Source organism: Sphaerodactylus townsendi, linkage group LG06, assembly GCF_021028975.2.
Source record: "Sphaerodactylus townsendi isolate TG3544 linkage group LG06, MPM_Stown_v2.3, whole genome shotgun sequence".
Lineage (NCBI taxonomy): Eukaryota > Metazoa > Chordata > Lepidosauria > Squamata > Sphaerodactylidae > Sphaerodactylus > Sphaerodactylus townsendi.
Window position 1 is genome coordinate 130,404,360 of NC_059430.1, and position 66,505 is coordinate 130,470,864.

The following is a 66,505-nucleotide window of genomic DNA, read 5'->3' on the forward strand; positions in this document are numbered from 1 at the left end:
GGGGGGGGGTGGGGGGGGGGGGGGGTGGGGGGGGGGGGGGGTGGGGGGGGGGGGGGGTGGGGGGGGGGGGGGGTGGGGGGGGGGGGGGGTGGGGGGGGGGGGGGGTGGGGGGGGGGGGGGGTGGGGGGGGGGGGGGGTGGGGGGGGGGGGGGGTGGGGGGGGGGGGGGGTGGGGGGGGGGGGGGGTGGGGGGGGGGGGGGGTGGGGGGGGGGGGGGGTGGGGGGGGGGGGGGGTGGGGGGGGGGGGGGGTGGGGGGGGGGGGGGGTGGGGGGGGGGGGGGGTGGGGGGGGGGGGGGGTGGGGGGGGGGGGGGGTGGGGGGGGGGGGGGGTGGGGGGGGGGGGGGGTGGGGGGGGGGGGGGGTGGGGGGGGGGGGGGGTGGGGGGGGGGGGGGGTGGGGGGGGGGGGGGGTGGGGGGGGGGGGGGGTGGGGGGGGGGGGGGGTGGGGGGGGGGGGGGGTGGGGGGGGGGGGGGGTGGGGGGGGGGGGGGGTGGGGGGGGGGGGGGGTGGGGGGGGGGGGGGGTGGGGGGGGGGGGGGGTGGGGGGGGGGGGGGGTGGGGGGGGGGGGGGGTGGGGGGGGGGGGGGGTGGGGGGGGGGGGGGGTGGGGGGGGGGGGGGGTGGGGGGGGGGGGGGGTGGGGGGGGGGGGGGGTGGGGGGGGGGGGGGGTGGGGGGGGGGGGGGGTGGGGGGGGGGGGGGGTGGGGGGGGGGGGGGGTGGGGGGGGGGGGGGGTGGGGGGGGGGGGGGGTGGGGGGGGGGGGGGGTGGGGGGGGGGGGGGGTGGGGGGGGGGGGGGGTGGGGGGGGGGGGGGGTGGGGGGGGGGGGGGGTGGGGGGGGGGGGGGGTGGGGGGGGGGGGGGGTGGGGGGGGGGGGGGGTGGGGGGGGGGGGGGGTGGGGGGGGGGGGGGGTGGGGGGGGGGGGGGGTGGGGGGGGGGGGGGGTGGGGGGGGGGGGGGGTGGGGGGGGGGGGGGGTGGGGGGGGGGGGGGGTGGGGGGGGGGGGGGGTGGGGGGGGGGGGGGGTGGGGGGGGGGGGGGGTGGGGGGGGGGGGGGGTGGGGGGGGGGGGGGGTGGGGGGGGGGGGGGGTGGGGGGGGGGGGGGGTGGGGGGGGGGGGGGGTGGGGGGGGGGGGGGGTGGGGGGGGGGGGGGGTGGGGGGGGGGGGGGGTGGGGGGGGGGGGGGGTGGGGGGGGGGGGGGGTGGGGGGGGGGGGGGGTGGGGGGGGGGGGGGGTGGGGGGGGGGGGGGGTGGGGGGGGGGGGGGGTGGGGGGGGGGGGGGGTGGGGGGGGGGGGGGGTGGGGGGGGGGGGGGGTGGGGGGGGGGGGGGGTGGGGGGGGGGGGGGGTGGGGGGGGGGGGGGGTGGGGGGGGGGGGGGGTGGGGGGGGGGGGGGGTGGGGGGGGGGGGGGGTGGGGGGGGGGGGGGGTGGGGGGGGGGGGGGGTGGGGGGGGGGGGGGGTGGGGGGGGGGGGGGGTGGGGGGGGGGGGGGGTGGGGGGGGGGGGGGGTGGGGGGGGGGGGGGGTGGGGGGGGGGGGGGGTGGGGGGGGGGGGGGGTGGGGGGGGGGGGGGGTGGGGGGGGGGGGGGGTGGGGGGGGGGGGGGGTGGGGGGGGGGGGGGGTGGGGGGGGGGGGGGGTGGGGGGGGGGGGGGGTGGGGGGGGGGGGGGGTGGGGGGGGGGGGGGGTGGGGGGGGGGGGGGGTGGGGGGGGGGGGGGGTGGGGGGGGGGGGGGGTGGGGGGGGGGGGGGGTGGGGGGGGGGGGGGGTGGGGGGGGGGGGGGGTGGGGGGGGGGGGGGGTGGGGGGGGGGGGGGGTGGGGGGGGGGGGGGGTGGGGGGGGGGGGGGGTGGGGGGGGGGGGGGGTGGGGGGGGGGGGGGGTGGGGGGGGGGGGGGGTGGGGGGGGGGGGGGGTGGGGGGGGGGGGGGGTGGGGGGGGGGGGGGGTGGGGGGGGGGGGGGGTGGGGGGGGGGGGGGGTGGGGGGGGGGGGGGGTGGGGGGGGGGGGGGGTGGGGGGGGGGGGGGGTGGGGGGGGGGGGGGGTGGGGGGGGGGGGGGGTGGGGGGGGGGGGGGGTGGGGGGGGGGGGGGGTGGGGGGGGGGGGGGGTGGGGGGGGGGGGGGGTGGGGGGGGGGGGGGGTGGGGGGGGGGGGGGGTGGGGGGGGGGGGGGGTGGGGGGGGGGGGGGGTGGGGGGGGGGGGGGGTGGGGGGGGGGGGGGGTGGGGGGGGGGGGGGGTGGGGGGGGGGGGGGGTGGGGGGGGGGGGGGGTGGGGGGGGGGGGGGGTGGGGGGGGGGGGGGGTGGGGGGGGGGGGGGGTGGGGGGGGGGGGGGGTGGGGGGGGGGGGGGGTGGGGGGGGGGGGGGGTGGGGGGGGGGGGGGGTGGGGGGGGGGGGGGGTGGGGGGGGGGGGGGGTGGGGGGGGGGGGGGGTGGGGGGGGGGGGGGGTGGGGGGGGGGGGGGGTGGGGGGGGGGGGGGGTGGGGGGGGGGGGGGGTGGGGGGGGGGGGGGGTGGGGGGGGGGGGGGGTGGGGGGGGGGGGGGGTGGGGGGGGGGGGGGGTGGGGGGGGGGGGGGGTGGGGGGGGGGGGGGGTGGGGGGGGGGGGGGGTGGGGGGGGGGGGGGGTGGGGGGGGGGGGGGGTGGGGGGGGGGGGGGGTGGGGGGGGGGGGGGGTGGGGGGGGGGGGGGGTGGGGGGGGGGGGGGGTGGGGGGGGGGGGGGGTGGGGGGGGGGGGGGGTGGGGGGGGGGGGGGGTGGGGGGGGGGGGGGGTGGGGGGGGGGGGGGGTGGGGGGGGGGGGGGGTGGGGGGGGGGGGGGGTGGGGGGGGGGGGGGGTGGGGGGGGGGGGGGGTGGGGGGGGGGGGGGGTGGGGGGGGGGGGGGGTGGGGGGGGGGGGGGGTGGGGGGGGGGGGGGGTGGGGGGGGGGGGGGGTGGGGGGGGGGGGGGGTGGGGGGGGGGGGGGGTGGGGGGGGGGGGGGGTGGGGGGGGGGGGGGGTGGGGGGGGGGGGGGGTGGGGGGGGGGGGGGGTGGGGGGGGGGGGGGGTGGGGGGGGGGGGGGGTGGGGGGGGGGGGGGGTGGGGGGGGGGGGGGGTGGGGGGGGGGGGGGGTGGGGGGGGGGGGGGGTGGGGGGGGGGGGGGGTGGGGGGGGGGGGGGGTGGGGGGGGGGGGGGGTGGGGGGGGGGGGGGGTGGGGGGGGGGGGGGGTGGGGGGGGGGGGGGGTGGGGGGGGGGGGGGGTGGGGGGGGGGGGGGGTGGGGGGGGGGGGGGGTGGGGGGGGGGGGGGGTGGGGGGGGGGGGGGGTGGGGGGGGGGGGGGGTGGGGGGGGGGGGGGGTGGGGGGGGGGGGGGGTGGGGGGGGGGGGGGGTGGGGGGGGGGGGGGGTGGGGGGGGGGGGGGGTGGGGGGGGGGGGGGGTGGGGGGGGGGGGGGGTGGGGGGGGGGGGGGGTGGGGGGGGGGGGGGGTGGGGGGGGGGGGGGGTGGGGGGGGGGGGGGGTGGGGGGGGGGGGGGGTGGGGGGGGGGGGGGGTGGGGGGGGGGGGGGGTGGGGGGGGGGGGGGGTGGGGGGGGGGGGGGGTGGGGGGGGGGGGGGGTGGGGGGGGGGGGGGGTGGGGGGGGGGGGGGGTGGGGGGGGGGGGGGGTGGGGGGGGGGGGGGGTGGGGGGGGGGGGGGGTGGGGGGGGGGGGGGGTGGGGGGGGGGGGGGGTGGGGGGGGGGGGGGGTGGGGGGGGGGGGGGGTGGGGGGGGGGGGGGGTGGGGGGGGGGGGGGGTGGGGGGGGGGGGGGGTGGGGGGGGGGGGGGGTGGGGGGGGGGGGGGGTGGGGGGGGGGGGGGGTGGGGGGGGGGGGGGGTGGGGGGGGGGGGGGGTGGGGGGGGGGGGGGGTGGGGGGGGGGGGGGGTGGGGGGGGGGGGGGGTGGGGGGGGGGGGGGGTGGGGGGGGGGGGGGGTGGGGGGGGGGGGGGGTGGGGGGGGGGGGGGGTGGGGGGGGGGGGGGGTGGGGGGGGGGGGGGGTGGGGGGGGGGGGGGGTGGGGGGGGGGGGGGGTGGGGGGGGGGGGGGGTGGGGGGGGGGGGGGGTGGGGGGGGGGGGGGGTGGGGGGGGGGGGGGGTGGGGGGGGGGGGGGGTGGGGGGGGGGGGGGGTGGGGGGGGGGGGGGGTGGGGGGGGGGGGGGGTGGGGGGGGGGGGGGGTGGGGGGGGGGGGGGGTGGGGGGGGGGGGGGGTGGGGGGGGGGGGGGGTGGGGGGGGGGGGGGGTGGGGGGGGGGGGGGGTGGGGGGGGGGGGGGGTGGGGGGGGGGGGGGGTGGGGGGGGGGGGGGGTGGGGGGGGGGGGGGGTGGGGGGGGGGGGGGGTGGGGGGGGGGGGGGGTGGGGGGGGGGGGGGGTGGGGGGGGGGGGGGGTGGGGGGGGGGGGGGGTGGGGGGGGGGGGGGGTGGGGGGGGGGGGGGGTGGGGGGGGGGGGGGGTGGGGGGGGGGGGGGGTGGGGGGGGGGGGGGGTGGGGGGGGGGGGGGGTGGGGGGGGGGGGGGGTGGGGGGGGGGGGGGGTGGGGGGGGGGGGGGGTGGGGGGGGGGGGGGGTGGGGGGGGGGGGGGGTGGGGGGGGGGGGGGGTGGGGGGGGGGGGGGGTGGGGGGGGGGGGGGGTGGGGGGGGGGGGGGGTGGGGGGGGGGGGGGGTGGGGGGGGGGGGGGGTGGGGGGGGGGGGGGGTGGGGGGGGGGGGGGGTGGGGGGGGGGGGGGGTGGGGGGGGGGGGGGGTGGGGGGGGGGGGGGGTGGGGGGGGGGGGGGGTGGGGGGGGGGGGGGGTGGGGGGGGGGGGGGGTGGGGGGGGGGGGGGGTGGGGGGGGGGGGGGGTGGGGGGGGGGGGGGGTGGGGGGGGGGGGGGGTGGGGGGGGGGGGGGGTGGGGGGGGGGGGGGGTGGGGGGGGGGGGGGGTGGGGGGGGGGGGGGGTGGGGGGGGGGGGGGGTGGGGGGGGGGGGGGGTGGGGGGGGGGGGGGGTGGGGGGGGGGGGGGGTGGGGGGGGGGGGGGGTGGGGGGGGGGGGGGGTGGGGGGGGGGGGGGGTGGGGGGGGGGGGGGGTGGGGGGGGGGGGGGGTGGGGGGGGGGGGGGGTGGGGGGGGGGGGGGGTGGGGGGGGGGGGGGGTGGGGGGGGGGGGGGGTGGGGGGGGGGGGGGGTGGGGGGGGGGGGGGGTGGGGGGGGGGGGGGGTGGGGGGGGGGGGGGGTGGGGGGGGGGGGGGGTGGGGGGGGGGGGGGGTGGGGGGGGGGGGGGGTGGGGGGGGGGGGGGGTGGGGGGGGGGGGGGGTGGGGGGGGGGGGGGGTGGGGGGGGGGGGGGGTGGGGGGGGGGGGGGGTGGGGGGGGGGGGGGGTGGGGGGGGGGGGGGGTGGGGGGGGGGGGGGGTGGGGGGGGGGGGGGGTGGGGGGGGGGGGGGGTGGGGGGGGGGGGGGGTGGGGGGGGGGGGGGGTGGGGGGGGGGGGGGGTGGGGGGGGGGGGGGGTGGGGGGGGGGGGGGGTGGGGGGGGGGGGGGGTGGGGGGGGGGGGGGGTGGGGGGGGGGGGGGGTGGGGGGGGGGGGGGGTGGGGGGGGGGGGGGGTGGGGGGGGGGGGGGGTGGGGGGGGGGGGGGGTGGGGGGGGGGGGGGGTGGGGGGGGGGGGGGGTGGGGGGGGGGGGGGGTGGGGGGGGGGGGGGGTGGGGGGGGGGGGGGGTGGGGGGGGGGGGGGGTGGGGGGGGGGGGGGGTGGGGGGGGGGGGGGGTGGGGGGGGGGGGGGGTGGGGGGGGGGGGGGGTGGGGGGGGGGGGGGGTGGGGGGGGGGGGGGGTGGGGGGGGGGGGGGGTGGGGGGGGGGGGGGGTGGGGGGGGGGGGGGGTGGGGGGGGGGGGGGGTGGGGGGGGGGGGGGGTGGGGGGGGGGGGGGGTGGGGGGGGGGGGGGGTGGGGGGGGGGGGGGGTGGGGGGGGGGGGGGGTGGGGGGGGGGGGGGGTGGGGGGGGGGGGGGGTGGGGGGGGGGGGGGGTGGGGGGGGGGGGGGGTGGGGGGGGGGGGGGGTGGGGGGGGGGGGGGGTGGGGGGGGGGGGGGGTGGGGGGGGGGGGGGGTGGGGGGGGGGGGGGGTGGGGGGGGGGGGGGGTGGGGGGGGGGGGGGGTGGGGGGGGGGGGGGGTGGGGGGGGGGGGGGGTGGGGGGGGGGGGGGGTGGGGGGGGGGGGGGGTGGGGGGGGGGGGGGGTGGGGGGGGGGGGGGGTGGGGGGGGGGGGGGGTGGGGGGGGGGGGGGGTGGGGGGGGGGGGGGGTGGGGGGGGGGGGGGGTGGGGGGGGGGGGGGGTGGGGGGGGGGGGGGGTGGGGGGGGGGGGGGGTGGGGGGGGGGGGGGGTGGGGGGGGGGGGGGGTGGGGGGGGGGGGGGGTGGGGGGGGGGGGGGGTGGGGGGGGGGGGGGGTGGGGGGGGGGGGGGGTGGGGGGGGGGGGGGGTGGGGGGGGGGGGGGGTGGGGGGGGGGGGGGGTGGGGGGGGGGGGGGGTGGGGGGGGGGGGGGGTGGGGGGGGGGGGGGGTGGGGGGGGGGGGGGGTGGGGGGGGGGGGGGGTGGGGGGGGGGGGGGGTGGGGGGGGGGGGGGGTGGGGGGGGGGGGGGGTGGGGGGGGGGGGGGGTGGGGGGGGGGGGGGGTGGGGGGGGGGGGGGGTGGGGGGGGGGGGGGGTGGGGGGGGGGGGGGGTGGGGGGGGGGGGGGGTGGGGGGGGGGGGGGGTGGGGGGGGGGGGGGGTGGGGGGGGGGGGGGGTGGGGGGGGGGGGGGGTGGGGGGGGGGGGGGGTGGGGGGGGGGGGGGGTGGGGGGGGGGGGGGGTGGGGGGGGGGGGGGGTGGGGGGGGGGGGGGGTGGGGGGGGGGGGGGGTGGGGGGGGGGGGGGGTGGGGGGGGGGGGGGGTGGGGGGGGGGGGGGGTGGGGGGGGGGGGGGGTGGGGGGGGGGGGGGGTGGGGGGGGGGGGGGGTGGGGGGGGGGGGGGGTGGGGGGGGGGGGGGGTGGGGGGGGGGGGGGGTGGGGGGGGGGGGGGGTGGGGGGGGGGGGGGGTGGGGGGGGGGGGGGGTGGGGGGGGGGGGGGGTGGGGGGGGGGGGGGGTGGGGGGGGGGGGGGGTGGGGGGGGGGGGGGGTGGGGGGGGGGGGGGGTGGGGGGGGGGGGGGGTGGGGGGGGGGGGGGGTGGGGGGGGGGGGGGGTGGGGGGGGGGGGGGGTGGGGGGGGGGGGGGGTGGGGGGGGGGGGGGGTGGGGGGGGGGGGGGGTGGGGGGGGGGGGGGGTGGGGGGGGGGGGGGGTGGGGGGGGGGGGGGGTGGGGGGGGGGGGGGGTGGGGGGGGGGGGGGGTGGGGGGGGGGGGGGGTGGGGGGGGGGGGGGGTGGGGGGGGGGGGGGGTGGGGGGGGGGGGGGGTGGGGGGGGGGGGGGGTGGGGGGGGGGGGGGGTGGGGGGGGGGGGGGGTGGGGGGGGGGGGGGGTGGGGGGGGGGGGGGGTGGGGGGGGGGGGGGGTGGGGGGGGGGGGGGGTGGGGGGGGGGGGGGGTGGGGGGGGGGGGGGGTGGGGGGGGGGGGGGGTGGGGGGGGGGGGGGGTGGGGGGGGGGGGGGGTGGGGGGGGGGGGGGGTGGGGGGGGGGGGGGGTGGGGGGGGGGGGGGGTGGGGGGGGGGGGGGGTGGGGGGGGGGGGGGGTGGGGGGGGGGGGGGGTGGGGGGGGGGGGGGGTGGGGGGGGGGGGGGGTGGGGGGGGGGGGGGGTGGGGGGGGGGGGGGGTGGGGGGGGGGGGGGGTGGGGGGGGGGGGGGGTGGGGGGGGGGGGGGGTGGGGGGGGGGGGGGGTGGGGGGGGGGGGGGGTGGGGGGGGGGGGGGGTGGGGGGGGGGGGGGGTGGGGGGGGGGGGGGGTGGGGGGGGGGGGGGGTGGGGGGGGGGGGGGGTGGGGGGGGGGGGGGGTGGGGGGGGGGGGGGGTGGGGGGGGGGGGGGGTGGGGGGGGGGGGGGGTGGGGGGGGGGGGGGGTGGGGGGGGGGGGGGGTGGGGGGGGGGGGGGGTGGGGGGGGGGGGGGGTGGGGGGGGGGGGGGGTGGGGGGGGGGGGGGGTGGGGGGGGGGGGGGGTGGGGGGGGGGGGGGGTGGGGGGGGGGGGGGGTGGGGGGGGGGGGGGGTGGGGGGGGGGGGGGGTGGGGGGGGGGGGGGGTGGGGGGGGGGGGGGGTGGGGGGGGGGGGGGGTGGGGGGGGGGGGGGGTGGGGGGGGGGGGGGGTGGGGGGGGGGGGGGGTGGGGGGGGGGGGGGGTGGGGGGGGGGGGGGGTGGGGGGGGGGGGGGGTGGGGGGGGGGGGGGGTGGGGGGGGGGGGGGGTGGGGGGGGGGGGGGGTGGGGGGGGGGGGGGGTGGGGGGGGGGGGGGGTGGGGGGGGGGGGGGGTGGGGGGGGGGGGGGGTGGGGGGGGGGGGGGGTGGGGGGGGGGGGGGGTGGGGGGGGGGGGGGGTGGGGGGGGGGGGGGGTGGGGGGGGGGGGGGGTGGGGGGGGGGGGGGGTGGGGGGGGGGGGGGGTGGGGGGGGGGGGGGGTGGGGGGGGGGGGGGGTGGGGGGGGGGGGGGGTGGGGGGGGGGGGGGGTGGGGGGGGGGGGGGGTGGGGGGGGGGGGGGGTGGGGGGGGGGGGGGGTGGGGGGGGGGGGGGGTGGGGGGGGGGGGGGGTGGGGGGGGGGGGGGGTGGGGGGGGGGGGGGGTGGGGGGGGGGGGGGGTGGGGGGGGGGGGGGGTGGGGGGGGGGGGGGGTGGGGGGGGGGGGGGGTGGGGGGGGGGGGGGGTGGGGGGGGGGGGGGGTGGGGGGGGGGGGGGGTGGGGGGGGGGGGGGGTGGGGGGGGGGGGGGGTGGGGGGGGGGGGGGGTGGGGGGGGGGGGGGGTGGGGGGGGGGGGGGGTGGGGGGGGGGGGGGGTGGGGGGGGGGGGGGGTGGGGGGGGGGGGGGGTGGGGGGGGGGGGGGGTGGGGGGGGGGGGGGGTGGGGGGGGGGGGGGGTGGGGGGGGGGGGGGGTGGGGGGGGGGGGGGGTGGGGGGGGGGGGGGGTGGGGGGGGGGGGGGGTGGGGGGGGGGGGGGGTGGGGGGGGGGGGGGGTGGGGGGGGGGGGGGGTGGGGGGGGGGGGGGGTGGGGGGGGGGGGGGGTGGGGGGGGGGGGGGGTGGGGGGGGGGGGGGGTGGGGGGGGGGGGGGGTGGGGGGGGGGGGGGGTGGGGGGGGGGGGGGGTGGGGGGGGGGGGGGGTGGGGGGGGGGGGGGGTGGGGGGGGGGGGGGGTGGGGGGGGGGGGGGGTGGGGGGGGGGGGGGGTGGGGGGGGGGGGGGGTGGGGGGGGGGGGGGGTGGGGGGGGGGGGGGGTGGGGGGGGGGGGGGGTGGGGGGGGGGGGGGGTGGGGGGGGGGGGGGGTGGGGGGGGGGGGGGGTGGGGGGGGGGGGGGGTGGGGGGGGGGGGGGGTGGGGGGGGGGGGGGGTGGGGGGGGGGGGGGGTGGGGGGGGGGGGGGGTGGGGGGGGGGGGGGGTGGGGGGGGGGGGGGGTGGGGGGGGGGGGGGGTGGGGGGGGGGGGGGGTGGGGGGGGGGGGGGGTGGGGGGGGGGGGGGGTGGGGGGGGGGGGGGGTGGGGGGGGGGGGGGGTGGGGGGGGGGGGGGGTGGGGGGGGGGGGGGGTGGGGGGGGGGGGGGGTGGGGGGGGGGGGGGGTGGGGGGGGGGGGGGGTGGGGGGGGGGGGGGGTGGGGGGGGGGGGGGGTGGGGGGGGGGGGGGGTGGGGGGGGGGGGGGGTGGGGGGGGGGGGGGGTGGGGGGGGGGGGGGGTGGGGGGGGGGGGGGGTGGGGGGGGGGGGGGGTGGGGGGGGGGGGGGGTGGGGGGGGGGGGGGGTGGGGGGGGGGGGGGGTGGGGGGGGGGGGGGGTGGGGGGGGGGGGGGGTGGGGGGGGGGGGGGGTGGGGGGGGGGGGGGGTGGGGGGGGGGGGGGGTGGGGGGGGGGGGGGGTGGGGGGGGGGGGGGGTGGGGGGGGGGGGGGGTGGGGGGGGGGGGGGGTGGGGGGGGGGGGGGGTGGGGGGGGGGGGGGGTGGGGGGGGGGGGGGGTGGGGGGGGGGGGGGGTGGGGGGGGGGGGGGGTGGGGGGGGGGGGGGGTGGGGGGGGGGGGGGGTGGGGGGGGGGGGGGGTGGGGGGGGGGGGGGGTGGGGGGGGGGGGGGGTGGGGGGGGGGGGGGGTGGGGGGGGGGGGGGGTGGGGGGGGGGGGGGGTGGGGGGGGGGGGGGGTGGGGGGGGGGGGGGGTGGGGGGGGGGGGGGGTGGGGGGGGGGGGGGGTGGGGGGGGGGGGGGGTGGGGGGGGGGGGGGGTGGGGGGGGGGGGGGGTGGGGGGGGGGGGGGGTGGGGGGGGGGGGGGGTGGGGGGGGGGGGGGGTGGGGGGGGGGGGGGGTGGGGGGGGGGGGGGGTGGGGGGGGGGGGGGGTGGGGGGGGGGGGGGGTGGGGGGGGGGGGGGGTGGGGGGGGGGGGGGGTGGGGGGGGGGGGGGGTGGGGGGGGGGGGGGGTGGGGGGGGGGGGGGGTGGGGGGGGGGGGGGGTGGGGGGGGGGGGGGGTGGGGGGGGGGGGGGGTGGGGGGGGGGGGGGGTGGGGGGGGGGGGGGGTGGGGGGGGGGGGGGGTGGGGGGGGGGGGGGGTGGGGGGGGGGGGGGGTGGGGGGGGGGGGGGGTGGGGGGGGGGGGGGGTGGGGGGGGGGGGGGGTGGGGGGGGGGGGGGGTGGGGGGGGGGGGGGGTGGGGGGGGGGGGGGGTGGGGGGGGGGGGGGGTGGGGGGGGGGGGGGGTGGGGGGGGGGGGGGGTGGGGGGGGGGGGGGGTGGGGGGGGGGGGGGGTGGGGGGGGGGGGGGGTGGGGGGGGGGGGGGGTGGGGGGGGGGGGGGGTGGGGGGGGGGGGGGGTGGGGGGGGGGGGGGGTGGGGGGGGGGGGGGGTGGGGGGGGGGGGGGGTGGGGGGGGGGGGGGGTGGGGGGGGGGGGGGGTGGGGGGGGGGGGGGGTGGGGGGGGGGGGGGGTGGGGGGGGGGGGGGGTGGGGGGGGGGGGGGGTGGGGGGGGGGGGGGGTGGGGGGGGGGGGGGGTGGGGGGGGGGGGGGGTGGGGGGGGGGGGGGGTGGGGGGGGGGGGGGGTGGGGGGGGGGGGGGGTGGGGGGGGGGGGGGGTGGGGGGGGGGGGGGGTGGGGGGGGGGGGGGGTGGGGGGGGGGGGGGGTGGGGGGGGGGGGGGGTGGGGGGGGGGGGGGGTGGGGGGGGGGGGGGGTGGGGGGGGGGGGGGGTGGGGGGGGGGGGGGGTGGGGGGGGGGGGGGGTGGGGGGGGGGGGGGGTGGGGGGGGGGGGGGGTGGGGGGGGGGGGGGGTGGGGGGGGGGGGGGGTGGGGGGGGGGGGGGGTGGGGGGGGGGGGGGGTGGGGGGGGGGGGGGGTGGGGGGGGGGGGGGGTGGGGGGGGGGGGGGGTGGGGGGGGGGGGGGGTGGGGGGGGGGGGGGGTGGGGGGGGGGGGGGGTGGGGGGGGGGGGGGGTGGGGGGGGGGGGGGGTGGGGGGGGGGGGGGGTGGGGGGGGGGGGGGGTGGGGGGGGGGGGGGGTGGGGGGGGGGGGGGGTGGGGGGGGGGGGGGGTGGGGGGGGGGGGGGGTGGGGGGGGGGGGGGGTGGGGGGGGGGGGGGGTGGGGGGGGGGGGGGGTGGGGGGGGGGGGGGGTGGGGGGGGGGGGGGGTGGGGGGGGGGGGGGGTGGGGGGGGGGGGGGGTGGGGGGGGGGGGGGGTGGGGGGGGGGGGGGGTGGGGGGGGGGGGGGGTGGGGGGGGGGGGGGGTGGGGGGGGGGGGGGGTGGGGGGGGGGGGGGGTGGGGGGGGGGGGGGGTGGGGGGGGGGGGGGGTGGGGGGGGGGGGGGGTGGGGGGGGGGGGGGGTGGGGGGGGGGGGGGGTGGGGGGGGGGGGGGGTGGGGGGGGGGGGGGGTGGGGGGGGGGGGGGGTGGGGGGGGGGGGGGGTGGGGGGGGGGGGGGGTGGGGGGGGGGGGGGGTGGGGGGGGGGGGGGGTGGGGGGGGGGGGGGGTGGGGGGGGGGGGGGGTGGGGGGGGGGGGGGGTGGGGGGGGGGGGGGGTGGGGGGGGGGGGGGGTGGGGGGGGGGGGGGGTGGGGGGGGGGGGGGGTGGGGGGGGGGGGGGGTGGGGGGGGGGGGGGGTGGGGGGGGGGGGGGGTGGGGGGGGGGGGGGGTGGGGGGGGGGGGGGGTGGGGGGGGGGGGGGGTGGGGGGGGGGGGGGGTGGGGGGGGGGGGGGGTGGGGGGGGGGGGGGGTGGGGGGGGGGGGGGGTGGGGGGGGGGGGGGGTGGGGGGGGGGGGGGGTGGGGGGGGGGGGGGGTGGGGGGGGGGGGGGGTGGGGGGGGGGGGGGGTGGGGGGGGGGGGGGGTGGGGGGGGGGGGGGGTGGGGGGGGGGGGGGGTGGGGGGGGGGGGGGGTGGGGGGGGGGGGGGGTGGGGGGGGGGGGGGGTGGGGGGGGGGGGGGGTGGGGGGGGGGGGGGGTGGGGGGGGGGGGGGGTGGGGGGGGGGGGGGGTGGGGGGGGGGGGGGGTGGGGGGGGGGGGGGGTGGGGGGGGGGGGGGGTGGGGGGGGGGGGGGGTGGGGGGGGGGGGGGGTGGGGGGGGGGGGGGGTGGGGGGGGGGGGGGGTGGGGGGGGGGGGGGGTGGGGGGGGGGGGGGGTGGGGGGGGGGGGGGGTGGGGGGGGGGGGGGGTGGGGGGGGGGGGGGGTGGGGGGGGGGGGGGGTGGGGGGGGGGGGGGGTGGGGGGGGGGGGGGGTGGGGGGGGGGGGGGGTGGGGGGGGGGGGGGGTGGGGGGGGGGGGGGGTGGGGGGGGGGGGGGGTGGGGGGGGGGGGGGGTGGGGGGGGGGGGGGGTGGGGGGGGGGGGGGGTGGGGGGGGGGGGGGGTGGGGGGGGGGGGGGGTGGGGGGGGGGGGGGGTGGGGGGGGGGGGGGGTGGGGGGGGGGGGGGGTGGGGGGGGGGGGGGGTGGGGGGGGGGGGGGGTGGGGGGGGGGGGGGGTGGGGGGGGGGGGGGGTGGGGGGGGGGGGGGGTGGGGGGGGGGGGGGGTGGGGGGGGGGGGGGGTGGGGGGGGGGGGGGGTGGGGGGGGGGGGGGGTGGGGGGGGGGGGGGGTGGGGGGGGGGGGGGGTGGGGGGGGGGGGGGGTGGGGGGGGGGGGGGGTGGGGGGGGGGGGGGGTGGGGGGGGGGGGGGGTGGGGGGGGGGGGGGGTGGGGGGGGGGGGGGGTGGGGGGGGGGGGGGGTGGGGGGGGGGGGGGGTGGGGGGGGGGGGGGGTGGGGGGGGGGGGGGGTGGGGGGGGGGGGGGGTGGGGGGGGGGGGGGGTGGGGGGGGGGGGGGGTGGGGGGGGGGGGGGGTGGGGGGGGGGGGGGGTGGGGGGGGGGGGGGGTGGGGGGGGGGGGGGGTGGGGGGGGGGGGGGGTGGGGGGGGGGGGGGGTGGGGGGGGGGGGGGGTGGGGGGGGGGGGGGGTGGGGGGGGGGGGGGGTGGGGGGGGGGGGGGGTGGGGGGGGGGGGGGGTGGGGGGGGGGGGGGGTGGGGGGGGGGGGGGGTGGGGGGGGGGGGGGGTGGGGGGGGGGGGGGGTGGGGGGGGGGGGGGGTGGGGGGGGGGGGGGGTGGGGGGGGGGGGGGGTGGGGGGGGGGGGGGGTGGGGGGGGGGGGGGGTGGGGGGGGGGGGGGGTGGGGGGGGGGGGGGGTGGGGGGGGGGGGGGGTGGGGGGGGGGGGGGGTGGGGGGGGGGGGGGGTGGGGGGGGGGGGGGGTGGGGGGGGGGGGGGGTGGGGGGGGGGGGGGGTGGGGGGGGGGGGGGGTGGGGGGGGGGGGGGGTGGGGGGGGGGGGGGGTGGGGGGGGGGGGGGGTGGGGGGGGGGGGGGGTGGGGGGGGGGGGGGGTGGGGGGGGGGGGGGGTGGGGGGGGGGGGGGGTGGGGGGGGGGGGGGGTGGGGGGGGGGGGGGGTGGGGGGGGGGGGGGGTGGGGGGGGGGGGGGGTGGGGGGGGGGGGGGGTGGGGGGGGGGGGGGGTGGGGGGGGGGGGGGGTGGGGGGGGGGGGGGGTGGGGGGGGGGGGGGGTGGGGGGGGGGGGGGGTGGGGGGGGGGGGGGGTGGGGGGGGGGGGGGGTGGGGGGGGGGGGGGGTGGGGGGGGGGGGGGGTGGGGGGGGGGGGGGGTGGGGGGGGGGGGGGGTGGGGGGGGGGGGGGGTGGGGGGGGGGGGGGGTGGGGGGGGGGGGGGGTGGGGGGGGGGGGGGGTGGGGGGGGGGGGGGGTGGGGGGGGGGGGGGGTGGGGGGGGGGGGGGGTGGGGGGGGGGGGGGGTGGGGGGGGGGGGGGGTGGGGGGGGGGGGGGGTGGGGGGGGGGGGGGGTGGGGGGGGGGGGGGGTGGGGGGGGGGGGGGGTGGGGGGGGGGGGGGGTGGGGGGGGGGGGGGGTGGGGGGGGGGGGGGGTGGGGGGGGGGGGGGGTGGGGGGGGGGGGGGGTGGGGGGGGGGGGGGGTGGGGGGGGGGGGGGGTGGGGGGGGGGGGGGGTGGGGGGGGGGGGGGGTGGGGGGGGGGGGGGGTGGGGGGGGGGGGGGGTGGGGGGGGGGGGGGGTGGGGGGGGGGGGGGGTGGGGGGGGGGGGGGGTGGGGGGGGGGGGGGGTGGGGGGGGGGGGGGGTGGGGGGGGGGGGGGGTGGGGGGGGGGGGGGGTGGGGGGGGGGGGGGGTGGGGGGGGGGGGGGGTGGGGGGGGGGGGGGGTGGGGGGGGGGGGGGGTGGGGGGGGGGGGGGGTGGGGGGGGGGGGGGGTGGGGGGGGGGGGGGGTGGGGGGGGGGGGGGGTGGGGGGGGGGGGGGGTGGGGGGGGGGGGGGGTGGGGGGGGGGGGGGGTGGGGGGGGGGGGGGGTGGGGGGGGGGGGGGGTGGGGGGGGGGGGGGGTGGGGGGGGGGGGGGGTGGGGGGGGGGGGGGGTGGGGGGGGGGGGGGGTGGGGGGGGGGGGGGGTGGGGGGGGGGGGGGGTGGGGGGGGGGGGGGGTGGGGGGGGGGGGGGGTGGGGGGGGGGGGGGGTGGGGGGGGGGGGGGGTGGGGGGGGGGGGGGGTGGGGGGGGGGGGGGGTGGGGGGGGGGGGGGGTGGGGGGGGGGGGGGGTGGGGGGGGGGGGGGGTGGGGGGGGGGGGGGGTGGGGGGGGGGGGGGGTGGGGGGGGGGGGGGGTGGGGGGGGGGGGGGGTGGGGGGGGGGGGGGGTGGGGGGGGGGGGGGGTGGGGGGGGGGGGGGGTGGGGGGGGGGGGGGGTGGGGGGGGGGGGGGGTGGGGGGGGGGGGGGGTGGGGGGGGGGGGGGGTGGGGGGGGGGGGGGGTGGGGGGGGGGGGGGGTGGGGGGGGGGGGGGGTGGGGGGGGGGGGGGGTGGGGGGGGGGGGGGGTGGGGGGGGGGGGGGGTGGGGGGGGGGGGGGGTGGGGGGGGGGGGGGGTGGGGGGGGGGGGGGGTGGGGGGGGGGGGGGGTGGGGGGGGGGGGGGGTGGGGGGGGGGGGGGGTGGGGGGGGGGGGGGGTGGGGGGGGGGGGGGGTGGGGGGGGGGGGGGGTGGGGGGGGGGGGGGGTGGGGGGGGGGGGGGGTGGGGGGGGGGGGGGGTGGGGGGGGGGGGGGGTGGGGGGGGGGGGGGGTGGGGGGGGGGGGGGGTGGGGGGGGGGGGGGGTGGGGGGGGGGGGGGGTGGGGGGGGGGGGGGGTGGGGGGGGGGGGGGGTGGGGGGGGGGGGGGGTGGGGGGGGGGGGGGGTGGGGGGGGGGGGGGGTGGGGGGGGGGGGGGGTGGGGGGGGGGGGGGGTGGGGGGGGGGGGGGGTGGGGGGGGGGGGGGGTGGGGGGGGGGGGGGGTGGGGGGGGGGGGGGGTGGGGGGGGGGGGGGGTGGGGGGGGGGGGGGGTGGGGGGGGGGGGGGGTGGGGGGGGGGGGGGGTGGGGGGGGGGGGGGGTGGGGGGGGGGGGGGGTGGGGGGGGGGGGGGGTGGGGGGGGGGGGGGGTGGGGGGGGGGGGGGGTGGGGGGGGGGGGGGGTGGGGGGGGGGGGGGGTGGGGGGGGGGGGGGGTGGGGGGGGGGGGGGGTGGGGGGGGGGGGGGGTGGGGGGGGGGGGGGGTGGGGGGGGGGGGGGGTGGGGGGGGGGGGGGGTGGGGGGGGGGGGGGGTGGGGGGGGGGGGGGGTGGGGGGGGGGGGGGGTGGGGGGGGGGGGGGGTGGGGGGGGGGGGGGGTGGGGGGGGGGGGGGGTGGGGGGGGGGGGGGGTGGGGGGGGGGGGGGGTGGGGGGGGGGGGGGGTGGGGGGGGGGGGGGGTGGGGGGGGGGGGGGGTGGGGGGGGGGGGGGGTGGGGGGGGGGGGGGGTGGGGGGGGGGGGGGGTGGGGGGGGGGGGGGGTGGGGGGGGGGGGGGGTGGGGGGGGGGGGGGGTGGGGGGGGGGGGGGGTGGGGGGGGGGGGGGGTGGGGGGGGGGGGGGGTGGGGGGGGGGGGGGGTGGGGGGGGGGGGGGGTGGGGGGGGGGGGGGGTGGGGGGGGGGGGGGGTGGGGGGGGGGGGGGGTGGGGGGGGGGGGGGGTGGGGGGGGGGGGGGGTGGGGGGGGGGGGGGGTGGGGGGGGGGGGGGGTGGGGGGGGGGGGGGGTGGGGGGGGGGGGGGGTGGGGGGGGGGGGGGGTGGGGGGGGGGGGGGGTGGGGGGGGGGGGGGGTGGGGGGGGGGGGGGGTGGGGGGGGGGGGGGGTGGGGGGGGGGGGGGGTGGGGGGGGGGGGGGGTGGGGGGGGGGGGGGGTGGGGGGGGGGGGGGGTGGGGGGGGGGGGGGGTGGGGGGGGGGGGGGGTGGGGGGGGGGGGGGGTGGGGGGGGGGGGGGGTGGGGGGGGGGGGGGGTGGGGGGGGGGGGGGGTGGGGGGGGGGGGGGGTGGGGGGGGGGGGGGGTGGGGGGGGGGGGGGGTGGGGGGGGGGGGGGGTGGGGGGGGGGGGGGGTGGGGGGGGGGGGGACCCCCTCAGACGTCTCCTCTCCAAACGAAAGGTCCCAGCCTGGTAGCCTTGCTTCCTCCAACTTCACCAGTTTTTGCAGCCTTCTGCTGCTTTGAGTCTCCACCCCTTTCTGGGTCAACCCTTTCTGAGCATGGGGGTTGCATAGATAGGTGTACATTTATATCCAAGCTGGATCGATAGCTCCTCAGCCTTGGCAAAGCCCCCTCAGTGCTTCATTCTGACTCTCTCTTTCTCTCTCTGTCTCCCTGGGCAGGATTGCTGAGGTGGCTGGCTACACGCCCAAAGACCTGCTGGGCTGTTCCATCTATGAGTACATCCACGCCCTGGACTCGGATTCGGTCAGCAAGAGCATCAACACCTGTAAGTGATGCCTGCCCCGCGTCTGGACTGCTCTTTCCTCCCCTGTGTCTTTTAGAAGGGTGACATTCCACTCACTGTAAAATAAAATAAAAAACCCACTCCTTCCAGCAAAAGGGGAAATTTCAGCATATCATCAGGAGGCTGTCCTTGTGCTACTCCCCAAGTTTGGTGCAGTTTGGTTCAGTGGGGCCAAAGTTATGGACCCTCAAAGGTGTAGCCCCCATCTCCTATTAGCTCCCATTGGAAACAATGTGGGATGGGGGCACCCCTTTTGGGAGTCCATAACTTTGGACTCCCTGAACCAAACTGCACCAAACTTGGGGGGTAGCATAAGGACAGTCTCCCGATGATGCGCTGAAATTGTGGTGCCGCTAGCCTAACAACTGCGCCCCCTGCAGGCCAAAAACCGAAAACCACTAAAAATACCCCAAAATGAACCCTGCATTTTTGGTGCCCCCCACAAGGTGATGCCCTGGGCAGATGCCCACCTTGCCCAATGGGCATTACGCCCCTGCCTGGAGCATCTCGTCTGAAGGGTGGATTGGGGGGAAGGCTGTGCTGCTCCGTCCCCTCTGCCCGTGACATGTTGGAACGCTCACACAACCAGTTTCTGGACATCTCCTCTGTGGCAAAGCCACTTGAGCGGGTCATCTGAAGCCAGTGCTAGCGGGATTGAACAGAACCGGTAGAATTGGGCACGTGTTCAGGTTCCGATAAGCATTGCGAGAAATATAGTTAAGCAAACACAACAGGAAAAGGGACTTTAATTTGAAAACACAGCGCTACCAAGTGGTTTTGTTTGTGTGTGTGCATGGTTCCACAAGAATCAGAAGCAAGCAGTCTTGGGTTTATGACTCGCTGCCCATTTGAAGTGGTTTGATACCCATTTAAAATGACACGGCTTCCTCCTAAGGCTTCTAGGAATCTGCTGAGTCGCAGAGAATCCTTTGGGAGTGTCGCCTGATGGCCTCTTTCACAGGACTACAACTCCCAGGATTCCCTGCAAAAACAGAACAACAGTCGAACCAATTCCGTGCGGTGCAGCCTGACTTGGGAGGGATTCAAAGGGGAGGAACACGATAGTTTTATGTTGTTTTGAGTTGCTGTTTGGAGAATTGAAATATCTTGTGAGCTGACCCCGAATTCCTTCAGGGAAGAGGCTGCCTGTTGTTGGATGGATGGATGGATGGATGGATGATGGATGGATGGATGTCGAGGGGATGGATGATGGATGGATGGATGTCGAGGGGATGGATGATGGATGGATGGATGTCGAGGGGATGGATGATGGATGGATGGATGTCGAGGGGATGGATGATGGATGGATGGATGGATGGATGGATAGATAGATGGGTGGATAGATGGGTGGATAGATGGGTGGATAGATGGGTGGATAGATGGGTGGATAGATGGGTGGATAGATGGAAGATAGATGGATAGATGGAAGATAGATGGATAGATGGATAGATGGGTGGATAGAAGGATGGATAGATGGATAGATGGAAGATAGATGGAAGATAGATGGATGGATGGATGGATGGATAGATGGATGGATAGATGGAAGATAGATGGAAGATAGATGGATGGATGGATGGATGGATAGATGGATAGATGGATGGATGGATAGATGGATGGATAGATGGAAGATAGATGGATAGATAGATGGATAGATAGGGAGGGAGGGAGGGAGGGTGGGAAACGATGCTGTGTATGTGAAGTAGGCCAGTGGTCGGTCTTTAGGGGAACTTAAAACTTTGGCAGCGCATAATTCCTGGGCAGTGAGAGAGCCCGGCCTGCTCTGCATTGCTGTCTCCTCCCCTGTCTCCCGGCTTGTCTGTCTGTCTGTCCTCGACTGTGTCTCACTTCTTTTGGTAGTGCTGAGCAAAGGGCAGGCCGTGACCGGACAGTATCGTTTCCTGGCCAGGAACGGAGGCTACCTGTGGACCCAGACCCAGGCAACCGTCATCTCCAGCAGCAAAAACTCCCAGCCCGAGAGCATCGTCTGTGTCCACTTCATCCTGAGGTCAGATTTCAGGCGGGGACGGCGCCGCACTTGTGGGCCACAGCAGAAAGAGACGCGGGTGGGACAGAATTCCCCAACGTGGTGCTCGTGGGCATTAATGGTGCCCACCGGTCCTTCCACCTGCTAAACTTTTCAGAAAGTGGATGAGGCCGTTGTGAGGCAAGGCTTAGCTATTAGCTGCCCTTATTCAGATAAAAGGGTTTTCCCCTGGAGGGCTGATATGGACATAAGCTGTCCTTAGACCAGGGGTCTGCAACCTGCGGCTCTCCAGATGCTCATGGACTACAATTCCCATCAGCCCCTGCCAACATGGCCAATTTTAGTCCATGAACATCTGGAGAGCCGCAGGTTGCATAAGCATAAGCATTTTATTGTCATTGTGCATGCACAACGAAATTTACAGCAGCATTCCTCGATGCACACCATTTCAGACTCATACCCCATCCTCCCTTTCCCCTTCCTCCACCCATCCCTACACAGCCCCAAACACATCAACACGAAGCCGCGGAGTTCATCATAGCCACAGCATAGCCACCTTGAGTCTCCTTTCAGGAGAGAAAGGCAGGGCATAAATCCAAACTCCTCTTCTTTTTGATGTGGAAGTCAGTTTCCTTTGCTGCTGCAACCTGTTACCTAACTCCCTGTCCTGGTAGCCCGGCAGACAGAGAAGAAGAGAAGAGAGAGAAGAGTTTTGGGTTTATATCCCCCCTTTCTCTCCTGCAGGAGACTCAAAGGGGCTGACAATCTCCTTGCCCTTCCCCCCTCACAACAAACACCCTGTGAGGTAGGTGGGGTTGAGAGAGCTCCGAGAAGCTGTGACTAGCCCAAGGTCACCCAGCTGGCGTGTGTGGGAGTGCACGGGCCAATCTGAATTCCCCAGCTAAGCCTCCACAACTCAAGCGGCAGAGCGGGGAATCAAACCCGGTTCCTCCAGATCAGAGTGCACCTGCTCTTAGCCACTGCTCTTAGCCACTACGCCACGGCTGCTCCAGAGCCCTCCCGGACCCTACCAGTTCAGGGTTGCTTTGTGCAGCTCACAAGCTCTTCAATGGATGCCCCCTGGTTCTAGTATAGAAAATGTTGACAGAGAGACATTTTTCTCTCTTTCTCACAATACTAGAACCAGGGGGCATCCATTGAAAATGCTGGGGGGAAGAATTAGGACTAATAAAAGGAAACACTTCTTCACGCAACGTGTGATTGGTGTTTGGAATATGCTGCCACAGGAGGGGGTGATGGCCACTAACCTGGATAGCTTTAAAAGGGGCTTGGACAGATTTATGGAGAAGAAGTCGATCTCTGGCTACCAATCTTGATCCTCTTTGATCTGAGATTGCAAATGCCTTAACAGACCAGGTGCTCCGGAGCAGCAGCAGCAGTAAGGCCATTGCTTTCGCCTCCTGCACGTGAGCTCCCAAAGGCACCTGGTGCGCCACTGCGAGTAGCAGCGAGCTGGACGAGATGGCCTCTGGTTTGATCCACCAGACTCTTCCTTATGTTCTGCGCCATTGCTTTCACCTCCTGCCCAGGAGCTCTTCAAAGGCAATCTGGTGGGCCAATTTCGCGTAGCAGAGAGCTGGACGAGGTGGACTCTGGTCTGATCCAGCAGACTCTTCCTTATGTTCTTAAGGCCATTGCTTTCACCTCCTGCCCGTGAGCTCCCAAAGGTACCTGGTGGGCCACTGCGAGTAGCAGAGAGCTGGACGAGATGGACTCTGGTCTGATCCAGCAGGCTCGTTCTTATGTTCTTATGTTCTTAAGCGTGTTGGTCTTCTACAGTCAGGTGGAGGAGGTGGGCTTGGTTCTGTCCCTGGAGCAGACTGATCGGCAAGGAGAACACCGCCGCTTGCCCCCGCCGTCCCTCGAGGGGCTGGACTCCGACGGGAGCCTGGAGGAGCTTGACGCCAATGGCGGAGACACCATCATCAACCTCAGTTTTGGTACGGGGCTCTTGGGGGGTTGAGCGCCAGAGAGCACGGGGATGCCGGGGTCCCGCCCGTGACTTTGCTGTGTCCTCCCCTCCAGAGCTGCGCGGCCCCAAGGTCCTGGCTTTCCTGTGCCCTGCCAACATCAGCGAGGAGGAGTTGGAGATGGACCCCAAACGGTTCTGCAGCCCGGACCTCCAGAAACTCCTGGGCCCGATCTTTGACCCTCCTGGATCTCAGAGCCCAACGGGAGGAACTCCGCGGGCGCGGCCCCCGGTGCCGGCTCCCAAACCCGCTGCGGCTGTTAAGAACGCTTCTGGAAATAGTAGCCCCGTCAGGAAACTGTTGGCCGAGGCAGTGGCGGTAGGTGTTCGCAGGTGACCTGGAGGGTGGGCCTCATAATTCTTTGTCAATGAGGGGGACGAAGGAATGGGGTGGTGGGCAGTGGTGGGATCCAAAAATTTTAGTAACAGGTTCCCATGGTGGTGGGATTCAAACTGTGGCGTAGCGCCAATGGGGCTGGGTGGGGGACGGTGGGGGCGTGGCCGGGCATTCCGGGGGCGGGGCATTGCTGAGCGGGGCTGTGGCAAGGACATTGCTGGGGCATTGCTGAGCAAGGCTCTGAACTGCCCAGTGCCCCATCAAGGTGTGCCCAGGGCATGACCCCTGGCCTGCCCCACCCTAGTTACACCCAGTGGTGGGATCCAAAAATTTTAGTAACAGGTTCCCATGGTGGTGGGATTCAAGCTGTGGCGTAGCGCCAATGGGGCGTGGCCAGGCATTCCAGGGGCGGGGCATTCCTGGGCGGGGCTGTGGCAAGGACGCAGCCGCTCCGCTGGTCCTTGGGCGGGAAACGACGCATCTAGTTATAAGCCGCCACGCTCACCGGTGCAAATTCTGCTAGATCTAAGCCAGTTCAACGCGCTGCTGCTGAGAGGAGGGGCGTGACTAAGGCAAAAATCACGGGGCAAAATCACCCATTAGTAACCCCCTCTCGGCACCCACAAATAATGAGTAACCATCTCTTGGGAACCTGTGAGAACCTGCTGGATCCTACCTGTGAGTGTGCGGACTGTACCAAGCGGGATACTTTGAGAGGGGGAAGAGAGGGCTGTACGACTAGGGATGAAGAACAAGAATGTGTTACGGATATCGAGGATGCCCTTAGAACTGTGTTGAGGCGCCCGGCTGAGACAGGTTGAGGTGGGCGGCGAAATTCCTCGTCCTTCCGGGTCTCACCATGCTCTGCTGCCTTCTCTTTCTCCAGACTGACCTGCCAGATGAACTCCTTTTCGATATGGAGAATGTCCAGAAGCTCTTTGCTGCCAATAAGGAGCCTCGGTCGATGGAGACCGCACTGCAGGTACGACGGGAGGGGGGGGGCTGAAGAGGATCCCCCCCCCCTTTTGCCTTTGTATGTGACCTTGGACTTCGGATCCCTGCTCCCTTTGCTGCGTGTGTGAACGCAGGATGCCATAAAAAAAGAGTCAGCTGAACGTGCAAAATGGGATTAAGGAAGACACCAGATCTGTTAAACCCTGAACCTTTAAGAAGGGACGTCAGGATGCCGAAAGGGATAAATGTTCATCTTCTTCCCTTCCTGTGGATTGTCCAAAGGGCTTTAGATGTCCTTCTCACGCATCCTTTGGACATTGCTCGTGATTTAGATGACTCTAAAGGAGCAGCAGTGGCGTAGGAGGTTAAGAGCTCGTGTATCTAATCTGGAGGAACCGGGTTTGATTCCCGGCTCTGCCGCCTGAGCTGATGGCACCCCCCCAAGCTTGGTGCAGTTTGGTTTAGGGGGGCAAAAGTTATGGACCCTCAAAGGGGGTGCCCCCATCCCCCATTCTTTCCAATGGGAGCTAAGGAGATGGGGGCTACCCTTTTGAGGGTCCATAACTTTGTCCCCCCTGAACCAAACTGCGCCAAACTTGAGGAGTAGCATAATGACAGTCTCCTCATGATACGCTGAAATTTTGGTGGCGATATGTCTAAAAATGCACCCCCTGCAGGCACCAATGACCTGGTACAAAAAAATTTTTGGGGTCGTGGTGGGGTGGCCGCCCATGGGGAGGGGCATCCAACTCAGGTTTTGCCCAGGGCTCCAGTTTGCCTTGTTACGCCCCTGCTATAGGCGGTGCGCCATTGCGATTTAGTGAATCAATTGTGACAGCAACCATGGTACAACAGCCCCCATGATTTTACTCCTTTTTAAATTGTTTTTCTTTAGAGTTGTGGTGTTTAAAAAAAGACACACTACCCATCCAACAAGAGCTCAATTCTTTAAAAAATTGCAAACAAATTCAAATTGAGCAAATTTGCTTGAGAATTCTCTCGCTCCATTAATTCGTGTTGACGTTTGTATCTCTTGTTGCTCTCTGCCGCCCCCTGCAGGATTACGAGGGCCTGGACTTAGAGATGCTGGCTCCCTACATCTCAATGGATGACGACTTCCAGCTGAGCAGCACTGAGCACCCGCCGTGGCTGGCTGAGAAACGGGGGAACCTGGGAGCCCGACCGACCTCGCCGCCTCCACGGCCTCGTTCCAGAAGCTTCCATGGGGTGTCTCCCCGCCCGCCCGAATCGACCAACCTTCCTCGCTGGGGCAGCGATACCAGCCTGAGCCAACCCCGCTCCGTCCAGCCATCAGGAAGTGACCTGTGCGATGCAGGGCAGGTGGTGGAGATGGTGGCATCTGTAAAGATTCAGGGGCTGCAGGAAGTGACCGCTCCAAACGGCCCAGTGGGTGGGAGGAAGAGGTGAGAGGATTGGCTTGCGCAGCAGGGAGGCGTGCCAGCAAATTCTGAATTGAGACTAGGCAGGCCCATTGGAAACGCAGCTCTCTCAAGGAACCAGGAGATAGAAGCTCCCTTTTTGGTACCCGTGTTTCCCCGAATATAAGACAGTGTCTTGTATTAATTTTCGCTCCCAAAGATGTGCCATGTCTTATTTTCAGGGGATGTCTTATTTTTCCTGTGCTCTGTTCCGTCGGGCATGCTTCCAAACAAAAACTTTGCTACGTCTTACTTCCGGGGGATGCCTTCTATTTCGCACTTCAGCAAAACCTCTACTATGTCTTATTTTTCGGGGATGTCTTATATTAGGGGAAACAGGGTATATAAATCAAACGAGGCTACCACAACATTATCTGAGTGCGAGTGTGGAGCTCCATTATAGTTCCTGCACAAATTTGTGGGCTTCTATTTGTGCATTCCTTGTCCCTGCTCATATGTAGGTGGAGCTAGTTACAAAAAAAGGATGTTGCTTTGTTATTGCCTCTCTAATCTTGTGGGTGGGGTGGGGGGCTCTCTACCCAGGCAGGGGTTCAGGCCGGAAAGAACATTCCTCTCCCCCCAGGGAGATTTGGCGGTGGGTGAAGGGACACGGAGTGTGCATTTGTTTGCTTGTTCGACATCCAGTTGCAAAATATTAGCTTAATAAAACTGCAGGGAATGCTGAGGAAAGCAAAGCATTTTGGGGTGAGGCTGCTACACCCAGCCAGATCTTTGACTCTTCTCCAGGACCTTGAAGTCCTTCTTCCCACAGGTGAAGGCTTTCTTCATGACGTTCAGATTGGCCGAGGGCAGATACCTGTAGAGCCACGCTGGTGTAGCAGTTAAGACTAGCAGACTCTTATCTGGTGAACTGGGTTTGTTTCCCCTTGCTGTACATGACGCCTGTTGGGTGACCTTGGGCCAGTCTCAGTTCTCTCTGAACTCTCTCAGCCCCACCTGCCTCACAAGGTGTCTGTTGTAGGGAGAGGAAGGGAAAGGTGTTTGTAAGCTGACTTGAGTCTCCTAACAATAACAATACAACAACCTTTATTAGGCATATTAAAATAGGCTCCAGAGCATTACAGACATTTCTGAAGTACAAACCAAAAGTACATTCAAAACACAGACAGATAAACTGTATCTAGCACTGGACGTTACTTAGAAAATTCTACTTGAGTCTCCTCAAGGAGAGAAAGGCGGGGTATAAATCCAAACTCCTCTTCTTCTTTTTCATAAAATTGGGGGGGTGATGGATCGCTCCATTCTTGCGTATGCTTAGTGCAGTGGTTCCCAATCTTCCTAATGCTGCGACCCTTTAATACAGTTCCTCATGTTGTGGTGACCCCCAACCATAGAAGAGAAGAAGAAGAGTTTGGATTTATATCCCCCCTTTCTCTCCTGCAGGAGACTCAAAGGGGTTGACAATCTCCTTGCCCTTCCCCCCTCACCCTGTGAGGTAGGTGGGGCTGAGAGAGCTCCGAGAAGCTGTGACTAGCCCAAGGTCACCCAGCTGGCGTGTGTGGGAGTGCCCAGGCTAATCTGAATTCCCCAGATAAGCCTCCACAGCTCAGGTGGCAGAGCTGGGAATCAAACCCGGTTCCTCCAGATTAGATACACGAGCTCTTAACCTCCTACGCCACTGCTGTGTCTCGGTTCCTAAGACCATTGGAAATATGTGTTTTCCGATGGTCTTAGGCCCGTGGTAGTGAACCAATTGGCCATGCTTGCAGGGGCTGATGGGAATTGTAGTCCATAACATCTGGAGTGCCAAAGGTTCGCCACCACTGTCTTAGGCGAATTTCTGTGAAAGGAGGTCGCGACCCACAGTTTGAGAACCGCTGGCTTAGTGCCATAGGTTAATAGTTTCATATAGACTATTGATATTTTATTGCTTTTAGATGACATTTTCATCTGTAATTTTGTATTTGTATGTTTGACGAGCCGCTCTTTGGTGAAAGAGAAGAGTGGGATATCAAATATAATTAATAACAATAATAGCAACCTAAGTCAGTTTCACAACTATTTTTCCCATCCAAAGTCGCAACGACCGCTTGCTGGGAAGACCGCTGGCTGGATGGAGGGTGTGCTGAATCGGCAGATTCATGTTTGGAAGGCTGTTTTGGCATGCTCAACCGCTGGTGGGTTTCCCATGGGAAGAGGAGTCGTGAGAACTGGTGGTTTGATCAGCCAGACGCCTGGTTCCCCCTCCAAAGGCAGCTGAGGCGGCGGGTTACCGCCCTATCCCCGAAGGGCTCTGGGCGGTGTACAACAAAGTTAAATCATAATACAGCTAAATACAATCAAAAACTAAACAGTTAGATTCCAATATAAATAAATTACTAAATCCCCATTAAAACAGCGGTTAATACAAAGTTTAAAATCCGAAATCGGGCGCCCAGCAAACCCATTTTAAAACCCTCCCTAAATGATTGATTGGAATTGATTGGAAACAGCAGATTCCGAGAGGTTGGGGCCGGACTGGGGGGAAGAGAGCCTTGCTCGGGGCGGGGGAGTGTTCTGATGCGAAACTTTACTGCTGCTCCTGTTCCTTTATGCCTGTTTTGACTTTTGTGCTCCCTCGAATCGCCTCATCCCCGCAGGGCTCGGGAGCTGAGTGTGGAGGAGGAGGGCGACATCTTTCTGGAGGCGGGGCCCCCCAAGCGCGCTCATGGCCACGAGGCTGACGGGTTTCTGATGCCATCCCTGAGCCTGGTATGTGTGAAGGCGGTTCTGCTCATCCCCACCCCCAGTTTCTACAGCCTGGGGTGGGGTCACGCTGAGAGCCAGCGTGTTACAGTGGACAGAGTGGCGGATTTCGACTCTGGGCATCCTGGGCTGGAATATCACTTCTACCATGGAAACTTCCACGGTGACCTTGGGCCCATCCGAATGTCTTGTCCTGGCCTACCTCGTTGGGTGGTTGTTGTGAGAAAACAGAGGAGGAACGAACAATGTTATAAGCACAGGTGGGATCCAGCAGGTTCTCACAGGTTCCCGAGAGTAGGTCACTAATTATTTGCGTGTGCCGAGAGGGGGTTACTAATGGGTGATTTTGCCCCGTGATTTTTGCCTTAGTTACGCCCCTCCTCTCAGCAGTAGCGCGCAGAACTTGAGGCAGTCTGGCAGGAGGTGCACCGGCGTGCGTGGCAGCCTGCGCCTGCGTGCATTCGTTTCCCGCCCAAGGACCAGCGCAGCGGCTGCATCCTTGCCACAGCCCCGCCCTGGAATACCCGGCCACGACCCCCGTTGTGCCCCACCCAGCCCCATTGGCGCTACGCCACAGTTTGAATCCCACCACCATGGGAACCTGTTACTAAAATTTTTGGATCCCACCATTGGTTTTAATGCTGCTTGAAGTCTTATGTTCTTAAGTCCCAACTAAGGAGGAAAACGGGATGTAAATAAATATAATGAATCCAAAGGCATTGATCTGGCACACTCACCATTCCTCCAGCCCAGACTATGGCAAACTCCTTCAGGGGGAACCGGGTTCAATTCCCCTCTCCTCCGCATGAGCGGTGGACTCTTATCTGGTGAACTGGATCTGTTTCCCTGCTCCTACACATGAAGCTTGCTAGGGGACCTTGGCCTCGTCCCAGTTCTCAGTGAACTCTCTCAGCCCCACCTACCTCACAAGGTGTCTGTTGTGGGGAGAGGAAGGGAAAGGAGTTTGTCAGCCGGCTGGAGTCTCCTCGCAGGAGAGAAAGGCGGGGGTATAAATCCAAACTCTTCTTCTTTTCTTCCAGGGTTTCCTGTTGAGTGTTGAGGAGTGTCTGGATGTCAGATCTGAGCGCGGCTGTGGGAGCGGCATGACTTTGGGAAAGAAGCTGCTGTCTCTGGAGGAGCCCATGAGTGAGCATTTGTTTTTGATGCTGGTTTGTAGATGAAGATGAAGATGCAGGGGTGATTATGGCAAGGGGGAGGGGGTCAAGGTCGCAAGCCTACGGACTTGCTCTGTGCCTTCCTGGACCATCACAGTATTGAAGGGAGCTCGGTTAGCTGTCTGGCCGTGTACTAGCAGCATGCTCTTCTGATGCTTCGCTTGTATCTGTATTGGCCTCTTCACAGGATCCGGTTAGACCAGTGGTGGTGAAATCGTTATACTCCAGATGCTGCGGATTGGTTGGTTCCCATCAGCCCCTGTCAGCATGCTGGCAGGGGCTGATGGGAATTGTAGTCCATAACATCTGGAGTGCCAAAGGTTCACCACCATGGGGTTAGATGATCCTCTGAAGATGCCAGCCACAGATGCAGGCGAAACGCCAGGAGAGAATGCTGCTAGAACACGGCCAGACAGCCCGGAAACCACACAGCACCCCAGTGATTCCGGCCGTGAAAGCCTTCGACAGTAGTGATCGTTTACTTAAAAGTATTTATAGTCCATTTTTTCCACTGGGACTCATAGAATGGAAGAGAACCCAAGGGCCATCCAGCCCAACCCCCTGCAATTCAGGAACACACAATCAAAGCACTCCTGACAGGTGGCCATCCAGCCTCTCTTTAAAAACATCTAAAGAAGGAGACTCCACCATCGTCTGAGACAGCGTATTCCACTGTCAAACAGCCCTTGCTGTCAGGAAGTTTTTCCTGATGTTTAGGTGGAATTTTTTCCCCTTCTCCTTGAACCCAAGAATCCTGGTCCTAGTCCAGTGATGGCGAACCTTTTTGAGACCGAGTGCCCAAACGGCAACCCAAAACCCACTCATTTATCGCAGAGTGCCAACACGGCAATTTAACCTGAACACTGAGGTTTTAGTATAGAAAAAATGGTTGGCTCCGAGGCGTGCGTTACTCAAGCGTAAGCTTGGTGGTAGTCGGTGGCTTTGCTTTGAATCAACCATGCAACTCTTCGAACGGGTGAATCACAATCCTAGGAGGGTTTACTCAGAAGCAAGCCCCATTGCCAGCAGCTGAGCTTACTCCCAGGTAAAGGATCTTGCTTTAGTTCTTTGCATGAAAATCAGTGGGGTTTAACAGCGCTTAACAGGGTTACCTACACTGCTTCCCCGAAACTAGGTCTTAGGTTTAATGCTAATAATCGGGCAGCCGGTTTATACGGAAGGTAGTGTTGAGTGAGCTCTGTTTTTATTGGAAAAAATTGGGGCTGCGGAACCTACTGCCACAAAAAGGCACCAATTCTTGTTTCGAAACCTGCACTGTTTCCTGTCTCATTGTCCGTCTCGACCTGTCTGGCCTCTTCCCTTCCCCCTGCCTGCAGGCCTCTTGGGAGACATGCTTCCTTTCGTAGTGGACGGACCGGCGCTCTCTCAGTTGGCCCTGTATGACGGTGAGGAGGAGGCCTCTGTGCGTAGCGGAGAGCACTTCCAGCTCGGAGAAGAGCTCCTCGTGGAGTTGGATCAGGCCACCTGAGGAGGCAGCCACGCCGCAGCCACACCTTCATCCCACACTTCTGCTCCGCAGATGGGACAAACGGAACCAAATCCAACCCCAAATCATCCATGAGAGGCAGAGTTGGAGGGGCTCCTTCCTTCCTTCCTCCTCCTCCTCCTCCTCCTCCTCCTCCCCCCTTGTCCTGCACCCCCTCTAAGCCTTCTTCCCCGAGCCCCCCAGAGCCTCCACCAGGGTCCTTAGAACTCTTCCTACCTCAGTCCCGTCCCCCTCGTCGGGCAGCCTCTCCCCTCTGGAGATGGCGAGGGAAGAAGGCCCAGCAGAACTTAGGAGCCCGCACTGTTAGGGACAATCTCCCACCCACCCCTCCTCGATTATGTATCCTTTCAATATTCCTGGGACTAGAAGCCGGGTGGTGGGTTACGCCAAAGCACCCAGGTCCCACCTAACGTACAGGGTGCTTTGGTGCCGTTCAGTTCCCAAAAGAGGAGGCAGAACCACACCGCGACACGTCAGGTGGTCTGGCCAGGGGTGGTCAGGGCCGCTACTGAGCTCACATATGCCTCCTGTGAAATAAGGAGCGCTGTCCTTTCCCCTGCCCGTGGCTCTGCGCCAGCCCCAAAAGCGTCGCTCGTGAACATAAGCGGGGCGATTCCTTCTCCATGTCCCCAGCTTCTCGCACGAATCCACCCATTCCTGAAGTAACTGGGACCACCCGATCTTGGGAGGGGGAAAAAAGAGGGGACGCTCTAATACCACCCAACTCTTTGGGTTAATGTCAGCTTTGCGCCCTTCAGAAGACTCCCGTCCCGTTGCCCAGACTCCTTCAGGTGCCTCTTTGGCGGTAGCGCCCTACTCATTTACCTCAGCGAGCCTCTCGCCCTTACCAAAGGGACACGGAGGGCGTCAACGGCGCCTCAGTTAACTGAGAGAGACATTTTTTGGTCACGGTCAATTTTTTTTGTTGCTATCCCACGGTCCATTTTTTTCCCTTGAAGTGGCCAAAAATGTAATAGATTTGAATTATTTTCCGCAGAGAGGCAATCATATGGTGCTTTGGGCCGCTTTGTCGACCCTGTTGGAGCTCTGTTTACACTTGCAAGAGCCGAAACACTTCTGGGGGGGGTCAAGGCCACACGTTTTGAAACGTAAAGAAACTGAATGTATTATTAAAGATCAGAGGAGCTAGCCTATTTTTTTAAAAAAATACCTATTTAAAAATAGGATTTTAGATCTCTGCTCCTTCTATTATCAGAGATATTTCTAGCTTTTTGGAGGAAGCTCCCCAAACCTCCTTTTTTCATCACTTGGAGGGAATTTTTGTGGCTCCTTAAATCTCAAAAGTTGTACTAAAAATCAAAAGCGTTTTATAACGAAAAAGGCAAAAAAAAACCAACCACGTTTTTTGCTTCACGTAAGCCACAAAAGAGCTAAATAGCGAACAGGGACTAAAGAATCAGAAAACGGAACGCAAATTCTAAGTCCAAGAGTTATTTTTACCATCGGAAGCTTTTAAAGACAATATTTAAAAAAAAAAAGAAAAGAAAGAAAACAAAACTCCTTAAGAAAAAAAAATCCTCAGTTTTAATGGAAGTGTTTTTAAAATCAATGTTCGAAATGATGAGATCGGTCGCCCAGTGACGTGTCTGCAGCTCCAACCTGGAAATGGTGTGAAAAAAAATAGCATTTTTGCTGGGATATGATTTTTGATAAGATTTCATTCCATTTTGGGTTTTAACTGGGGGTGGGGGGTGGGAATGAAATTTTCAAGAGAAAGTCCGTCTTTCTCACGTTCTTGTGCCCCAGTCCTGAACATGTTTGCTCGGAAACCTGTTCCACTGAAATGAATGGAATGGCTTCCAGTGTAACAGTGTACAGGCTTGAGGTTTTTACCCTACCCTTTTCCAGCCTGTCCATGTGCATATTCACTCAGATGTAAGCCCCACATTGTCCGCTCGGGTTTACTTCCAGGCCAGTATGCGTAGAATTACATTCTTATTGGCAGCACTTGAAAACAGCATGGAAAGGCGATTCATTCTCAGCCGCTGTGCGCAATGAATTAGAATCGCCACGATACGATAGAAATGCCTGTATCCCTAACCCAGTGGTGGCGAACCTTTGGCACTCCAGATGTTGTGGACTACAATTCCCATCAGCCCTTGCCAGCATGGGGGTGGGGGGGGGGGGGGGTAGGGGGGGGGGGGGGGTGGGGGGGGGGGGGGGTGGGGGGGGGGGGGGGTGGGGGGGGGGGGGGGTGGGGGGGGGGGGGGGTGGGGGGGGGGGGGGGTGGGGGGGGGGGGGGGTGGGGGGGGGGGGGGGTGGGGGGGGGGGGGGGTGGGGGGGGGGGGGGGTGGGGGGGGGGGGGGGTGGGGGGGGGGGGGGGTGGGGGGGGGGGGGGGTGGGGGGGGGGGGGGGTGGGGGGGGGGGGGGGTGGGGGGGGGGGGGGGTGGGGGGGGGGGGGGGTGGGGGGGGGGGGGGGTGGGGGGGGGGGGGGGTGGGGGGGGGGGGGGGTGGGGGGGGGGGGGGGTGGGGGGGGGGGGGGGTGGGGGGGGGGGGGGGTGGGGGGGGGGGGGGGTGGGGGGGGGGGGGGGTGGGGGGGGGGGGGGGTGGGGGGGGGGGGGGGTGGGGGGGGGGGGGGGTGGGGGGGGGGGGGGGTGGGGGGGGGGGGGGGTGGGGGGGGGGGGGGGTGGGGGGGGGGGGGGGTGGGGGGGGGGGGGGGTGGGGGGGGGGGGGGGTGGGGGGGGGGGGGGGTGGGGGGGGGGGGGGGTGGGGGGGGGGGGGGGTGGGGGGGGGGGGGGGTGGGGGGGGGGGGGGGTGGGGGGGGGGGGGGGTGGGGGGGGGGGGGGGTGGGGGGGGGGGGGGGTGGGGGGGGGGGGGGGTGGGGGGGGGGGGGGGTGGGGGGGGGGGGGGGTGGGGGGGGGGGGGGGTGGGGGGGGGGGGGGGTGGGGGGGGGGGGGGGTGGGGGGGGGGGGGGGTGGGGGGGGGGGGGGGTGGGGGGGGGGGGGGGTGGGGGGGGGGGGGGGTGGGGGGGGGGGGGGGTGGGGGGGGGGGGGGGTGGGGGGGGGGGGGGGTGGGGGGGGGGGGGGGTGGGGGGGGGGGGGGGTGGGGGGGGGGGGGGGTGGGGGGGGGGGGGGGTGGGGGGGGGGGGGGGTGGGGGGGGGGGGGGGTGGGGGGGGGGGGGGGTGGGGGGGGGGGGGGGTGGGGGGGGGGGGGGGTGGGGGGGGGGGGGGGTGGGGGGGGGGGGGGGTGGGGGGGGGGGGGGGTGGGGGGGGGGGGGGGTGGGGGGGGGGGGGGGTGGGGGGGGGGGGGGGTGGGGGGGGGGGGGGGTGGGGGGGGGGGGGGGTGGGGGGGGGGGGGGGTGGGGGGGGGGGGGGGTGGGGGGGGGGGGGGGTGGGGGGGGGGGGGGGTGGGGGGGGGGGGGGGTGGGGGGGGGGGGGGGTGGGGGGGGGGGGGGGTGGGGGGGGGGGGGGGTGGGGGGGGGGGGGGGTGGGGGGGGGGGGGGGTGGGGGGGGGGGGGGGTGGGGGGGGGGGGGGGTGGGGGGGGGGGGGGGTGGGGGGGGGGGGGGGTGGGGGGGGGGGGGGGTGGGGGGGGGGGGGGGTGGGGGGGGGGGGGGGTGGGGGGGGGGGGGGGTGGGGGGGGGGGGGGGTGGGGGGGGGGGGGGGTGGGGGGGGGGGGGGGTGGGGGGGGGGGGGGGTGGGGGGGGGGGGGGGTGGGGGGGGGGGGGGGTGGGGGGGGGGGGGGGTGGGGGGGGGGGGGGGTGGGGGGGGGGGGGGGTGGGGGGGGGGGGGGGTGGGGGGGGGGGGGGGTGGGGGGGGGGGGGGGTGGGGGGGGGGGGGGGTGGGGGGGGGGGGGGGTGGGGGGGGGGGGGGGTGGGGGGGGGGGGGGGTGGGGGGGGGGGGGGGTGGGGGGGGGGGGGGGTGGGGGGGGGGGGGGGTGGGGGGGGGGGGGGGTGGGGGGGGGGGGGGGTGGGGGGGGGGGGGGGTGGGGGGGGGGGGGGGTGGGGGGGGGGGGGGGTGGGGGGGGGGGGGGGTGGGGGGGGGGGGGGGTGGGGGGGGGGGGGGGTGGGGGGGGGGGGGGGTGGGGGGGGGGGGGGGTGGGGGGGGGGGGGGGTGGGGGGGGGGGGGGGTGGGGGGGGGGGGGGGTGGGGGGGGGGGGGGGTGGGGGGGGGGGGGGGTGGGGGGGGGGGGGGGTGGGGGGGGGGGGGGGTGGGGGGGGGGGGGGGTGGGGGGGGGGGGGGGTGGGGGGGGGGGGGGGTGGGGGGGGGGGGGGGTGGGGGGGGGGGGGGGTGGGGGGGGGGGGGGGTGGGGGGGGGGGGGGGTGGGGGGGGGGGGGGGTGGGGGGGGGGGGGGGTGGGGGGGGGGGGGGGTGGGGGGGGGGGGGGGTGGGGGGGGGGGGGGGTGGGGGGGGGGGGGGGTGGGGGGGGGGGGGGGTGGGGGGGGGGGGGGGTGGGGGGGGGGGGGGGTGGGGGGGGGGGGGGGTGGGGGGGGGGGGGGGTGGGGGGGGGGGGGGGTGGGGGGGGGGGGGGGTGGGGGGGGGGGGGGGTGGGGGGGGGGGGGGGTGGGGGGGGGGGGGGGTGGGGGGGGGGGGGGGTGGGGGGGGGGGGGGGTGGGGGGGGGGGGGGGTGGGGGGGGGGGGGGGTGGGGGGGGGGGGGGGTGGGGGGGGGGGGGGGTGGGGGGGGGGGGGGGTGGGGGGGGGGGGGGGTGGGGGGGGGGGGGGGTGGGGGGGGGGGGGGGTGGGGGGGGGGGGGGGTGGGGGGGGGGGGGGGTGGGGGGGGGGGGGGGTGGGGGGGGGGGGGGGTGGGGGGGGGGGGGGGTGGGGGGGGGGGGGGGTGGGGGGGGGGGGGGGTGGGGGGGGGGGGGGGTGGGGGGGGGGGGGGGTGGGGGGGGGGGGGGGTGGGGGGGGGGGGGGGTGGGGGGGGGGGGGGGTGGGGGGGGGGGGGGGTGGGGGGGGGGGGGGGTGGGGGGGGGGGGGGGTGGGGGGGGGGGGGGGTGGGGGGGGGGGGGGGTGGGGGGGGGGGGGGGTGGGGGGGGGGGGGGGTGGGGGGGGGGGGGGGTGGGGGGGGGGGGGGGTGGGGGGGGGGGGGGGTGGGGGGGGGGGGGGGTGGGGGGGGGGGGGGGTGGGGGGGGGGGGGGGTGGGGGGGGGGGGGGGTGGGGGGGGGGGGGGGTGGGGGGGGGGGGGGGTGGGGGGGGGGGGGGGTGGGGGGGGGGGGGGGTGGGGGGGGGGGGGGGTGGGGGGGGGGGGGGGTGGGGGGGGGGGGGGGTGGGGGGGGGGGGGGGTGGGGGGGGGGGGGGGTGGGGGGGGGGGGGGGTGGGGGGGGGGGGGGGTGGGGGGGGGGGGGGGTGGGGGGGGGGGGGGGTGGGGGGGGGGGGGGGTGGGGGGGGGGGGGGGTGGGGGGGGGGGGGGGTGGGGGGGGGGGGGGGTGGGGGGGGGGGGGGGTGGGGGGGGGGGGGGGTGGGGGGGGGGGGGGGTGGGGGGGGGGGGGGGTGGGGGGGGGGGGGGGTGGGGGGGGGGGGGGGTGGGGGGGGGGGGGGGTGGGGGGGGGGGGGGGTGGGGGGGGGGGGGGGTGGGGGGGGGGGGGGGTGGGGGGGGGGGGGGGTGGGGGGGGGGGGGGGTGGGGGGGGGGGGGGGTGGGGGGGGGGGGGGGTGGGGGGGGGGGGGGGTGGGGGGGGGGGGGGGTGGGGGGGGGGGGGGGTGGGGGGGGGGGGGGGTGGGGGGGGGGGGGGGTGGGGGGGGGGGGGGGTGGGGGGGGGGGGGGGTGGGGGGGGGGGGGGGTGGGGGGGGGGGGGGGTGGGGGGGGGGGGGGGTGGGGGGGGGGGGGGGTGGGGGGGGGGGGGGGTGGGGGGGGGGGGGGGTGGGGGGGGGGGGGGGTGGGGGGGGGGGGGGGTGGGGGGGGGGGGGGGTGGGGGGGGGGGGGGGTGGGGGGGGGGGGGGGTGGGGGGGGGGGGGGGTGGGGGGGGGGGGGGGTGGGGGGGGGGGGGGGTGGGGGGGGGGGGGGGTGGGGGGGGGGGGGGGTGGGGGGGGGGGGGGGTGGGGGGGGGGGGGGGTGGGGGGGGGGGGGGGTGGGGGGGGGGGGGGGTGGGGGGGGGGGGGGGTGGGGGGGGGGGGGGGTGGGGGGGGGGGGGGGTGGGGGGGGGGGGGGGTGGGGGGGGGGGGGGGTGGGGGGGGGGGGGGGTGGGGGGGGGGGGGGGTGGGGGGGGGGGGGGGTGGGGGGGGGGGGGGGTGGGGGGGGGGGGGGGTGGGGGGGGGGGGGGGTGGGGGGGGGGGGGGGTGGGGGGGGGGGGGGGTGGGGGGGGGGGGGGGTGGGGGGGGGGGGGGGTGGGGGGGGGGGGGGGTGGGGGGGGGGGGGGGTGGGGGGGGGGGGGGGTGGGGGGGGGGGGGGGTGGGGGGGGGGGGGGGTGGGGGGGGGGGGGGGTGGGGGGGGGGGGGGGTGGGGGGGGGGGGGGGTGGGGGGGGGGGGGGGTGGGGGGGGGGGGGGGTGGGGGGGGGGGGGGGTGGGGGGGGGGGGGGGTGGGGGGGGGGGGGGGTGGGGGGGGGGGGGGGTGGGGGGGGGGGGGGGTGGGGGGGGGGGGGGGTGGGGGGGGGGGGGGGTGGGGGGGGGGGGGGGTGGGGGGGGGGGGGGGTGGGGGGGGGGGGGGGTGGGGGGGGGGGGGGGTGGGGGGGGGGGGGGGTGGGGGGGGGGGGGGGTGGGGGGGGGGGGGGGTGGGGGGGGGGGGGGGTGGGGGGGGGGGGGGGTGGGGGGGGGGGGGGGTGGGGGGGGGGGGGGGTGGGGGGGGGGGGGGGTGGGGGGGGGGGGGGGTGGGGGGGGGGGGGGGTGGGGGGGGGGGGGGGTGGGGGGGGGGGGGGGTGGGGGGGGGGGGGGGTGGGGGGGGGGGGGGGTGGGGGGGGGGGGGGGTGGGGGGGGGGGGGGGTGGGGGGGGGGGGGGGTGGGGGGGGGGGGGGGTGGGGGGGGGGGGGGGTGGGGGGGGGGGGGGGTGGGGGGGGGGGGGGGTGGGGGGGGGGGGGGGTGGGGGGGGGGGGGGGTGGGGGGGGGGGGGGGTGGGGGGGGGGGGGGGTGGGGGGGGGGGGGGGTGGGGGGGGGGGGGGGTGGGGGGGGGGGGGGGTGGGGGGGGGGGGGGGTGGGGGGGGGGGGGGGTGGGGGGGGGGGGGGGTGGGGGGGGGGGGGGGTGGGGGGGGGGGGGGGTGGGGGGGGGGGGGGGTGGGGGGGGGGGGGGGTGGGGGGGGGGGGGGGTGGGGGGGGGGGGGGGTGGGGGGGGGGGGGGGTGGGGGGGGGGGGGGGTGGGGGGGGGGGGGGGTGGGGGGGGGGGGGGGTGGGGGGGGGGGGGGGTGGGGGGGGGGGGGGGTGGGGGGGGGGGGGGGTGGGGGGGGGGGGGGGTGGGGGGGGGGGGGGGTGGGGGGGGGGGGGGGTGGGGGGGGGGGGGGGTGGGGGGGGGGGGGGGTGGGGGGGGGGGGGGGTGGGGGGGGGGGGGGGTGGGGGGGGGGGGGGGTGGGGGGGGGGGGGGGTGGGGGGGGGGGGGGGTGGGGGGGGGGGGGGGTGGGGGGGGGGGGGGGTGGGGGGGGGGGGGGGTGGGGGGGGGGGGGGGTGGGGGGGGGGGGGGGTGGGGGGGGGGGGGGGTGGGGGGGGGGGGGGGTGGGGGGGGGGGGGGGTGGGGGGGGGGGGGGGTGGGGGGGGGGGGGGGTGGGGGGGGGGGGGGGTGGGGGGGGGGGGGGGTGGGGGGGGGGGGGGGTGGGGGGGGGGGGGGGTGGGGGGGGGGGGGGGTGGGGGGGGGGGGGGGTGGGGGGGGGGGGGGGTGGGGGGGGGGGGGGGTGGGGGGGGGGGGGGGTGGGGGGGGGGGGGGGTGGGGGGGGGGGGGGGTGGGGGGGGGGGGGGGTGGGGGGGGGGGGGGGTGGGGGGGGGGGGGGGTGGGGGGGGGGGGGGGTGGGGGGGGGGGGGGGTGGGGGGGGGGGGGGGTGGGGGGGGGGGGGGGTGGGGGGGGGGGGGGGTGGGGGGGGGGGGGGGTGGGGGGGGGGGGGGGTGGGGGGGGGGGGGGGTGGGGGGGGGGGGGGGTGGGGGGGGGGGGGGGTGGGGGGGGGGGGGGGTGGGGGGGGGGGGGGGTGGGGGGGGGGGGGGGTGGGGGGGGGGGGGGGTGGGGGGGGGGGGGGGTGGGGGGGGGGGGGGGTGGGGGGGGGGGGGGGTGGGGGGGGGGGGGGGTGGGGGGGGGGGGGGGTGGGGGGGGGGGGGGGTGGGGGGGGGGGGGGGTGGGGGGGGGGGGGGGTGGGGGGGGGGGGGGGTGGGGGGGGGGGGGGGTGGGGGGGGGGGGGGGTGGGGGGGGGGGGGGGTGGGGGGGGGGGGGGGTGGGGGGGGGGGGGGGTGGGGGGGGGGGGGGGTGGGGGGGGGGGGGGGTGGGGGGGGGGGGGGGTGGGGGGGGGGGGGGGTGGGGGGGGGGGGGGGTGGGGGGGGGGGGGGGTGGGGGGGGGGGGGGGTGGGGGGGGGGGGGGGTGGGGGGGGGGGGGGGTGGGGGGGGGGGGGGGTGGGGGGGGGGGGGGGTGGGGGGGGGGGGGGGTGGGGGGGGGGGGGGGTGGGGGGGGGGGGGGGTGGGGGGGGGGGGGGGTGGGGGGGGGGGGGGGTGGGGGGGGGGGGGGGTGGGGGGGGGGGGGGGTGGGGGGGGGGGGGGGTGGGGGGGGGGGGGGGTGGGGGGGGGGGGGGGTGGGGGGGGGGGGGGGTGGGGGGGGGGGGGGGTGGGGGGGGGGGGGGGTGGGGGGGGGGGGGGGTGGGGGGGGGGGGGGGTGGGGGGGGGGGGGGGTGGGGGGGGGGGGGGGTGGGGGGGGGGGGGGGTGGGGGGGGGGGGGGGTGGGGGGGGGGGGGGGTGGGGGGGGGGGGGGGTGGGGGGGGGGGGGGGTGGGGGGGGGGGGGGGTGGGGGGGGGGGGGGGTGGGGGGGGGGGGGGGTGGGGGGGGGGGGGGGTGGGGGGGGGGGGGGGTGGGGGGGGGGGGGGGTGGGGGGGGGGGGGGGTGGGGGGGGGGGGGGGTGGGGGGGGGGGGGGGTGGGGGGGGGGGGGGGTGGGGGGGGGGGGGGGTGGGGGGGGGGGGGGGTGGGGGGGGGGGGGGGTGGGGGGGGGGGGGGGTGGGGGGGGGGGGGGGTGGGGGGGGGGGGGGGTGGGGGGGGGGGGGGGTGGGGGGGGGGGGGGGTGGGGGGGGGGGGGGGTGGGGGGGGGGGGGGGTGGGGGGGGGGGGGGGTGGGGGGGGGGGGGGGTGGGGGGGGGGGGGGGTGGGGGGGGGGGGGGGTGGGGGGGGGGGGGGGTGGGGGGGGGGGGGGGTGGGGGGGGGGGGGGGTGGGGGGGGGGGGGGGTGGGGGGGGGGGGGGGTGGGGGGGGGGGGGGGTGGGGGGGGGGGGGGGTGGGGGGGGGGGGGGGTGGGGGGGGGGGGGGGTGGGGGGGGGGGGGGGTGGGGGGGGGGGGGGGTGGGGGGGGGGGGGGGTGGGGGGGGGGGGGGGTGGGGGGGGGGGGGGGTGGGGGGGGGGGGGGGTGGGGGGGGGGGGGGGTGGGGGGGGGGGGGGGTGGGGGGGGGGGGGGGTGGGGGGGGGGGGGGGTGGGGGGGGGGGGGGGTGGGGGGGGGGGGGGGTGGGGGGGGGGGGGGGTGGGGGGGGGGGGGGGTGGGGGGGGGGGGGGGTGGGGGGGGGGGGGGGTGGGGGGGGGGGGGGGTGGGGGGGGGGGGGGGTGGGGGGGGGGGGGGGTGGGGGGGGGGGGGGGTGGGGGGGGGGGGGGGTGGGGGGGGGGGGGGGTGGGGGGGGGGGGGGGTGGGGGGGGGGGGGGGTGGGGGGGGGGGGGGGTGGGGGGGGGGGGGGGTGGGGGGGGGGGGGGGTGGGGGGGGGGGGGGGTGGGGGGGGGGGGGGGTGGGGGGGGGGGGGGGTGGGGGGGGGGGGGGGTGGGGGGGGGGGGGGGTGGGGGGGGGGGGGGGTGGGGGGGGGGGGGGGTGGGGGGGGGGGGGGGTGGGGGGGGGGGGGGGTGGGGGGGGGGGGGGGTGGGGGGGGGGGGGGGTGGGGGGGGGGGGGGGTGGGGGGGGGGGGGGGTGGGGGGGGGGGGGGGTGGGGGGGGGGGGGGGTGGGGGGGGGGGGGGGTGGGGGGGGGGGGGGGTGGGGGGGGGGGGGGGTGGGGGGGGGGGGGGGTGGGGGGGGGGGGGGGTGGGGGGGGGGGGGGGTGGGGGGGGGGGGGGGTGGGGGGGGGGGGGGGTGGGGGGGGGGGGGGGTGGGGGGGGGGGGGGGTGGGGGGGGGGGGGGGTGGGGGGGGGGGGGGGTGGGGGGGGGGGGGGGTGGGGGGGGGGGGGGGTGGGGGGGGGGGGGGGTGGGGGGGGGGGGGGGTGGGGGGGGGGGGGGGTGGGGGGGGGGGGGGGTGGGGGGGGGGGGGGGTGGGGGGGGGGGGGGGTGGGGGGGGGGGGGGGTGGGGGGGGGGGGGGGTGGGGGGGGGGGGGGGTGGGGGGGGGGGGGGGTGGGGGGGGGGGGGGGTGGGGGGGGGGGGGGGTGGGGGGGGGGGGGGGTGGGGGGGGGGGGGGGTGGGGGGGGGGGGGGGTGGGGGGGGGGGGGGGTGGGGGGGGGGGGGGGTGGGGGGGGGGGGGGGTGGGGGGGGGGGGGGGTGGGGGGGGGGGGGGGTGGGGGGGGGGGGGGGTGGGGGGGGGGGGGGGTGGGGGGGGGGGGGGGTGGGGGGGGGGGGGGGTGGGGGGGGGGGGGGGTGGGGGGGGGGGGGGGTGGGGGGGGGGGGGGGTGGGGGGGGGGGGGGGTGGGGGGGGGGGGGGGTGGGGGGGGGGGGGGGTGGGGGGGGGGGGGGGTGGGGGGGGGGGGGGGTGGGGGGGGGGGGGGGTGGGGGGGGGGGGGGGTGGGGGGGGGGGGGGGTGGGGGGGGGGGGGGGTGGGGGGGGGGGGGGGTGGGGGGGGGGGGGGGTGGGGGGGGGGGGGGGTGGGGGGGGGGGGGGGTGGGGGGGGGGGGGGGTGGGGGGGGGGGGGGGTGGGGGGGGGGGGGGGTGGGGGGGGGGGGGGGTGGGGGGGGGGGGGGGTGGGGGGGGGGGGGGGTGGGGGGGGGGGGGGGTGGGGGGGGGGGGGGGTGGGGGGGGGGGGGGGTGGGGGGGGGGGGGGGTGGGGGGGGGGGGGGGTGGGGGGGGGGGGGGGTGGGGGGGGGGGGGGGTGGGGGGGGGGGGGGGTGGGGGGGGGGGGGGGTGGGGGGGGGGGGGGGTGGGGGGGGGGGGGGGTGGGGGGGGGGGGGGGTGGGGGGGGGGGGGGGTGGGGGGGGGGGGGGGTGGGGGGGGGGGGGGGTGGGGGGGGGGGGGGGTGGGGGGGGGGGGGGGTGGGGGGGGGGGGGGGTGGGGGGGGGGGGGGGTGGGGGGGGGGGGGGGTGGGGGGGGGGGGGGGTGGGGGGGGGGGGGGGTGGGGGGGGGGGGGGGTGGGGGGGGGGGGGGGTGGGGGGGGGGGGGGGTGGGGGGGGGGGGGGGTGGGGGGGGGGGGGGGTGGGGGGGGGGGGGGGTGGGGGGGGGGGGGGGTGGGGGGGGGGGGGGGTGGGGGGGGGGGGGGGTGGGGGGGGGGGGGGGTGGGGGGGGGGGGGGGTGGGGGGGGGGGGGGGTGGGGGGGGGGGGGGGTGGGGGGGGGGGGGGGTGGGGGGGGGGGGGGGTGGGGGGGGGGGGGGGTGGGGGGGGGGGGGGGTGGGGGGGGGGGGGGGTGGGGGGGGGGGGGGGTGGGGGGGGGGGGGGGTGGGGGGGGGGGGGGGTGGGGGGGGGGGGGGGTGGGGGGGGGGGGGGGTGGGGGGGGGGGGGGGTGGGGGGGGGGGGGGGTGGGGGGGGGGGGGGGTGGGGGGGGGGGGGGGTGGGGGGGGGGGGGGGTGGGGGGGGGGGGGGGTGGGGGGGGGGGGGGGTGGGGGGGGGGGGGGGTGGGGGGGGGGGGGGGTGGGGGGGGGGGGGGGTGGGGGGGGGGGGGGGTGGGGGGGGGGGGGGGTGGGGGGGGGGGGGGGTGGGGGGGGGGGGGGGTGGGGGGGGGGGGGGGTGGGGGGGGGGGGGGGTGGGGGGGGGGGGGGGTGGGGGGGGGGGGGGGTGGGGGGGGGGGGGGGTGGGGGGGGGGGGGGGTGGGGGGGGGGGGGGGTGGGGGGGGGGGGGGGTGGGGGGGGGGGGGGGTGGGGGGGGGGGGGGGTGGGGGGGGGGGGGGGTGGGGGGGGGGGGGGGTGGGGGGGGGGGGGGGTGGGGGGGGGGGGGGGTGGGGGGGGGGGGGGGTGGGGGGGGGGGGGGGTGGGGGGGGGGGGGGGTGGGGGGGGGGGGGGGTGGGGGGGGGGGGGGGTGGGGGGGGGGGGGGGTGGGGGGGGGGGGGGGTGGGGGGGGGGGGGGGTGGGGGGGGGGGGGGGTGGGGGGGGGGGGGGGTGGGGGGGGGGGGGGGTGGGGGGGGGGGGGGGTGGGGGGGGGGGGGGGTGGGGGGGGGGGGGGGTGGGGGGGGGGGGGGGTGGGGGGGGGGGGGGGTGGGGGGGGGGGGGGGTGGGGGGGGGGGGGGGTGGGGGGGGGGGGGGGTGGGGGGGGGGGGGGGTGGGGGGGGGGGGGGGTGGGGGGGGGGGGGGGTGGGGGGGGGGGGGGGTGGGGGGGGGGGGGGGTGGGGGGGGGGGGGGGTGGGGGGGGGGGGGGGTGGGGGGGGGGGGGGGTGGGGGGGGGGGGGGGTGGGGGGGGGGGGGGGTGGGGGGGGGGGGGGGTGGGGGGGGGGGGGGGTGGGGGGGGGGGGGGGTGGGGGGGGGGGGGGGTGGGGGGGGGGGGGGGTGGGGGGGGGGGGGGGTGGGGGGGGGGGGGGGTGGGGGGGGGGGGGGGTGGGGGGGGGGGGGGGTGGGGGGGGGGGGGGGTGGGGGGGGGGGGGGGTGGGGGGGGGGGGGGGTGGGGGGGGGGGGGGGTGGGGGGGGGGGGGGGTGGGGGGGGGGGGGGGTGGGGGGGGGGGGGGGTGGGGGGGGGGGGGGGTGGGGGGGGGGGGGGGTGGGGGGGGGGGGGGGTGGGGGGGGGGGGGGGTGGGGGGGGGGGGGGGTGGGGGGGGGGGGGGGTGGGGGGGGGGGGGGGTGGGGGGGGGGGGGGGTGGGGGGGGGGGGGGGTGGGGGGGGGGGGGGGTGGGGGGGGGGGGGGGTGGGGGGGGGGGGGGGTGGGGGGGGGGGGGGGTGGGGGGGGGGGGGGGTGGGGGGGGGGGGGGGTGGGGGGGGGGGGGGGTGGGGGGGGGGGGGGGTGGGGGGGGGGGGGGGTGGGGGGGGGGGGGGGTGGGGGGGGGGGGGGGTGGGGGGGGGGGGGGGTGGGGGGGGGGGGGGGTGGGGGGGGGGGGGGGTGGGGGGGGGGGGGGGTGGGGGGGGGGGGGGGTGGGGGGGGGGGGGGGTGGGGGGGGGGGGGGGTGGGGGGGGGGGGGGGTGGGGGGGGGGGGGGGTGGGGGGGGGGGGGGGTGGGGGGGGGGGGGGGTGGGGGGGGGGGGGGGTGGGGGGGGGGGGGGGTGGGGGGGGGGGGGGGTGGGGGGGGGGGGGGGTGGGGGGGGGGGGGGGTGGGGGGGGGGGGGGGTGGGGGGGGGGGGGGGTGGGGGGGGGGGGGGGTGGGGGGGGGGGGGGGTGGGGGGGGGGGGGGGTGGGGGGGGGGGGGGGTGGGGGGGGGGGGGGGTGGGGGGGGGGGGGGGTGGGGGGGGGGGGGGGTGGGGGGGGGGGGGGGTGGGGGGGGGGGGGGGTGGGGGGGGGGGGGGGTGGGGGGGGGGGGGGGTGGGGGGGGGGGGGGGTGGGGGGGGGGGGGGGTGGGGGGGGGGGGGGGTGGGGGGGGGGGGGGGTGGGGGGGGGGGGGGGTGGGGGGGGGGGGGGGTGGGGGGGGGGGGGGGTGGGGGGGGGGGGGGGTGGGGGGGGGGGGGGGTGGGGGGGGGGGGGGGTGGGGGGGGGGGGGGGTGGGGGGGGGGGGGGGTGGGGGGGGGGGGGGGTGGGGGGGGGGGGGGGTGGGGGGGGGGGGGGGTGGGGGGGGGGGGGGGTGGGGGGGGGGGGGGGTGGGGGGGGGGGGGGGTGGGGGGGGGGGGGGGTGGGGGGGGGGGGGGGTGGGGGGGGGGGGGGGTGGGGGGGGGGGGGGGTGGGGGGGGGGGGGGGTGGGGGGGGGGGGGGGTGGGGGGGGGGGGGGGTGGGGGGGGGGGGGGGTGGGGGGGGGGGGGGGTGGGGGGGGGGGGGGGTGGGGGGGGGGGGGGGTGGGGGGGGGGGGGGGTGGGGGGGGGGGGGGGTGGGGGGGGGGGGGGGTGGGGGGGGGGGGGGGTGGGGGGGGGGGGGGGTGGGGGGGGGGGGGGGTGGGGGGGGGGGGGGGTGGGGGGGGGGGGGGGTGGGGGGGGGGGGGGGTGGGGGGGGGGGGGGGTGGGGGGGGGGGGGGGTGGGGGGGGGGGGGGGTGGGGGGGGGGGGGGGTGGGGGGGGGGGGGGGTGGGGGGGGGGGGGGGTGGGGGGGGGGGGGGGTGGGGGGGGGGGGGGGTGGGGGGGGGGGGGGGTGGGGGGGGGGGGGGGTGGGGGGGGGGGGGGGTGGGGGGGGGGGGGGGTGGGGGGGGGGGGGGGTGGGGGGGGGGGGGGGTGGGGGGGGGGGGGGGTGGGGGGGGGGGGGGGTGGGGGGGGGGGGGGGTGGGGGGGGGGGGGGGTGGGGGGGGGGGGGGGTGGGGGGGGGGGGGGGTGGGGGGGGGGGGGGGTGGGGGGGGGGGGGGGTGGGGGGGGGGGGGGGTGGGGGGGGGGGGGGGTGGGGGGGGGGGGGGGTGGGGGGGGGGGGGGGTGGGGGGGGGGGGGGGTGGGGGGGGGGGGGGGTGGGGGGGGGGGGGGGTGGGGGGGGGGGGGGGTGGGGGGGGGGGGGGGTGGGGGGGGGGGGGGGTGGGGGGGGGGGGGGGTGGGGGGGGGGGGGGGTGGGGGGGGGGGGGGGTGGGGGGGGGGGGGGGTGGGGGGGGGGGGGGGTGGGGGGGGGGGGGGGTGGGGGGGGGGGGGGGTGGGGGGGGGGGGGGGTGGGGGGGGGGGGGGGTGGGGGGGGGGGGGGGTGGGGGGGGGGGGGGGTGGGGGGGGGGGGGGGTGGGGGGGGGGGGGGGTGGGGGGGGGGGGGGGTGGGGGGGGGGGGGGGTGGGGGGGGGGGGGGGTGGGGGGGGGGGGGGGTGGGGGGGGGGGGGGGTGGGGGGGGGGGGGGGTGGGGGGGGGGGGGGGTGGGGGGGGGGGGGGGTGGGGGGGGGGGGGGGTGGGGGGGGGGGGGGGTGGGGGGGGGGGGGGGTGGGGGGGGGGGGGGGTGGGGGGGGGGGGGGGTGGGGGGGGGGGGGGGTGGGGGGGGGGGGGGGTGGGGGGGGGGGGGGGTGGGGGGGGGGGGGGGTGGGGGGGGGGGGGGGTGGGGGGGGGGGGGGGTGGGGGGGGGGGGGGGTGGGGGGGGGGGGGGGTGGGGGGGGGGGGGGGTGGGGGGGGGGGGGGGTGGGGGGGGGGGGGGGTGGGGGGGGGGGGGGGTGGGGGGGGGGGGGGGTGGGGGGGGGGGGGGGTGGGGGGGGGGGGGGGTGGGGGGGGGGGGGGGTGGGGGGGGGGGGGGGTGGGGGGGGGGGGGGGTGGGGGGGGGGGGGGGTGGGGGGGGGGGGGGGTGGGGGGGGGGGGGGGTGGGGGGGGGGGGGGGTGGGGGGGGGGGGGGGTGGGGGGGGGGGGGGGTGGGGGGGGGGGGGGGTGGGGGGGGGGGGGGGTGGGGGGGGGGGGGGGTGGGGGGGGGGGGGGGTGGGGGGGGGGGGGGGTGGGGGGGGGGGGGGGTGGGGGGGGGGGGGGGTGGGGGGGGGGGGGGGTGGGGGGGGGGGGGGGTGGGGGGGGGGGGGGGTGGGGGGGGGGGGGGGTGGGGGGGGGGGGGGGTGGGGGGGGGGGGGGGTGGGGGGGGGGGGGGGTGGGGGGGGGGGGGGGTGGGGGGGGGGGGGGGTGGGGGGGGGGGGGGGTGGGGGGGGGGGGGGGTGGGGGGGGGGGGGGGTGGGGGGGGGGGGGGGTGGGGGGGGGGGGGGGTGGGGGGGGGGGGGGGTGGGGGGGGGGGGGGGTGGGGGGGGGGGGGGGTGGGGGGGGGGGGGGGTGGGGGGGGGGGGGGGTGGGGGGGGGGGGGGGTGGGGGGGGGGGGGGGTGGGGGGGGGGGGGGGTGGGGGGGGGGGGGGGTGGGGGGGGGGGGGGGTGGGGGGGGGGGGGGGTGGGGGGGGGGGGGGGTGGGGGGGGGGGGGGGTGGGGGGGGGGGGGGGTGGGGGGGGGGGGGGGTGGGGGGGGGGGGGGGTGGGGGGGGGGGGGGGTGGGGGGGGGGGGGGGTGGGGGGGGGGGGGGGTGGGGGGGGGGGGGGGTGGGGGGGGGGGGGGGTGGGGGGGGGGGGGGGTGGGGGGGGGGGGGGGTGGGGGGGGGGGGGGGTGGGGGGGGGGGGGGGTGGGGGGGGGGGGGGGTGGGGGGGGGGGGGGGTGGGGGGGGGGGGGGGTGGGGGGGGGGGGGGGTGGGGGGGGGGGGGGGTGGGGGGGGGGGGGGGTGGGGGGGGGGGGGGGTGGGGGGGGGGGGGGGTGGGGGGGGGGGGGGGTGGGGGGGGGGGGGGGTGGGGGGGGGGGGGGGTGGGGGGGGGGGGGGGTGGGGGGGGGGGGGGGTGGGGGGGGGGGGGGGTGGGGGGGGGGGGGGGTGGGGGGGGGGGGGGGTGGGGGGGGGGGGGGGTGGGGGGGGGGGGGGGTGGGGGGGGGGGGGGGTGGGGGGGGGGGGGGGTGGGGGGGGGGGGGGGTGGGGGGGGGGGGGGGTGGGGGGGGGGGGGGGTGGGGGGGGGGGGGGGTGGGGGGGGGGGGGGGTGGGGGGGGGGGGGGGTGGGGGGGGGGGGGGGTGGGGGGGGGGGGGGGTGGGGGGGGGGGGGGGTGGGGGGGGGGGGGGGTGGGGGGGGGGGGGGGTGGGGGGGGGGGGGGGTGGGGGGGGGGGGGGGTGGGGGGGGGGGGGGGTGGGGGGGGGGGGGGGTGGGGGGGGGGGGGGGTGGGGGGGGGGGGGGGTGGGGGGGGGGGGGGGTGGGGGGGGGGGGGGGTGGGGGGGGGGGGGGGTGGGGGGGGGGGGGGGTGGGGGGGGGGGGGGGTGGGGGGGGGGGGGGGTGGGGGGGGGGGGGGGTGGGGGGGGGGGGGGGTGGGGGGGGGGGGGGGTGGGGGGGGGGGGGGGTGGGGGGGGGGGGGGGTGGGGGGGGGGGGGGGTGGGGGGGGGGGGGGGTGGGGGGGGGGGGGGGTGGGGGGGGGGGGGGGTGGGGGGGGGGGGGGGTGGGGGGGGGGGGGGGTGGGGGGGGGGGGGGGTGGGGGGGGGGGGGGGTGGGGGGGGGGGGGGGTGGGGGGGGGGGGGGGTGGGGGGGGGGGGGGGTGGGGGGGGGGGGGGGTGGGGGGGGGGGGGGGTGGGGGGGGGGGGGGGTGGGGGGGGGGGGGGGTGGGGGGGGGGGGGGGTGGGGGGGGGGGGGGGTGGGGGGGGGGGGGGGTGGGGGGGGGGGGGGGTGGGGGGGGGGGGGGGTGGGGGGGGGGGGGGGTGGGGGGGGGGGGGGGTGGGGGGGGGGGGGGGTGGGGGGGGGGGGGGGTGGGGGGGGGGGGGGGTGGGGGGGGGGGGGGGTGGGGGGGGGGGGGGGTGGGGGGGGGGGGGGGTGGGGGGGGGGGGGGGTGGGGGGGGGGGGGGGTGGGGGGGGGGGGGGGTGGGGGGGGGGGGGGGTGGGGGGGGGGGGGGGTGGGGGGGGGGGGGGGTGGGGGGGGGGGGGGGTGGGGGGGGGGGGGGGTGGGGGGGGGGGGGGGTGGGGGGGGGGGGGGGTGGGGGGGGGGGGGGGTGGGGGGGGGGGGGGGTGGGGGGGGGGGGGGGTGGGGGGGGGGGGGGGTGGGGGGGGGGGGGGGTGGGGGGGGGGGGGGGTGGGGGGGGGGGGGGGTGGGGGGGGGGGGGGGTGGGGGGGGGGGGGGGTGGGGGGGGGGGGGGGTGGGGGGGGGGGGGGGTGGGGGGGGGGGGGGGTGGGGGGGGGGGGGGGTGGGGGGGGGGGGGGGTGGGGGGGGGGGGGGGTGGGGGGGGGGGGGGGTGGGGGGGGGGGGGGGTGGGGGGGGGGGGGGGTGGGGGGGGGGGGGGGTGGGGGGGGGGGGGGGTGGGGGGGGGGGGGGGTGGGGGGGGGGGGGGGTGGGGGGGGGGGGGGGTGGGGGGGGGGGGGGGTGGGGGGGGGGGGGGGTGGGGGGGGGGGGGGGTGGGGGGGGGGGGGGGTGGGGGGGGGGGGGGGTGGGGGGGGGGGGGGGTGGGGGGGGGGGGGGGTGGGGGGGGGGGGGGGTGGGGGGGGGGGGGGGTGGGGGGGGGGGGGGGTGGGGGGGGGGGGGGGTGGGGGGGGGGGGGGGTGGGGGGGGGGGGGGGTGGGGGGGGGGGGGGGTGGGGGGGGGGGGGGGTGGGGGGGGGGGGGGGTGGGGGGGGGGGGGGGTGGGGGGGGGGGGGGGTGGGGGGGGGGGGGGGTGGGGGGGGGGGGGGGTGGGGGGGGGGGGGGGTGGGGGGGGGGGGGGGTGGGGGGGGGGGGGGGTGGGGGGGGGGGGGGGTGGGGGGGGGGGGGGGTGGGGGGGGGGGGGGGTGGGGGGGGGGGGGGGTGGGGGGGGGGGGGGGTGGGGGGGGGGGGGGGTGGGGGGGGGGGGGGGTGGGGGGGGGGGGGGGTGGGGGGGGGGGGGGGTGGGGGGGGGGGGGGGTGGGGGGGGGGGGGGGTGGGGGGGGGGGGGGGTGGGGGGGGGGGGGGGTGGGGGGGGGGGGGGGTGGGGGGGGGGGGGGGTGGGGGGGGGGGGGGGTGGGGGGGGGGGGGGGTGGGGGGGGGGGGGGGTGGGGGGGGGGGGGGGTGGGGGGGGGGGGGGGTGGGGGGGGGGGGGGGTGGGGGGGGGGGGGGGTGGGGGGGGGGGGGGGTGGGGGGGGGGGGGGGTGGGGGGGGGGGGGGGTGGGGGGGGGGGGGGGTGGGGGGGGGGGGGGGTGGGGGGGGGGGGGGGTGGGGGGGGGGGGGGGTGGGGGGGGGGGGGGGTGGGGGGGGGGGGGGGTGGGGGGGGGGGGGGGTGGGGGGGGGGGGGGGTGGGGGGGGGGGGGGGTGGGGGGGGGGGGGGGTGGGGGGGGGGGGGGGTGGGGGGGGGGGGGGGTGGGGGGGGGGGGGGGTGGGGGGGGGGGGGGGTGGGGGGGGGGGGGGGTGGGGGGGGGGGGGGGTGGGGGGGGGGGGGGGTGGGGGGGGGGGGGGGTGGGGGGGGGGGGGGGTGGGGGGGGGGGGGGGTGGGGGGGGGGGGGGGTGGGGGGGGGGGGGGGTGGGGGGGGGGGGGGGTGGGGGGGGGGGGGGGTGGGGGGGGGGGGGGGTGGGGGGGGGGGGGGGTGGGGGGGGGGGGGGGTGGGGGGGGGGGGGGGTGGGGGGGGGGGGGGGTGGGGGGGGGGGGGGGTGGGGGGGGGGGGGGGTGGGGGGGGGGGGGGGTGGGGGGGGGGGGGGGTGGGGGGGGGGGGGGGTGGGGGGGGGGGGGGGTGGGGGGGGGGGGGGGTGGGGGGGGGGGGGGGTGGGGGGGGGGGGGGGTGGGGGGGGGGGGGGGTGGGGGGGGGGGGGGGTGGGGGGGGGGGGGGGTGGGGGGGGGGGGGGGTGGGGGGGGGGGGGGGTGGGGGGGGGGGGGGGTGGGGGGGGGGGGGGGTGGGGGGGGGGGGGGGTGGGGGGGGGGGGGGGTGGGGGGGGGGGGGGGTGGGGGGGGGGGGGGGTGGGGGGGGGGGGGGGTGGGGGGGGGGGGGGGTGGGGGGGGGGGGGGGTGGGGGGGGGGGGGGGTGGGGGGGGGGGGGGGTGGGGGGGGGGGGGGGTGGGGGGGGGGGGGGGTGGGGGGGGGGGGGGGTGGGGGGGGGGGGGGGTGGGGGGGGGGGGGGGTGGGGGGGGGGGGGGGTGGGGGGGGGGGGGGGTGGGGGGGGGGGGGGGTGGGGGGGGGGGGGGGTGGGGGGGGGGGGGGGTGGGGGGGGGGGGGGGTGGGGGGGGGGGGGGGTGGGGGGGGGGGGGGGTGGGGGGGGGGGGGGGTGGGGGGGGGGGGGGGTGGGGGGGGGGGGGGGTGGGGGGGGGGGGGGGTGGGGGGGGGGGGGGGTGGGGGGGGGGGGGGGTGGGGGGGGGGGGGGGTGGGGGGGGGGGGGGGTGGGGGGGGGGGGGGGTGGGGGGGGGGGGGGGTGGGGGGGGGGGGGGGTGGGGGGGGGGGGGGGTGGGGGGGGGGGGGGGTGGGGGGGGGGGGGGGTGGGGGGGGGGGGGGGTGGGGGGGGGGGGGGGTGGGGGGGGGGGGGGGTGGGGGGGGGGGGGGGTGGGGGGGGGGGGGGGTGGGGGGGGGGGGGGGTGGGGGGGGGGGGGGGTGGGGGGGGGGGGGGGTGGGGGGGGGGGGGGGTGGGGGGGGGGGGGGGTGGGGGGGGGGGGGGGTGGGGGGGGGGGGGGGTGGGGGGGGGGGGGGGTGGGGGGGGGGGGGGGTGGGGGGGGGGGGGGGTGGGGGGGGGGGGGGGTGGGGGGGGGGGGGGGTGGGGGGGGGGGGGGGTGGGGGGGGGGGGGGGTGGGGGGGGGGGGGGGTGGGGGGGGGGGGGGGTGGGGGGGGGGGGGGGTGGGGGGGGGGGGGGGTGGGGGGGGGGGGGGGTGGGGGGGGGGGGGGGTGGGGGGGGGGGGGGGTGGGGGGGGGGGGGGGTGGGGGGGGGGGGGGGTGGGGGGGGGGGGGGGTGGGGGGGGGGGGGGGTGGGGGGGGGGGGGGGTGGGGGGGGGGGGGGGTGGGGGGGGGGGGGGGTGGGGGGGGGGGGGGGTGGGGGGGGGGGGGGGTGGGGGGGGGGGGGGGTGGGGGGGGGGGGGGGTGGGGGGGGGGGGGGGTGGGGGGGGGGGGGGGTGGGGGGGGGGGGGGGTGGGGGGGGGGGGGGGTGGGGGGGGGGGGGGGTGGGGGGGGGGGGGGGTGGGGGGGGGGGGGGGTGGGGGGGGGGGGGGGTGGGGGGGGGGGGGGGTGGGGGGGGGGGGGGGTGGGGGGGGGGGGGGGTGGGGGGGGGGGGGGGTGGGGGGGGGGGGGGGTGGGGGGGGGGGGGGGTGGGGGGGGGGGGGGGTGGGGGGGGGGGGGGGTGGGGGGGGGGGGGGGTGGGGGGGGGGGGGGGTGGGGGGGGGGGGGGGTGGGGGGGGGGGGGGGTGGGGGGGGGGGGGGGTGGGGGGGGGGGGGGGTGGGGGGGGGGGGGGGTGGGGGGGGGGGGGGGTGGGGGGGGGGGGGGGTGGGGGGGGGGGGGGGTGGGGGGGGGGGGGGGTGGGGGGGGGGGGGGGTGGGGGGGGGGGGGGGTGGGGGGGGGGGGGGGTGGGGGGGGGGGGGGGTGGGGGGGGGGGGGGGTGGGGGGGGGGGGGGGTGGGGGGGGGGGGGGGTGGGGGGGGGGGGGGGTGGGGGGGGGGGGGGGTGGGGGGGGGGGGGGGTGGGGGGGGGGGGGGGTGGGGGGGGGGGGGGGTGGGGGGGGGGGGGGGTGGGGGGGGGGGGGGGTGGGGGGGGGGGGGGGTGGGGGGGGGGGGGGGTGGGGGGGGGGGGGGGTGGGGGGGGGGGGGGGTGGGGGGGGGGGGGGGTGGGGGGGGGGGGGGGTGGGGGGGGGGGGGGGTGGGGGGGGGGGGGGGTGGGGGGGGGGGGGGGTGGGGGGGGGGGGGGGTGGGGGGGGGGGGGGGTGGGGGGGGGGGGGGGTGGGGGGGGGGGGGGGTGGGGGGGGGGGGGGGTGGGGGGGGGGGGGGGTGGGGGGGGGGGGGGGTGGGGGGGGGGGGGGGTGGGGGGGGGGGGGGGTGGGGGGGGGGGGGGGTGGGGGGGGGGGGGGGTGGGGGGGGGGGGGGGTGGGGGGGGGGGGGGGTGGGGGGGGGGGGGGGTGGGGGGGGGGGGGGGTGGGGGGGGGGGGGGGTGGGGGGGGGGGGGGGTGGGGGGGGGGGGGGGTGGGGGGGGGGGGGGGTGGGGGGGGGGGGGGGTGGGGGGGGGGGGGGGTGGGGGGGGGGGGGGGTGGGGGGGGGGGGGGGTGGGGGGGGGGGGGGGTGGGGGGGGGGGGGGGTGGGGGGGGGGGGGGGTGGGGGGGGGGGGGGGTGGGGGGGGGGGGGGGTGGGGGGGGGGGGGGGTGGGGGGGGGGGGGGGTGGGGGGGGGGGGGGGGGGGGGGGGGGGGGGGGGGGGGGGGGGGGGGGGGGGGGGGGGGGGGGGTGTGAGGGGGGGGGGTGGGGGGGGGGGGGGGGTGGGTGGAATTTGGGGGGGGGGGGGGGGGGGCCCCCCCCCCCGCCGGGTGACAGGCTTGGGACCCTGTGCCGTGAGCATGTGACAACTCAGTCACGTGACAGGAACGAGGAGAGGGCCAGTTCTGAAGCCTGGAGCAGAAGGTACCATGTCGAGGAGAGAGGCACCAACCGGGCTCTCCATTGCTGAATGACCTTCTGCTTCTCCTGAGTCCCTGCTGCAAACGGTGGGGCTCTGTGATGTGACCCACCTGAGGGGGGGATTGCCCCATGGGAGGTAAAGGCTCCTGGCCTATGACTCTAACCCATAGGTGTCAAACTCACAGCCCTCCAGATGTTATGGACTACAGTTCCCATCATCCCCTGCCAGCATGATGCTGGCAGGGGATGATGGGAGCTGTAGTCCATAACATCTGGAGGGTCGCGAGTTTGACACCTGTGCTCTAACCACTGGGTGGTAATGATACTTGGTCCATTGAGGCAACCTAATTAGGTAGGGAGCGCTGGATGGACAGAGCTCATCTGCTGTTTTTGTGGCCACTGACCGGCAATACTGCATCTGTTGACATCCTACAACTATGCTGCTGCTTCTGTGTCATGGTGCACATGCGTTCAGCCTGCTGCTAGCTCTGTGTATTGTGGAAAAGTGGAGAGTGTTGGTTGTTTGCTGACGTATCATTCAAACGGACCGTAATGACTGGAAGTGGCATAACTGTAGCCTACTGAACTGTTTCTTTTTAATCCTGCATCTAAGAACATAAGAACAAAGCCAGCTGGATCAGACCAGAGTCCATCTAGTCCAGCTCTCTGCTACTCGCAGTGGCCCACCAGGTGCCTTTGGGAGCTCATATGCAGGATGTGAAAGCAATGGCCTTCTGTGGCTGTTGTTCCCGATCACCTGATCTCCTTCACTGAGCTCTGGAAACTTCTAGTATGATCCTAAGCGGAATTACTCTCTTCAACAAGAATCACTGGAAAAGACAACGGTGCTAGGAAAGGTTGAAGGCAGCAGCAAAAGAGGAAGACCCGGCATGAGATGGATGGACTCTGAAGCAAACTGTGGCCCTCCGTTGGCAAAACTTGAGCAAGGCTGTTAAGCAGAGGATGGTTTAGAGGGCCTTTCTTCATAGGGGCACCACGAGTCGGAAGTGGCACTTAAAACACAAGCCTCTCAGGTTCAGTGGACTTGGGAGTAAAAGCTATTTCAGGCTGTGCCGTCATTTCCCCAATTTCATCCTTTCCCTTGTGAGAGAGACTAGTTGGCCACTGAGCTTCATGGCTGGGTGAGGATTTGAATCTGGGTCTCCCCAGCTGTTGTCCAACATTCTAGCCATTACATAGACCTGTGGTGGTGAACCTTTGGCACTCCAGATGTTTATTTATTTATCGAATTTATAAACCGCCCACCCCCAAAGGTAGTGAGCCTAGGGGCTGATGGGAATTGTAGTCCATAACATCTGGAGTGCCAAAGGTTCACCACCACTGCTAGGGGAAGTGCAGTTTAATGCTTGGATCATTTGGAAGGTTCTGCTGAAACAGAGTAGCTCCGTTCCTGCATTGGTTTCTAGTTTTTCTGCCATTTTCTCTTGGAGGGGGGAGGATGTACTACTGTGGGTATGCACGGTTAGACTATCCTCTGTGGGAGGTCCGTATGATGATTGCTTTGTGTGGACCTAGTCTCTGCTTAGCAGCTCGTTGCGAGTCCAGAAGCACCTTAGAGACCCAACAACATATTTGAGATACGATCTTTCAAGAGTGAAAGCTCCCTTCATCCATCTGAGCTTTGATCCTGGAAAGTTCATAGCCTGAAGATCTTTTTAGTTTCTAAGGTGCCCCTGGACTGGAAACTACTTCTACTGCAGACCAACACAGCTACCCTTCAAAAACCTCTGCTTCGTTACAACCATGGTCTGTTTTCATGCTTTCACCTGCTGTTTTAGCTTCTTGGTAACGGCCCCTTCTCCTCACCCCCAGCAAAGGATTACGAGAACGCAGTGAATTATTACACCCAGGCCATCGAACTGAACCCCACTAACGCTATCTATTATGGCAACCGGAGTCTGGCCTACTTGCGGACGGAATGCTACGGCTACGCTTTGGCCGATGCCACCAAGTCCATCGAGTTGGACAAGAAGTACATCAAAGGCTATTACCGGCGGGCCACCAGCAACATGGCCCTGGGGAAATTCAAGGCTGCCTTGCGAGACTACGAGACAGTAAGTGCAAAGGGGCGGGAGGCAGCTGCCACCAGATATTTTGCCAGTGCCCTTGACTGGAAGGGGCGTGTTGGGATAGCCAAGGAGAATCCAGCTTTGGATAACATCTCCTGAAGAAGAGCATGCCCTTTTTGGAGCTTGACATAACATCCCCCTGCCTGGTGGAACGCTCTTTCTCCAGCAGTTAGGGCCCTGCAGGACCTTGGGGAGTTCTGCAGGGCCTGTAAAACCGAGCTGTTCCGCCGGGCTTTTGTGGGGACCGGCCGCTGATTCCGCCCCTCTCATCGTCTTGCCCACTGGCTGTGTATTTGACCATCTGCCAGCCCCCTCCCAGCATCTGACCACTCCCAGGATTTGATCCCTGGGGTGTGATGCCAGACGCCCTCTATTTTCTATTATTTTCATTAATTATTGACTATTTATTGATAGATGCTGCTGCTATAGTTTTAAGGTTTTGTATTTTAATTGGGGTTATTCGATTTGTTTTATTATATTTGTTGTTGTTTGTTGTACACCGCCCTGAGCCCTTTGGGGGTAGGGCGGTTTATCAAATCAAATAAATAAATAAAATAAATTACAGCTCCTGTTCGTGCCCTCTCCCTCTTGTTTGGGCCAGGAATTCCTGTGAGAAGTGGAGTCTTCTCTTTATGTGCAGTGGGCTTTTTAGGAGACCAGCAGGAAGGGAATCTTCCGAGCAGCGCAGAGAACTCCTGCCGATTCTCAGGACCACAGTGAAAAGGAGGAAAGACCACCAGTCCTCTTCAGTTTACTCAGAAATGCGATATTTCTTCGGGGAAGGATTTGTCGCTTGTAGAGCCCTGATTGCCTGCAGCAGAACACGCATGAACTGAGCATTAGACTACAGGACAGTAGTTTTGCCAAAAAAAAGCAGGGGAGAATTGTTTACCCCATGACAGTGGTGGGCAAATTTAAATGTTAGTCTCTTTTCACCTCTGCCCAGGTTGTCAAGGTGAAACCCAATGACAAGGATGCCAAGATGAAATATCAAGAGTGCAACAAGATCGTGAAGCAGAAGGCGTTTGAGCGTGCCATCGCCAGCGAGGAACACAAGCGGTCTGTGGTTGACTCCTTGGACATAGAAAGCATGAGTGAGTGGGACCAGGGCTGTGGGCTTGGGGGGGTGGCGGCGGCAGAGGATGCATCTGGAATTGTATCAGTTCTGCCATCCTTTGGGAGATTCTCAGTTGGCTTAAATCGGTACTCTTGCTGGGAATTGACTTTGCTGTATTGACTATTGAAGCATCCTACATTTCAGGGAACCCGTTCTTCACCGGCAAGGGGAATGCCCGCCCCTCTACCCCCAGTAGCACTCCAGAATTCTCTGCAACATATTCTAGGGCTTGCGCAGGGTCAGCATAGAACCTTCTGCAGAGTGTCATCAGTGCTGCTCTGCTGCTGTTCATTGCTGGGAAGGATAAGCAGAGGTGTGCAGGGTCCCTTTGGGGGAAATTTGCCTTCCATTAGTGTTTGTCTCGTTGCGGAGCCCCTAACAAGCTTCTGAGGGAATCTCCAAGTTCTGCCCAACTAGGAATGGGAGATTTGAGCTCTCCAGTTCTAAAACAAGTGGGGAGGGGGTTTACACGCCGTGCTCTGCGTACCCCTGATGCCCAGGCGCTGCTGATGCTCAAGTGTGGACCCAGGTACACAAAAAAGAACTAAGAATTGTAACTTCATCCTCTGCCACGTGCTGGACCGTCTTGAAAGTGGGGCGTTCTAAAACAAAGACAGTCCAGCACGTGGCAGATCCAGCAAGACAGTCCAGCACGTGGCAGATCCAGCAAGACAGTCCAGCACGTGCCGGATTAAGTTAGTTCTCTTTGTTGCAAAAGGTATAGCCATGGGCTGGGAGCCCCATGTAAGAGGCCCAGTGTGAGCAGCAGTGGCGTAGTGGCTAAGAGCAGGTGCACTCTGATCTGGAGGAATCGGGTTTGATTCCCCGATCTGCTGCTTGAGTTGTGGAGGCTTATCTGGGGAATTCAGATTTGCCTGTACGCTCCCGCACATGCCAGCTGGGTGACCTTGGGCTAGTCACAGCTCTACGGAGCTCTCTCAGCCCCACCCACCTCACAGGGTGTTTGTTGTGAGGCGGGGAAGGGCAAGGAGATTGTCAGCCCCTTTGAGTCTCCTGCAGGAGAGAAAGGGGGGATATAAATCCAAACTCTTCTTCTAATTTTAAAAAATAGGAGTAGGGAAAATGCCTAGAAATAAGGGGGCATTGTAAGTGAAGAGAAAACCACCCACTCCTGTGTGATTGGAACCACCCTGGTTTAAGATTGCTGCTTAGAGCACAGGAGACCTCGTGTAGATGGGAGCTGTTTTGAACCTGCCCAGAGGTCTGCTCTTGGCACAGGCTGGGAGCCCCTGTTCAGGCAGCTTCAGCGCAGCCTCCTTCCCTTGCGAGGGGAGCCCAGCTGTCCCCGTGCCTGCAACTAATGCCATTACCCACGGGTGACTGTGCCAAGATTTCCTGCTGTCACCCGAAATAGATCGGGATCTCAGATCATAAATAGATCCCGACATGGAGAGGCTTAATCGGTGAAAATAAATAGACCGGTGTTAACAATGAGGCCAGCTACTGGAACAGGCAGGGCCTTTAATCCCAGCCTCCTGGCTCAGCAGCTTTGTTTGTGTCCTGCCGCTCAGGGAAACTGTGAATTCTGCATTCAGGATTTCTGCAAACAGCGTTAGTTCCCCACAGTGCGGCACAGTCTGCTTTGATGAAGCTGTGAAGAGGCCGCAGGGGAGGGGATTTCTGCGTTTTGAGACTGAAAATTCAAACTAAAAGGAAGCTGCTGCAAGCTCTGTGGTGGCAGGGACCGTGTCTGGCCGGCACACTCAAGCTCTTTATGAGAATAGTTTATATCATTTCATTTCATTTTAACCTTTAATGGCATATAAATTATTAGCATATTTCCATTTAAAAGAGAAAACTTTTAAAACATTTAAATACGGGTGTTTAAAATGCTTTCCAAGAATTTAGCCACTGCCAAGGTGATCGATGGATTACAGTCACTTAGCAGAAAGCGAGTGGTCTGGAACTTGGAGTGCTCAAGTCTTGGAAGCAGCAGAGGGTGAATTAAAATCATGCACAGGTTACTGTGATGACAGCATTCCAGAAGAATATGAGTTATGGTTTCTATAGATCCACATCCGCAAAGGCATAGTCTCTGATGTTTAGGGATCTGGAGGTATCTCCCTGAGGTTTCCGCTGATGGGAAAATATTGAGGTGTGCTAGCATGAATGCACGACGTTGGTTAATGGATAACAGAGATGAGAGATATTTAGCTCTTGCTCTGTAACTTGGTTGTATTCCGAGGGAGCGGGGAGAGCATACAACCGCCTTTGTTGGATAGAAACGATGATGTTCCAGATCCCTCAGTCTTTCGCGGATAGTTTATATCAGTGATGGCAAACCTTTTCGAGGCCGAGTGCCCAACTGCAACCCAAAACTCACTTATTTATTGTAAAGTGCCAACACGGCAATTTAACCTGAATACTGAGGTTTTAGTTTAGAAAAAATGATTGGCTCCGAGGCGCACGTTAGGAGTAAGCTTGGTGGTAGTTGGTGGCTTTGCTTTGAAGCAACCATGTAACTCTTCCAATGGGTGAATCACGACCCTAGGAGGGTTTACTCAGAAGCAAGCCCCATTGCCAGCAACCGAGCTCACTCCCAGGTAAAGGATCACACTTTAGTTCTTCACATGAAAATCAGTGAGGTTTAACAGCGCTTAACAGGGTTACCTACACTGTTTCCCCAAAACTAGGTCTTAGGTTTAATGCTAATAACCGAGCCCAGCGGCCCAGGCCAGCCTAGATGTGGGGGGGCACTCTGTTTGCGCGTGCCCACAGAGAGGGCTCTGAGTGCCACCTCTGGCACCCGTGCCATAGGTTCGCCATCACTGGTTTATATGTTCTCACTCCTGCAGTTCTGGGGATTCTGCAAATGACCCCAGTTTGTTGTAAGGATTCAGTTCTGTTCTGGAGTGCCCTGGAAGTTTGATGTTCAGTAACAGAAAACAAGCCCCCCCCCCCCCCCCAAAAAAAAAAAAAAGTGCAATGGTTGGATTATTTTCAGGCACATTCTCAGTTCAGATATATCAGCAATGAGGCCCTGCCAGTATGGCTGGGAGTTGAGTGGGTGAGTTTATATGGATAGCATTCCCCGGAACCCAAAAGTCTTTTGGAAACTGAGTGGGTCACCTGGGAAGACTTCTTCTCCTTGCTGATCTGGTGTAGAAGAGCAAAGCTTGTCTCTCTCAGCAGCGAGGCCTGGTTTTCCTCTTGCTCTGAAGTCACCGAAAAGGAGGGCATTCAGGCACCTGCCCCCCCTCTGAAACATGAAGGTACAATTTGGGAGAGGCTGACTTTAGCTGGGCAACTGTTTTGCCTGGGACCTGCTTGGAAACTTGTCATGTGTCTGCGCTGCTTGTATTGCCTGCCTCCCTTCGGGGATCGGGTGGCCGTTTAACTTTCTGGGAATGTCCCTGGCGGTTGTCTGCAAGACACAAGTTGCGCAGAACCCTAGTCGCACTGCTGCCGCCCCACAAGCCGGTCGGCTCAGAATGCTCCCGAACGCTAGCCTGCCCCTGCCTGACTGTAAACTGTTAAACGTTTTCTCTCGCTTCCTGTAGCCATTGAAGATGAATATAGCGGCCCAAAGCTGGAGGATGGGAAGGTGACGCTTGCGTTCATGAAGGAATTGATGCAGTGGTACAAGGATCAGAAGAAGCTGCATAGGAAATGTGCCTATCAGGTACCCCCCCCCCCCCCCCCCCGGAGATGCTCCAGAATCAGTGCCACTGAGCCTGATTCTGTCTTACCTACTTTGCAGATGGTCCCAGTGCCACAAATCTACTCCCGGGCGATGATGTAAATGTGCCCGAAGCTCTCAGAGCGGCCTTAAATAATTGAAGCAAAAAGGCAGCTAACGTTGCACCTGATCTGTAATTAAAGTTGCAACTGATGGAGATTACATGCCTCGGTAGCGTGGCTGGAGTTGAGAGTCACGGCAGCAGAGAAGGAACTGAAGAGTTCTTCCCCCTTGGGGCCACCGTGCCTTCTGAGTTCTCTAGCACCCTTTGAAGCTCTTTCTTTCTTTCTTTCTTTCTTTCTTTCTTTCTTTCTTTCTTTCTTTCTTTCTTTCTTTCTTTCTTTCTTTCTTTCTTTCTTTCTTTCTTAAAAAATTATCTGCAATCATGAGGACTAGAATCTATTAAAATGTCACTGAAATCCAGGGTTTGTCAGTGCCTCTAGGAATCTTTTTAGTTTGATCCGGTTGCAGAAAATCCTCTTGAATCCTGATGTTTTGTATGTTTTTTTTCTTTTCTCTCTTGCAGATATTGGTGCAAATGAAAGAGGTGCTATCAAAACTCCCCACCCTAGTAGAAACTACATTAAAGGAGGTAGGCCTCTCTCTTTTTGGATTTGGGGAGGGGCAGGTGGGACGCTCCATTCCCTTCTCTTCTCAAATGCCGCTTGTGCTTTAAAAGGTATTTGCCTGCACTGTAGGACTGAGGTCTTCCTGCCCTGAGAAAATGGCAAACTCCCCGTCTTTGGCTCCTTCCTCTTTCATCCTGGTGTCAAGTGGACACTCCCTTCCCCCCGAGAGCTCATACCTTATGGTGACCCGCTGCTTTTTCCATGACCTATGTCAGCAGTATGAGCTTGTCTATTAGCGTATCTTTTAACTGTCATGGTTTCTCAGCAACACTCGGGATGCAAATTTTATGAGCAGGTGAAGGCTTCTTCTCTACATTCACATAAATGTATAATGCAACCTTATCCTGCCGGCCTCTCTAGTTCTGTATCATCTTCTCCAACCAACAGTGCTACTCCAGGGGCTCAGCTGGAGAAAGTTCTTTCCCTGTGCCTGCTCTTGAGTTCCTTAGAGAAGAAGAAGAAGAGTTTGGATTTATATCCTGCCTTTCTCTCCTTTAAGGAAATTCAGGGTGGCTTACAAGCTGCTTTCCCCCTTCTTCTCCCCACAACAGACACCTTGTGAGGTTGGTGGGGCTGAGAGAGTTCTGAGAAGACTGTGACTAGCCCAAGGTCACCCAGCAGGAATGTAGGAGCGCAGAAACACACCTGGTTTACCAGATAAGCCTCTGCCACTCAGGTGGAGGAGTGGGGAATCAAACCTGGTTCTCCAGGTTAGAATCCACCCGCCCTTAACTGCTACACCACGCTGGCTCTCAGAGGTGCTGATTGTCAATACTGAGATCTTCTACACAGGAAGCAGGTGCTCTATATCTGGACGGGTGCTTTGACCTGGCCGTAGAGGGCGTTTCCTAGGGGAAGCCGTGACGGTTCAAGTGGTCTAGATTTGCTTGCCTCCTCGGTCTCCCCTTTCTCCAAACAGCCCCCTCTTCATCCCAAACTCTAGACTTGTGAGGTGACCCAGGGGCCCTTTGTCTGTTCTCTGACCCTTTCCCTGAGTGTCAGATGGGCCAAGCCGTCTTTGCATTCCCAGTGGAAGGTGGACATGCTGCCCAGGCGCCCTGAGCATGGGGTGCAAGCAGAGGCGGAGTTCTCACGGGGGCATGTGAGGTCACATGTCCCCGAGCTCCACCCTGCCAGGCTGCTCCTTGGCCACTGCCGGAGCAGCCTGGTGGAGCCAGGCTGAGGGGCAGCCCACGACAGGCTCCCACTGGCTAAGGTAAAGGAGGCGCAGAGGAGGGGGAATGGGGAGCGCCCGGAGCAGGTGTTGTCCCAGGTGCCATCCCCCCCCCCCACACACACACACACAGCCTCTGGGTGCAAGTTCCCCTGTCTGAACCACATTGAAATGCAGCAAAAGCAAAGGGTTGTCAGCTTGACGGGTTGTGAAAAGTGTCTGCCACGCAGCTTTCCACCTTCCCCTTCCGCTGTCTCTTTCTGCCACCCGTTTCTCTCCGCTGCTTCTTTATTCCAGACGGAGAAAGTAACTGTCTGTGGAGACACGCATGGCCAGTACTACGATCTCCTGAACATTTTCGAGCTGAATGGGCTGCCGTCGGAGTCGAATCCATATGTATCCTTTCTCTGTGCCTCTTTCTTGGGTGCTGCCCTCGGCTTGGCTCAGGCGTCTCTTGAGTGGAAGGAAGATTCTGAGAAGGAGGAGGAGTAGTAGTTTGGATTTATATCCCCCTTTCTCTCCTGCAGGAGACTCAAAGGGGCTGACAATCTCCTTGCCCTTCCCCCCTCACAACAAACACCCTGGGAGGTAGGTGGGGCTGAGAGAGCTCCGAGAAGCTGTGACTAGCCCAAGGTCACCCAGCTGGCGAGTGTGGGAGTGTACAGGCTAATCTGAATTCCCCAGAGAAGCCTCCACAGCTCAGGCGGCAGAGCTGGGAATCAAACCCGGTTCCTCCAGATTAGATACACGAGCTCTTAACCTCCTACGCCGCTGCTGCTCCTTGCAGGGGGAAGGACTGGGGGACCAAAGACAGGAAGGGCTGGGGCAGGAAGAGCAACCGCGGTGGGAATCTTGACAGATTAGCTCTTGTTTTCCCTCTGTTCTCCCTCTGCCTTGGAGGATCAAGGAGGCCACAGGGAGCAGAAGAGCTCCCCGTGGGTCTACTGTGCGGCCAGTAATTGGCGCCTCCTCACCTAAGCAAGCTCGGCTGCAGGAAGACGTTCCATCCCTGGTGCCTGGAGGTCGCCCACAGAGCCCTGGATGTGGATGGCCGAGGCCTGGTGTCAACTCATCAAGCTTTGATCCTGCAAACAGCCGCTTGATTTTTTCCCTTTAAACGACATTTCTCTGTTTATGTTGTCAAAGGAGCGGGCAGCTCTCACCACACAAGCCCAACAGTGGCAGTCTAGGCCTGTGGTGGCGAACCTTTGGCACTCCAGATGTTATGGGCTACAATTCCCATCAGCCCCTGGCAGCATGCAGTCCATAACATCTGGAGTGCCAAAGTTCCGCCACCACTGGTCTAGGCTGTACTGCATGGCAGGTGGGGTCAGCTCCTGAGACGCTGGCTGGTGTGGGAGAAGGGGACCAGCATGGCTGACTCGCGTCCTTGTTTCCCAGGCCCAGGCTGGCAGACCGATCTTTGGGCCGTGGGTAGCATCACTGGGCCCCACCCACCAAGTGCTGCTCCCACCTTCTCCGCCCTGTCAATTTGCTGCCACTCCAGCATCTTTGCCTGTAAATGCTGCTTTGGGGGGAGAGGGGGGGCACGCTGTCCTAGAAGGTTGCCTGGCTACTGGATCTCCTGTTCAAGCTCGTGTTTGCTCCCCTGTGGAATTGTAGGTGCTGGAATGGCTAGATTGGAGTCCAGCAGTACCTTAGAGACCAACCGTATTTTGGGGGCATACGGTTTCGAGAGTCAGATCTCCCGATCTCACGTACGAATCTGAGTAGTGGTCTCGTGAGCCCTGATAGGCCAGGCAGAAAGTGGGAGGCGTTTTGCAAAGAAGTCACTCAGGTACTGGAATGTTACAGAGAGCAGGATTCGCCACTCCCTCCCGCCCTCCCTCCCTCCTGCACACATTCGTTGGTTTGCCTTAAAATCGCCCTTGGATTTCCCCTGAAGCAGCTGGGGGCAGCATCCCTTCTGGTTAACTATTTGCCGCCCCCCAATTCTTGGTAGTTTCAGGTGACATTTATTTTTATTTATTTTATTTATTTTTCAAACTTATATACTGCCCAACCCCCGAAGGGCTCTGGGCGGTGAACAACATAAAGTTCAAATACAAATAAACATAAATTCAAATACCATAATCTTTCAATAATATAAGTTAAAATGCAGCAATTAATATATAACAATGCCCGCTAAAATCCTCCTTAAACCCTCCCGAACGGAGAGGAGAGAGGGTGGGTCCTGTAGATGATAATGGGCCCAAAGTTCCGTGGGGATGAAGGGGGGGGAGGGGGCACTTTCAGCGGCTGGGCACTCCAAAAGCCCAGCGGAACAACTCCGTCTTACAGGCCCTGCGGAAATCACCAAGGTGCTGCAGGGCCCGGACAGCTGGAGGGAGAGCGTTCCACCAGGCAGGGGCCAGGGCTGTAAAGGTCCTGGCCCGAGTGGAGGCCAGCCACATCATTTGATTTATTTTCCCAGGAGCTCTGGGTGGGATGCAGTCTATCCTCAGAAGGAAGCTCCACCCCCAGGAAAGAAGCTGGGAGGGGCACAGAGAGGGAGGGAGGGAGGTTGTCTGGAGGGGCTGCCTTTTTTTTTTCCTGAGCACAGACCCTTTGCAGATATTTAATGGAGACTTTGTCGACCGCGGCTCCTTCTCTGTGGAAGTGATATTAACACTTTTTGGATTTAAGCTGCTGTGCCCAGACCATTTCCACCTGCTGCGCGGTAAGTGCCCCTTTCCCTGAACAGTTTGGAGAAGGGAAGGGGCATCATTGAACTGCTGCAGAGTGTCTCAAGTGTGCGAGGGGGGGTGCAAATCCAGGTGTGGGGAGGAAGAAGGGAGAGGGCTCAGAAGGGAGGCCCTGCAGTGTTAGCTGATAAGCTTGGGTTTCTTGCTGCATCAACGGCAGAACAGCCCTGCTTGCAACTAGATCAGGGGTAGGGAACCTGCGGCTCAAGAGCCGCATGCGGCTCTTCTGCCCTTGCACTGTGGTCTACACGGGAAGCTGGGAGCCATGCTGGGTCTCCATCCTTTGCCCGGCCTCTGGCAGGCACCAACTGCTCCGCCAGTCGGCTGGGTCAATACCGCTGCAAGCTTTTCCTCATCGTACTTCCTGCTGGAGCTGGGCGGGTTTTTTCCTGTGCACGGGCGAGGCCGAGCTACTCTTGTTTCTTGGAAGCCAAATGTTGGACTGGCCCGTTTAGGGATGTCCTTTCCTCTCCCCAAGCAGCTGGCATTGCAGTCTAGAACAGCAGTATCAAGCATGTGGCCCAGGGCCACTTCCAATCCCTTGAGGGGGCTTATCAGATCTGCAAACCAGTTGAGGCAAAAAAACCCACCCCCGGTGTGTGTGTGTTTGCCTCACCTGGGCCACAGGCCGGATAAGCACTCTCAAGGCTGCTACTCCACCCTGCTCCAGACTTCCTAGTTCAGGAACACCTCCCCCCCCCCACCCCAGGTGCCATGCTGGAGGCAGCCCCCCCCCCCCCTTGCCTGACCCAACCAAGTGAGATTTGTGTCGTGTCAGGCCCTTGTAACAAAGCAAAGCAAAGCATTTTATTGTCATTGTGCACGCACAACGAAATTTACAGCAGCATTCCTCGATGCACACAATTTCAGACTCATACCCCATCCTTACTTTTCCCTTCCTCCACCCATCCCTACACAGCCCCAAACACATCAACGCGAAGCCGCGGAATTCAGCATCGCCACAGCTCTAGAGTAGAAGCTGTTTCTAAGCCTCTTTGTCCTAGTTTTGATAGACCTGCATCGCTTGCCGGATGGTAACAGTTCAAAAAGAGAGTGTGCTGGACGAGACGGGTCTCTCAGAATATTTTGGGCTTTCTTTAGGCTTCGGGAATTATAGAGTTCTTCCAAGGAGGGGAGAGGGCAGCCGACAATCCTCTGTGCAGTATTCATAAGTCCAGTGCCCCCCCCCTCCCCAGGCCCAACCTAACCAAGTCACATTTACGTCTTATCCAGCCCTCATAAGAAATGTGTTCAACACCCCTGGTCTAGAAAGCATGGCGGCGGCTCTAGTATCCTCTGGGCTGTTTCAAGTGGCATTGGCGTGCCTTTGGTGGACTCATGCTCCAAGAGATTTCCTTCCTGCCCTCCAGGGAACCATGAAACGGACAACATGAACCAGATCTATGGGTTCGAGGGGGAGGTCAAGGCCAAATACACAGCCCAGATGTTCGAACTCTTCAGTGAAGTCTTTGAATGGCTACCTCTGGCTCAGTGTATCAACGGCAAAGTATTGGTGAGAACGTGGCACCCACCGCGGAGGGTGGGGGAGAGGGAGGCAGACGAGTGGGGTTGATGATGGGTCGTGGCCAGAATTTCCACCTCCTCTCCCCTCCTGGCAGATAATGCACGGCGGGCTGTTCAGCGAAGACGGGGTAACGCTAGACGATATCAGGAAGATCGAAAGGAATCGACAGCCGCCAGATTCAGGTGTGTCTATATGGGAGGCTTCCAGGTTAAGAACATAAGAACTAGCCTGCTGGATCAGACCAGAGTCCATCTAGTCCAGCACTCTAGAACATAAGAACATAAGAACAAGCCAGCTGGATCAGACCAGAGTCCATCTAGTCCAGCTCTCTGCTACTCGCAGTGGCCCACCAGGTGCCTTTGGGAGCTCACATGCAGGATGTGAAAGCAATGGCCTTCTGCGGCTGTTGCTCCCGAGCACCTGGTCTGTTAAGGCATTTGCAATCTCAGATCAAAGAGGATCAAGATTGGTAGCCATAAATCGACTTCTCCTCCATAAATCTGTCCAAGCACCTTTTAAAGCTATCCAGGTTAGTGGCCATCACCACCTCCTGTGGCAGCATATTCCAAACACCGATCACCCGTTGTGTGAAGAAGTGTTTCCTTTTATTAGTCCTTATTCTTCCCCCCAGCATTTTCAATGAATGCCCCCTGGTTCCCCTTACTCTGCTACTCGCAGTGGCCCACCAGGTGCCTTTGGGAGCTCACATGCAGGATGTGAAAGCAGTGGCCTTCTGCTGCTGCTCCTGAGCACCTGGTCTGCTAAGGCATTTGCAATCTCAGATCAAGATTGGTAGCCATAGATTCACTTCTCCTCCATAAATCTGTCCAAGCCCTTTTTAAAGCTATCCAGGTTAGTGGCCATCACCACCGTGGGGGTAGAGCTGAGGAGTGGGTGTGGCAGGCAGGGAGCGCTCCCAGTAAGGCTGTCTGCTTTCCTCACCCCTCATCCCCAGCCACGCCCCCTGTTTGAACCTGTGGGCACCTTTGGAATCCTGACCCTGCATGGCGGGAGCAACGGAAAAATAGCTGCTGCAGGAAACGGAGCCAGCCACAGGATGGCTGTTGCAGCTTACCTTCAGTCAACACAGTGAAGACCGCTGTCATGTGTGGGCAGCTGCTACTAAAGCAACATTTTAAAAATCTGTTGGGGGGGGGGGGCGGATTGCTGTCAAGTTGCAGCCAATTTATGGCAGACCCTGAGGGTTTTGAAGGCAAGAGAAGAGCCGAGAAGGTTTGCCGTTGCCTCCCTCTGCGTCGCAACCTTGGTGTACCTTAATGGTCTTATCCCAGTGATGGCGAACCTACGGCACGGGTGCCAGAGGTGGCACTCAGAGCCCTCTCTGTGGGCACATGCAAACAGAGTTGCCCCCCCCCACACACACACACGCACATCTAGGCTGGTCTGGGCCACTGGGCTCAATTATTAGCATTAAACCTAAGACCTAGTTTTGGGGAAGCAGTGTAGGTAACCCTGTTAAGCGCTGTTAAACCCCACTGATTTTCATGCAAAGAACTAAAGCGCAATCCTTTACCTGGGAGTAAGCTCGGGTGCTGGCAATGGGGTTTGCTTCTGAGTAAACCCTCCTAGGGTCGTGATTCACCCGTTGGAAGAGTTGCACGGTTGTTTCAAAGCAAAGCCATCGACTACCACCAAGCTTACTCCTGAGTAACGTACGCCTCGGAGCCAACCGTTTTTTCTAAACTAAAACCTCAGTATTCACGTTAAATTGCCATGTTGGCACTTTGCGATAAATAAGTGGGTTTTGGGTTGCAATTTGGGCACTCAGTCTCGAAAAGGTTCGCTATCACTGTCTTATTCAAATACTGACCAGGTGCAACCCTGCTTAGCATCAGAGATCTGAAGAGATTATCCATGTCAGGGCAAAAACATCTGTATAGCCAACCAGAAGCCTCGTTGGGCAAAAGCCTTACCTGCCCCCACCCACTTTCAAAGAACTCTCAG

The 66,505-nt window shown here is 74.9% G+C and overlaps 2 protein-coding genes across 2 annotated transcripts in view; both read left to right on the forward strand.

The window, feature by feature from the left end:
- Positions 1 to 17,109: 17,109 nt before the first annotated feature.
- Positions 17,110 to 30,793, forward strand: HIF3A (hypoxia inducible factor 3 subunit alpha; the record flags this gene model as incomplete). The annotated part of the gene is made up of 9 exons (XM_048501746.1): positions 17,110 to 17,248; positions 19,124 to 19,271; positions 21,051 to 21,211; positions 21,297 to 21,559; positions 22,464 to 22,559; positions 23,591 to 23,955; positions 26,571 to 26,682; positions 27,717 to 27,822; positions 29,189 to 30,793. Coding segments are annotated over 9 exons (1,542 nt in total), but the record flags the coding sequence as incomplete, so codon positions are not given.
- Positions 30,794 to 53,059: 22,266 nt separating this feature from the next.
- The window catches only part of PPP5C (protein phosphatase 5 catalytic subunit), a 22,685-nt gene continuing 9,239 nt past the window's right edge, over positions 53,060 to 66,505 (forward strand). The window contains exons 1-9 of the mRNA XM_048501747.1: positions 53,060 to 53,104; positions 53,400 to 53,675; positions 54,637 to 54,784; positions 58,329 to 58,450; positions 59,034 to 59,099; positions 60,608 to 60,706; positions 62,885 to 62,990; positions 64,386 to 64,528; positions 64,635 to 64,722. Coding sequence (XP_048357704.1) covers positions 53,060 to 53,104; positions 53,400 to 53,675; positions 54,637 to 54,784; positions 58,329 to 58,450; positions 59,034 to 59,099; positions 60,608 to 60,706; positions 62,885 to 62,990; positions 64,386 to 64,528; positions 64,635 to 64,722 — 1,093 coding nt within the window. The remainder of the gene's footprint in view (positions 53,105 to 53,399; positions 53,676 to 54,636; positions 54,785 to 58,328; positions 58,451 to 59,033; positions 59,100 to 60,607; positions 60,707 to 62,884; positions 62,991 to 64,385; positions 64,529 to 64,634; positions 64,723 to 66,505) is intronic.